The sequence below is a fragment of the Saccopteryx leptura genome, chromosome 4 (assembly GCF_036850995.1).
Source record: "Saccopteryx leptura isolate mSacLep1 chromosome 4, mSacLep1_pri_phased_curated, whole genome shotgun sequence".
Lineage (NCBI taxonomy): Eukaryota > Metazoa > Chordata > Mammalia > Chiroptera > Emballonuridae > Saccopteryx > Saccopteryx leptura.
The window spans coordinates 39,277,229-39,349,317 of record NC_089506.1 but is presented as its reverse complement, the minus strand read 5'-3'; the positions used below and the strand labels follow the sequence as shown (position 1 = coordinate 39,349,317).

The 72,089-nt window shown below is 42.0% G+C and overlaps 1 protein-coding gene, 1 long non-coding RNA gene and 1 other non-coding gene across 3 annotated transcripts; 1 reads left to right on the top strand and 2 right to left on the bottom strand.

Annotated features, from left to right (window-relative positions):
* Positions 1-12,312: 12,312 nt before the first annotated feature.
* IRS2 (insulin receptor substrate 2) lies at positions 12,313-41,248 on the bottom strand. The gene is made up of 2 exons (XM_066380567.1): positions 37,118-41,248; positions 12,313-14,285 (listed from the first exon to the last, which is right to left on the bottom strand). Exons 1-2 carry the CDS (start codon positions 41,109-41,111, stop codon positions 14,281-14,283), a joined length of 3,999 nt encoding a protein of 1,332 aa, XP_066236664.1. The 5' UTR covers positions 41,112-41,248; the 3' UTR covers positions 12,313-14,280.
* A 634-nt stretch (positions 41,249-41,882) lies between these two features.
* Positions 41,883-49,164, top strand: LOC136404096 (uncharacterized). The gene is made up of 3 exons (XR_010751230.1): positions 41,883-42,972; positions 47,038-47,087; positions 48,957-49,164. It is a non-coding gene; the product is annotated as an uncharacterized lncRNA (long non-coding RNA).
* A 557-nt stretch (positions 49,165-49,721) lies between these two features.
* LOC136404654 (U6 spliceosomal RNA) lies at positions 49,722-49,833 on the bottom strand. Its single transcript, XR_010751372.1, has one exon. It is a non-coding gene; the product is annotated as a U6 spliceosomal RNA (small nuclear RNA).
* Positions 49,834-72,089: the final 22,256 nt, after the last annotated feature.

Below are 72,089 nucleotides of genomic sequence, written 5' to 3'. Positions count from 1 at the left end.
GGTACACACAGGGTTCGGTACTATCTGCATTTCAGACCTCCCCTGTTGGTCTTGGACTACATACATTCCTTGAGAATAAGGGAGACTATGGTATTATTTTAATTTTGTATTTCCATGACCCAAATTAGACCCCTCCCCTTCAAATGGAGTCTTCAAAAGTCAGCTGGATAACTTTTAGTAGCCACAGAAGAGGTGATGAGGAAGGGAACACACCGGGCTCTGTGAAGTACCACACACTGGCCTTGATGTTCACGGGCCTCTGTGCATTTATGGGCGCAGTGGTGCTGCCCTTGGAGGGAGGGCTGGCCCTGGCCACTGGCCCGATGTCTTCGGTTCAGGCCAAGCAGATGAAAGCAGGAAGTGATGACTGCAAGCCAAGAGCTTAATGTTTTCAAAAAATGGACCGGAGGGAAGGAGGGCGAGTTTGCTTTGAGAGCAATAAACATAACCCTGGCTGCTGGCCAGGGAGGAGAGCCTGACATCCAGCAGATCCTCGAAAGCTCAGGCCACTGATGGGGCCTCCTCAGGGCCGTGAAGGGGGCGGCAGCCGGGGCTGCGGGGCTGGGGGCAGCAGGCACCCCTCTCCCTCTCAGGCCTCCATGGAGCGGACACGGCAGAGAGGACGAGCCAGGATGGTTTCAGTGCTTGGGAATAAACCCAACCTAGGCTCGGCTTTCTTAAAAGCAGCAGGACGGAGGAGCAGAGCCAGGCGGCATCGTCCCGAGCTCTTGCTAGCAGGTGCTCCTGGCTGGCCACGGGGCTAGCTCGTGTAAAGGCAGAGAGAGTTTCCATTACCATCCAGGCCATGGCTATGGGGTTCCTTATGAGGACCTGGCTTTGTCCTTTCCAGAGGCTTTCCTCCGTCTGTTGTAAATCATCCGAGAGATGTGTAAATCACATCTAGGAGAATAAAGGAGCTTGGCCAAGACAGACTCTGGTGTCCGTCTATTGTAAAGGCCTGTCCTCTTGCTTTTTAGGGGAAACCTGCTCACCCACAACCAGCATGACAGTTATAAACCAAATCTCTAATCTCACAAAGTCACGCAGGCATGACGGTTCCTGGGCACCCTGGCATCTTGTCTGGTGCAGTGAGGCGTCATGTAAAGACTCATCAGGAGTGATGGCTCTTTTCAAAAACCTAATATCTGGTTATTTTAACAGAATATGCCAATCTGCCCTCCTCATCATATCAGTAGATACCCATCATCGTGTGAAAACAGGGACCATGACTTTTGTGTTTTGCTTTCTTTTAGACAGCATGCACATTTTTAGCAGACGTTCCTGATAATGACAATAACTAAGATCTGAGGTACCAATAATTATCCCAGTGGATAAAGAAAAGCTGGAGCCTAGTAATTTTTGATTACACTGATTCATAAAATTATCGGAAGAGCGGGGTGGTGGATTCATTAGCATCAAGATCTTGTTAGCATCGGGCCCAACTCATTTTAACTGGATTTCATCCAAGGCCTCCATGTGATTAGCTAGCTATGAAATAGCACATGTGTTATCCTGCAGCAGAGACCAGCCTGGTCACCGCAGGACACTTGGGCCAAAGACAACAGCTTATCAGTACATGCCCACGTGCCACGACCGTGCACACTGGCCCTGAGAACCTTGGCTCCTACACACTGCCCTTTAGCATATCCATATAAAGAGGGTCATTACACTGTCAGCTGTGGTCTCTGCAGCAGCCTCAGGTCTCTAAGGAAATCAAGTACTTTGTTGGAACAGCAGAGCTAAGGCAGTTTACCCAGCAGAAACCTGGTTCCCAGCACTTCACTATTGCCTGATACCTCACTTATAGCCCTTCCGGTATGTGTGGACATCACACGTTCCCTCTGCTAGAATACACACAGTTTATGCTAATGTCCAGCCTACGTATGTCCTGCCCTTTCTCATGGAATATACTTGCCCCCCAAATGAATAACCCTTCAAAGCCAAGGGAAGTTTCTGTTTGTCTCTTTAATGCGGTCCTTCCTTTCAGTTCACCCATTCTCTGTATTAGGCACTAAAGCAAAGCTAGTAATAGTCATATTTAGTGGATTACTTGTTCCTGGCTACCTACCTCCTGAAGACCTGGCCTTTCTTTTTTTTTTTTTTTTTAGTTTTTTTTTTATTCATTTTAGAGAGGAGAGAGAAAGGGAGAGAGAGAGACAGAGAGGGAGAGAGAGAGGAGAGAGAGAGACAGAGAGAGAAGGGGGGAAGAGCTGGAAGCATCAACTCCCATATGTGCCTTGACCAGGCAAGCCCAGGGTTTCGAACCAGCGACCTCAGCATTTCCAGGTCGGCGCTTTATCCACTGCGCCACCACAGGTCAGGCAGTAATAGTCATATTTAAATGGTACAACTTTGATAGATTATTTGCATAATTAAATGTCATTTAAACATGAGAGTAAAAGAGTGCAGTGTACAGAGTAGAATGGCAGAGGAGAAACTAAGTCTTTGGCCCCCCCTTGTTTTTCCAGTTGGTCAAGTATGATCCTGCCCCAGGGCCTTTTTACATGCTGGTCCTTACCCTAGGCCTTTGATGCTCTTCTGAATATCTAAGGAGAAGGCCCAACAGCAGGGCTCTGCTCAAGTTCTAGACCTTCTCGGAGAAGCCTTCTCTGACCACCTCTACACAAAATAGTGCTCATGCCATTCACCCTGGCTCTAGCTTTCTCTATGTTATTTCCTGTTTGACTTCTCTTCATCTCATATTTTATATTTCTTTACTTGTTTATCACCAGAAGGACATTGAGTGAGTGTAGGGTCTAAGATTTCTTTACCATGCTATCTCCAGTGCCCAGAAGAGAACCAGACATGGAGGAGAAATACAAACATTTGTTGAAGAATGAATAATAGAGAATAAGTGTTTAAATATGTGTTTCAAATATGCAGGCATATGTTATGACTTGCCTTGTCAATTACCTGAAGGCAATCATCTTCCCAGTTAGACAGGGATAGTTGTGCTTTTCTGTGTATTCTGAGGAGGGGGATAGCCTGAGCGAATTTTCTGCAAGGCCTCGCATTTCCTGCCACAAATGAATGTTAAGTGAACTTCCCTGTTCACTCTGGGCAGCTGAGTGAGGGACCAGAGCTAAGAAATATCCTACCGCAATTGAGGTTCATGTATAATCATAGTCGATTTAAATTTGTACTTTTCCCTGGGAAAGCTAAGGTGTTCTCACGATATAAGGTTATGCAATTTTTAATAGACAGTTCCATGTGTCTATTTCCTATTCAACATTGCCTAGGTCAAAGTAAGTGCACATTAGTTAAACCACCACCCTGCTATGTTGAATGCTTTCAGCACTCGTCTGCAAGCCCCCGGCCTTCAGACTAAATCCTTCCTTCAGCACAGAGTCATGCCATTTTTAAATCCCTTGAAAGAAAAAGAAACCTAATAAAAGATATATATTTTTAAAATCAAAGCACGTGAATAAGTTAACACAAAAGCAGCAGCTGCTTGTAAAGTCAGAGCGATATACGTGGTATGTCAGAGGTTGCTTTTGCATACCCAATTGTCATTCCCCTGTCCTCCTTAGACTAAGAGTCTAATTGAGTTTTGTAGTGCAATGTTCCCAGTTCAAGTCTGTTTCATAGCTCCTGTTGCATCTTTTATATGTGTCTAAAGTCCAGCCTATAAAAGTTGAGCAGAAGCTTCATTTATAAAGTATCTGACTAGGCCCTGGCCGGTTTGGCTCAGCAGTAGAGCGTTGGCCCAGTGTGTGGATGTCCTAGGTTTGATTCCTGGTCAAGGCACACAGGAGGAGCGACCATCTGCTTCTCTACCCCTCCCGCTCCTTTTTCTCTCACTCTCTTTCTCCCTCTCTCTTCCCCTCCAGTAGCCATGGCTCTATTGGTTCAAGCACAGTGGCCACAGGAACTGAGGATGGGAGCCTCTACCTTGGTTGCAAGCATGGCCCCAGAAGGGGGTGGTGGGGGTGGATCATGATCCAGGTGCATGCAGGAGTCTCTCTCTGTCTCCCCTCCTCTCACTTGGAAAATAATAAATAAATAAATAAATAAATAATAAAAAATATATTAGCCGACTAATCCAGAAAGGGCATCGTTTTTGTGTTGCTTTCCATTCATCTTTTTTTGTTGGTAAAGTAAATGTAATGGCCGGGGCGGCAGGAACCACCGTGGACCATGAAGCAAACCTGAAGACAAAAGCTGTGCACTGAGGATGGCAAAGCTAGATGACAGAGGAGATCTCGGTCCTGGGAAACTGGATGGGGCACCATACCCACCTTGGAATGGCCACATTTGCTCTACTGTTGTCTGAGAGAATAAATCTTTATATGTTTAAGCCACTATTGTTTTGGCTTTCTATTATATGTAGCTAAATTTAATTTCCATACATGTTAGGCATTGGGGGAGCATTGAGATTCAGTATCGGTCACTAACTATGATTTAGAGAATGTATTTTAACTCCCTGACTAATGTTATGTCTTCATAAAGCCAATAAACAAGGTAAAGATTGAGAAATAATGTAAGTATATATTATAATCATTAAATGCAACAATCTCAGAAGGGTACTATTCTAGTAATTTATAAGACAGATGCATTCATTCAAAATATTTAACAAAAATTTGTTGAGTACCTACTATACATTATGCACTGTGTTAGCTCTACCAAAGCTCTGCAGGAGGAAACTAGGGCCTAGAACAACAGCTTCGAGTTCTGACTCATTCATTGTTCATTAGCTGTGTGACCTTGAGCAAGTTATTTAATCTTTCTGAGCTTCAGTGTTCTCAATGACGCTTAGGCCAAGGGGGTTTGTGAATGAATGTGAAATGGGAATGTAGATAAATGTCATAGGACAATTGCTTCACAATGATGGTAACAGACTTCTGGTAGCTCCTATTTCTACAGTGTGAGTCATCCCACCAAGCAGCCCTCTCATGGAAAAACGTACATTAACAGATGATACAGTGGAAGTTGAAAGGTCTGTTAATAGAGGGGTGAGCAGAGTGCTTTGGAATTCAGAGAACTGAGTAACTTGCTCAGGTAAGTTGAACATAGGTTGTGTTTTCATTAAAACTGTTCACCAAATAATTTCTGGGTCCCCTCCTCCTAACAAATGTTAGGATTATCTCCCATCCCCTTCGAATATGTGGCCATTGAATCAGCATTGATGAGTAAGAACGTGAGCTAAAGCAACACATCTCACTTCTGAGTGTAAATTTTAAGAGGCAGTAACAATTTACCAGGTTTCCTACTAACTGTGAAGTGATTGAGGGAGCAAATGATGGTGCTTTCATCAGCCTGGCAGCACCACAAGCCAAAGCCCAGTCCCCCTCCACTCACTCTGATCGGAGGTGCTGTGCGTGATAAATTAGCCTTTGAAATTTGGGGGTTGCTAGTCACTGCAGCATCACGTAACTTATCCTAACTGATCCAGGTCATATCTAAAGACTTAGTACCCATTTCCAGGTAAAGGAGGAGCTTTTAACCTCTAAGGCAAAGGAATTTTTAATGCAAAGTCACAGATTTGTAAAAGGGTTAACATTTGGTTATGAGTTCAGTGGAACTGCTAACACTGGGAGGTTGGAGCAGAGAGGCAGAAATTGAGCCTGAGGTTAGGTAGTTAGGGGATAGTGTATAGGAGAACTTTAATAAGGCCAATTCCCGCAAAATGATTCAAACTCAAAAACCATTAATCAGACCCTCTAGATTTAATGAATTAAGAGCTCGAAATGAATTAGTAACAAAAAGTCAGAAGAAAATGAAAATGGGGGAAGTAGTCCTAAAGTCAATGACTTGAGGACCAAAACAACATCGACACGGCACTAACACACACATTAAAAATGTAAGAAACAAAGTAGACGGGGCTGAAACGTGAAGAACTGACATAGAGAAAACGTCAGCTCATAGTGAATAAGACAGATGAAAACAAAGAAAGATATTAAGACATTTAGGGAGAAGCTAAAAATAAGGATGCAAAGATGCATCAAAGCTTAAGCCCATTAAAATAATCATTGTCACTAAAGTAGAAAACTCAATAAATTAAAAATAAAAAATATCCAAAGGTATAAAACAAGTACATTATCTTGACAGAAAGATCTGTATCTGCAGATAGAGAGTTCACAAGATTGCCGAGAGTACTGGAAATAAAATACTCGACATACCCTGGTTAAGTTACTGAACTTCAAAGGATAAAGGCAGAACTTACCAGGAATCTAAACAGAAAGAAAAAAATCACTGAGAGTAAGATGTCAGGTTAGATAATATTTCTATACACTGATATTCAATGCCAGAAGGCAGTGGGGAAATGTATGTCAAGTTCTTGAGAAAAGAACATATGACCTAAGGATTGTCTACCCAACAAATCTGCAGCTCATCTATAAAGGCAACAGGCAAATATTCTCATACCCGAGAAAACACAGGCAATATAGCGTACATAAAAGTCTCTTAAAAAAAGTTTTGAGTTTTCTCTAAAAAGTTTGTTTGCTTTTAATAAAGAAATCCAGACAGTGAATAAATGGATCAAAAAGTAAGCATGTTCAAAGGATCAGTGACAGGAAATGAATCCCTTCAAGTTGAGGTTTAATATTTGAAAATCATACTGATTAGGTTAGAGAACAAATGTAACTTTTTAACCTTGACAATGCAAAAATAATGTAACTAACAAACATAAGGAGGAAAAAGAGGAAAGAGGCAGTGAGAGGAAATGATAATCTGAATGGCCTCAGATTTTAAAGAACTGAAAGAATGATGCGTCACATTTAAATATGTATTTTTAAGAATGCTCCCAACTTCTAATATTTTCCATTAGCTTTTCTTGAGAGCTCTTTTATGAAATAATATCTTTTGGTATTATTGAAACACTCGTTTCAAGTTCACCAGTTCTTTTCCGTTTCACTGTGTTCTTTCATCAACAAGCTGGGTGCAATCCTGCTCTTGAGTAGCACAGTCGGAGTAGAACATCCGCGCGAGGGCCACGAAGATCGGCCAAAGGAAGTCGGCAGAAGCTACAGCAGAAAGGGCTTTGTGTCTACCAGGCTAAGGAATTTTGACTTTTCCTATAAGGCAATGGGGGTGGAGGAGGGCTGGAAAATACAGGGGTGGGCAAAAGTAGCTTTACAGTTATAAGTACATGAAACAGGTATTTTTTTTTGTATTCCTTCTTAATTATGGTACTTTTTTTATTACAACTATAAACCTACTTTTGCTTCCCCCCGTATTTAACCAAGGGATTTTTTTAACCCAAAGGGAGACATGTTCACACACGCATTTCAGAAAGATTACTCCATCACTTGGCTGAGCCGTGTTTTATAATCCCTTGAAGTGACATGACGTGGATGCTCTATCAGCATGATTTTACAAAGCCAGACGATCGTCAGGATTAACCTAAAATCCTAATCTTTCCTGCAAGTTTTTAGAGCCTTCTTTCAGATTCTTAAACACTATGTTGGCGCAACTTTCATTACAAAGTAAACGCGGTATAAGACACTGTAATAAGTCCCTTTTTCCTGCTTAAATCCAATGCTAAGTAGTGTGCTAATCCTCAGAGACACCAGAACAAAAAACAGGCCCAGGACATAAGGGCCTTCAGGCTCTGCCCCGCGCAAGGCCAGCGTGCCGTTGACAGGCCACCAAGGGGAGCCGCAGCCCCGTTTCTGGAGCCGCGGACGTGGAGGCCCGCGGGAGGCTGGCTGCGTTCTGCTGGCCAGCTTGCCACTCTCCAATCCCTTCAAAGATGGCTACAAAGTCCTGTCTTTTAAGGTCTCCGAGGCATGTAATCTAAAATCAATTTGACATCAGTATTGGTATTTAATAATCCTCGTTATTATAAAATTATTTCTTGTGGAAATAAACACAATTTCCTCACTGCCTCCTGTCCCTTTTTCTGGTTGTATCTTCGTTTGAGAAGATCAGCAGACAAATCATTTTCTGTTCAGAACCTCTCATGTAATGGATGTTGATAAGTCACTCAGCTGCCTCTTTTCTAACCTAAATAGTCCTTGCTCTTTCAGGCACCTTCAAAGGTCCAATTTTTCATCCCTTGTATCTTAATCTTTTCTAAGAGTAGCTTCCGGTGTTGCACAGGATTCAGTAACAAGATCACACGTAAGAAACGTCAGAGTAGAATTATGACCAGGGTCTTGAAAATAAAAATTCTGTATTTATTTATAAGCCAGCATCACTTACATGTTTTTGATAATGCTGAATTCTTTTATTCTACTTGCGCTTTATTAGAAATCCCACTTTTCAAAATCACTAGAGATTGGGAATACGGGCACCGTAAGTGGAGAGAACATGTCTGAGGAATAATTGCATTCGGAAAGGGTTTTGATCACATGCTCCTTCTCTGCTGCCGTGGCAGACACTGTTGGCTGCCTCCCGTCAGGACACCAGCTCTTCCTGGTGCATGTTCCCAACACCCAACTTTGGTTCAGTGGCTAGCAGCCTGGTCCTTCGTGGGATGCTGATGGCTTCCCAGCCCAGAGTGTGAGTTTTTGTTGTAAGTCAGCCATAGCACAGTCTCCTTTCCTGGGCACCAATATCAGCACGGGCATGGACTAATATCAGCACGGACATGGGTCCTAGTTCCTTCCGGTCAATGGAAATAGACAGCTGGGTGAAGTGGGTGGTTTGGGGACTGTTTGCATCACTCCAATAAGGTACCAGAGGAAGAAAGACTGTCTTTATTGGATATTCTTATGCAAAGATACGCTGTTTGGAGCTGCTATCACCCTCTTATCAACATGAGGGGACAGGGCTGAGAGGTAAAAGCCAAGATCTTGAGGATGCCTGAGAAAGTAGAAAGATGAAAAGGCCCTGGGCCCCTGATGATGTCACTTAGCTGTCTTATTACTCATCTAGCCCCGAACTTCTTGTTAGATGAGATAATAAATTCCTTTACTGTTGAGTGGTTTTCCGAGTGTGGTCCCAGATCAGCAGCATCAGCATCACCTGAGAAAGCGTGAAGAAATGCAAAATCTTGGGCCCCACCCAGGCCAGCTGAAAAAAATGGTCTGAAGAGGGCCCAGAGAGCTGGTCTCAAAGGCACTCCAGGGAATTCTGGGAAGCCCTCAAATTTCAGAACCACTGATTTTAAGCTACTGAATTGGGTTTCCTACTATTTGCAGCTAAACATCCTAACTGATACAAGTACTTGTATTTTATGTATCTTTTCTTAAAAACTTTATCAATTAATTTGATGTTTCTGTTTTTTATACTGAAGTCATTCAAGAATTTACAATGTTGTGGACAGGATGTCTGCAGAGATGGGAACACATTGTATATTCTCTAGTAAGAGTTTGGGACCACCCAGGTAGGTTGGTCAAGGGTTGAGATTGGGTTGTTAAGGTGAAAAGGAATTTTGGTAAAAACTGAGAGCTTTTAGAATTCCTAGGCAAAAGGAAGAAATTCTGATACAGAGGGGGAATAAACCTTAAAGGTACAGCTCCAATCAGAGGAACCAGTGCCCAAAAAGAGCAGATTTTTTTTCTACTTGCAGTGGCAAAGGCCATGAGCAACTTGAGGGCTAAAGTGGAGTCAAGAAAAGTGGTTTCAGCATGAAATCAAAGAGCTTCTAAGGAAACCACCAAATTGCTACATGGGGTCCTTTGGAGCTATGGGGTGAAACAGGCTCAAGAGACAAGAACAGAAATGCAGCTGGAAGATGCAAAATTTAACAGGAGACCTTAAAGGGATGTTGAGTGTTTTCAAACTGTCAACCACATGAAACTACATAGTTCTACTATATTGACACCATTGCCAAAACACACTACTAGGGCTAGGATAAAGACACTGCTCATTTTAAAAGAAGCAATTATGTTCTTTGTCCTTCAACTGGTGGCTATAATAAGTAATGCTGGCTTCTCTCAAATACTAGATGCACAATTGAATAAACAAGTCTGCCCAGTTCAGCTTGGAAATTTGCTAAGTGATCTTTAACTTGGGTCTATGGCTTCCAGTAGGACGAGCTGTGATCCTGCAGGTTAGTTCAAAGTTATTGGACTCTTGAATCTAATCATAGCATCATGAGAATATAACAGTACCATAAAGCCATCTGTATCTTCCAAGTTAACCACTGAGATCATCAATGGGTCAGAAATCAAACTTCCAAAGTCAATGCAGTGAGATCTTTTATCTTTCATCTCATTGTTGTGTAATACTTAGGTTTCTCCCCAAAAGTTCATGAATTGGTTTTGAGTATTTCCAGGACTTACCTTTCGATACAACTCCTCACCTTTTTATTTATAATTGAATCTTTTGGATACATTTGCCTATTCTGCCTGAAAGACTCCTGTAGAATGACTTCCATAATTTGGCCTTTCATCATTAAAAAGATTAGATCTAATCTTGCAAATCATGTCTTCTCCTGTGCCTAACAGGAGCCCTCAGAACAATCTCCAGCCACAAGCAGGCTGCCACTGTCTCCCACAAGTTCCCAAACACTACGGAGTGCATGCCAGTCTTATGAATTGTCACTATTTTAAAATCATCTTCCAAATTTCCCTTTTCATTTGTTCAGAAAAGATTACACCCATGTTGTTACACTACTCTAATTTTAGGATAAAAAGGAGGTATAAAGAAAGTCATAGTGCACTTTTGACCGGTCACAGGAAAGCAACAAAAGACGATAGAAATGTGAAATCTGCACCAAATAAAAGGAAAGCTCTCCCAGTTTCATATCTATTCAGTGCAGTTCGATGTGGGCTCACGCACAGATTTTTTTAGGGCTCCTAAGGTAGCTATCCCGTGTAGCCTCTACAGACTCGTCACTGACTGATGGCCTACCAGAACAGGGTTTCTCCACCAAACTGCCGGTTTCCTTCAACTGCTTATCCCACCGAGTAATGTTATTCCTATGTGGTGGCGCTTCGTTATAAACGTGCCGATATTCACGTTGCACTTTGGTCACGGATTCGAATTTAGCGAGCCACAGAACACACTGAACTTTCCTCTGTATCGTCCACATCTCAACTGGCATGGCCGTGGGCTGCTCCACTGTATACACAGTGTTATGTCATCATCTGCACATGCGCACATGCTGCCACATCATCCTACAGAAACTGGGAGGGGTTTCCTTTTATTTGGTGCAGATTTCACATTTCTGTTGTCTTTTGTTACTTTTCTGTGACCGGTCAAAAGTGCACCATGACTTTACAGACACACTGTACATCTTGATTGATGCACTGGTTTAATCCATTTGTGCGCATGTCGGGAGGCTGCATGGCAGAGTGCATAGGTGCAAACTCTGAGGCTGCAAGACTGGGTTTGACTCCTGGTTCTGCTGCTGATGAGCGGTGTATCCTCCAATAAGTCATTTAACCTCCTTGTGCCCCCATCTCTTCATCTGTAAATGGTGATGACGGTTCCTAACACCAGAGATTGTTGTGAGCAATAAAGGATTTAATATTTGTACAACATTTAAAACAGCATCCAGCATCTTGCACGTATCCTGGTTTGTAAAGTAGAAAGTCTTTTGTTTTCCAGGGGTCGTCAAACTTTTTATAAAAACCGCCCACTTTGCAGTGCTGGTCAACCTAGTCCCTACCGCCCACTAGTGGGCGTTTCAGCTTTCATGGTGGGCGGTAGCAGAGCAACCAAAGGGCGCTGAGATGGCCAACCAAGAAAGCTGGACCGGATCAGGTTGACCAGCACTGCAAAAGTGGGCGGTTTTTATAAAAAGTTTGACAACCCCTGGTTCGCTTTCCAAAAATTTTGTAATTTGGGGATTATGTTCTGGTTTTCAGAACATTTTACAATTGAGAGGTATCAAAGTTTTTTAGGAGCTGAATGTTTACTCATTTACTCCAAAACACCGGGAGTAAAGCGGCTTTATGTTAAATTCAGAATCTATGTAGAAAAAAAAATATCCTTAAGGCTTTATTCATTTCATAAATAATGTATTTTATTTTATTGCATATGGCTATTAAGAAGAGCATCCATGATCAATACAGACTAAATACAATGCACTATTCTAGTTCCATTTATTCTCGTCTCCAGCAGCATCACATCGACCCTTATATACAGCGTGTACAGTGGAAGACAGAGCAAGATTAGGTAAGTCTTTTGTCATATCACAATAGCAAGAAATATATTTAACATCTTGATATCCAGAAACAATACGTACCCAAAAAGAAAACACTGTTTAATAACTGTTAAAGTTTATATAGCAAAAAATATTTTAAATTTAAGGTAAGTCAGGCAAAATGTACAAAGACCCAATATACATTGTGAAGTTTTAGCAAACATAACATTTATACATTTTGGTTCCATTCTGTAAACTAAATTAAAAATGTAAATATTGCATATGCCTTTTTTTTTGAAATGTACAGGATAGAAGAAAATTTAGTATAGTATCGACTTTTTATTTTGCTTGTTTTTAGTTGCAGTAAGAACATGAACCATTTGTATAGTGCCATGACTACTCTAAGTATAGAGAACTACTTAAATACGCGTCATACACTGTATTCAGCGGGGTCCATATTCAGTCCTCCTGTACCTAGGGGGAATCCCATAGCAAATACCACCCATCCATTCCTAGTCCCAAAACTAAATCAAAATTTTAGGGCATTTTATACATTTTTATAAAGTATATATATTATACATTGAAAATGACCTTCAAACTAATATTGTATGGTCTATGAACTGTTGTGATGTATAATTTTAGAAAAGTAAAACTTTAAAAAAAATGTTCAGGGCGATCACTTTACATTCAACTTTGTCTTGCAATACAATCCTCTGTTCTAAAAGTTCAGTGTGGAAGCAGGAAGACTTTTGCATTGCCATTCAATATATTTTTAAGACATTGAATTTTTTGGTCTTCCTTTTAAAAAGCCTCATTTTTATTAATGCATTATTCTATAGCGATATATATCTATATATTTATATACTTTCTTTTTCTCCAAAATTAAAAAAAACAACAAAAAACGTTCCGACCTCCAATGAACTAGTGTAACCTCTACAGGGCTATCAGAGAAGACAGGCACTGGGGATGCACCCATGGGAGAAAAAGATCTACAGCCCTCCATCATGTGTCAAGGGAGCAGCAAGGTGACATGACATTCTGCTGGTCAAGGGCAGCAGTTTCAGGTGACGCCTGTGGTAATCACAACACTGATATTTTCAGAACACTGAAAACAAGAGTCATCTTGTCAGGAATTTTTTTCATCGAGTGACATGTACGGTGAGATTGTTTTTCTTCTTTCTTCTTTTTCTATGATAACATAGGGGCCAAAATGCCTCTTTTATCAATTTCTCCCCCACATCCCTGTTGTGTTGTTATTCAGGGCAGCCTCATTGGCCCATTCGATAGTATCATAGCCAAGATTATAAACACATTTTTAAAAAATCTGCTAAACTGGTGACCACCTTGAATTGCTAGCATGCCTACGTGAGTTTTTGGTTAAAGAAATGCAAGCTCAAGATTAAGGACAGCAGAGACATATGAGCTTGTAAATAGGCTCAAAGGCTTTTGCAATCTGAAGTACCTACATAAACATCTACATAGAGAAGATTAAACAATTCCCTTAAAGGTAAAAAGAGATATTCACCCCCTCCCCAAACCCTTCCCCCAACCCCACTACCCAATACAGTTGATGATTTTCAAAAGTAGGTTGCTTCAGTTACATATAATTATTATTTATTAATCCATTCACAAAGTCCAATCTCAAACGTGATTTCCATTGAGAAATGTCAGTCCCACACTGGGCTCTGTTTGTGAGTAAACACGCAGGAACCTGGGTTGGAGTCCAACAAGCAGCTGTGTACTGGAACCAGTTAGGTAAGGCTGATGACCACACTTGCACCGCACTCCGCAGAGACACACTGGAGGTCCTGCCGGCCCCCAACCACGCAAATCCGGCTTTACCTGGAACTGAGGTAGGACTGTGAGAGTTTTGAGTGTATGCCAGTAAATACCAGATTTTACCACTTTAATGGGTATTGGTAGCATCTCCTAGCATGCTGAGGGACATATCTGCTTTGCCAAAATGAAAGTAGAAGAAATTAAGACACTGGCCACAATTTAAAAGGCCAATGAAAACACCCAATTTTCTTGAGAATAACCTCTTCAGTGAATTGTGTTAAAACAAAACACAACACAATCAGCACAAGGATGGATGCCCCCATGGGGACAGGTGAGCGAGGCGGCTGTGCGTGCCTTGTTGGCTGCATGTTAATACAATCACAGACGTTTCAAAATGAAGTAATCGCTCAGACCAAAGGAAAAATAGTAAACAGCTTCAAATTAAAAAAAAAAAAATGCTGAGACTCTTCCTTTAATTTGATTCTCCGATGTGTGATGTCGTGGTGATGAAGCCAGGCAGATCTTCACTCTGAAAAAGACAAGGAAGAGTCAGTAGTGATTGTCAGGAGAACAGAGCAATCTTTAGGTGCCGCCTTTCCGATCTGTGTGACTTTTATCAAATGATGCCCTTTGGGGAGCAAACGTTTCATTCTCTCTTCTAGAAACAAGTGTGATGTGTAGTCTCCCATTCAGCTTCCCAGGAAGTAGAACTATCAGGTGTAGAGTGAGTTGTGAGGTCCATACAGGGACATTCATATTTTCAATTTAAGGAAACTAGTCACACGTGCTTTTGTGACTCATTCCACTGAACAAGAGATAGAGGCATAATTCTTCCCTTTAAAGACAGGAGCCGCGCAGCCTGGCAACGCCCCCTCAAACTGCCCAGATCTTGATTCTTTGAGGGGGAAAGAAACCCCCTGCCTTCCTGACAGGGCTGCTGAGAAGATGAGAAAACATGACACATGTTCAAGGAATTGTACACTACACCAATTGTGCAAAGAAAGTGGGAGAAGTAACGGGTCCACACTTCTGCCCTCAGAAAACCCTTCCAATTCGATAATCTAACTTTTCCTAAAATACCCAAGATTTCAAAAGCTCCTGCAATGACACACTCGGTTACATACCCTCCTCCTTCTACCCGACTTCCTCACACTCCAGGTTAAGTTATTTACTCTCATGCTGAGCGTGGTGGGGACAGAGCATCAGGACCCCTACCCGGCTCTAATTGCTACCACACTGTCTGGTATACTTCTTTGTGAATCTCGTTCTCTTCTGTTCCTTTTGAGTTCAGAGGATCGATCCCAGCAAGAGAGAAATTTCCAGGGTGTACCCCAACTGGGAGTGAGTGTGAAACCACAGGCTCTGCACGCCAGGGAGGTCCCTGGCACAAGCACGAAGCCCTGACTGCAGCGTGTGTGTGGCCAGAGAAAAGCCTGTAAAGACATGGTGCTCTCAACGTGCAACGCAACTATTGGATCTTTTCATGACTTTTTAAAATCTCCCCACAATGTGACATTTTGAGGCCGTGCTAAGTATATTACTATTATTATTAGGCAAGAGAGAGGATGGAAAGACAGACAGGGACAGACAGACAGGAAGGGGGAGAGATGAAAAGCATCAATTCTTTGTGCGGCACCTTAGTTGTTCATTGATCAAGCCAGCAATCTTGGGCTTAAGCCAGAGACCTTGGGGTCATGTCTATGATCCCACGCCCAAGCTGGGAACCCTGCACCCAGGCTGGTGAGCCCACGCTCAAGCCAGATGAGTCTGCACTCAAGCTGGAAACCTCAGGGTTTTGAACCTGGTTCCTCATCATCTCAAGCCGACACTCTATCCACTGTGCCACTGCCTGGTCCGGCCTAAGTGTATTATTTTTAAAAAGCCTTAATTAGGTCCTTCAAAAGACTTAGTAAGTAAACTGTTCTGCAAATGAAATCTCAGGGAAAACAGGGCCCAAAATGTTTTCCGAAGGAAAGCTGTGTACTGCAGCTATTTCATTCATTATCATTGTGGTTCCAGTTAGTCTAAGAGACTGCGTGGGACTCTGCACATTGCTCGCGTCTCTTAAAAAGCAGTCAATTGCCAAAAGCCACCTGGATTTGCCTCCAACCCTAAAATGACTGATTCTGTCACTCAGGCCTTGATTGTGAGACCAATCCCACCACCATCGCAGAGTAGGTAATCCAGACATCATGGACCCGCTTACAGAAAGATTTCTATTCGTAGTTTATTTTATTTTTACACTAATGATGAGCTAAATGTGACTACACTGTCTCCTGTTATCTCTACACTCATTATCTTGGAAACAGCTAAATAAGTTAAGTTCTTTAATTCCCCAAACTTAAACACAGTCATATACATGGTAGGTTAATTATTGCTACAAATTTACTTTCCATTTTCCTCTTAGAAAGTCCCAGGGCCAGGGCCATTTTCACATCATTTGCAAGTATGCTTTACAGCTATGAAACAAGTCCCTATCATTAGATGTTTGAGCTCTCATCAATTTGAACATTTATTTTCTGAAGTACAATTATCAAGACCGTAACTTCTGTACATTAGCATTACGAAAGAAAAGAGCTGATGAAGGCAAGGAAATCATTCATTCATGCATTTATTCAAGCAAAGCCTTTTAAGATGTAAAAAAAGAATTCTGCTCTGGAGCAGGGCCTCACTGAGGCGCATGGGATATTGAGGAGTGAGAATTCCCACCAGAATGGGAGCCACGACAGCTCTCCTCTCCGGAGGGCGTGCAAACAGCCCTTTGGAACACGTGCGGCACTCCTTCAAAGACGAAAGCTACCCCAAAGGCACAACGGAAGTGAGGGCTGTCAGCCACCCAGGGATGACATTTACATGTTGGGACAGTAAGGAACTCAATTCCCCAAGAGGACGAGCAGCCCCTGGTCTCTGTGGAGAGGAAGGGCAGGGACAGGACCCTCCCTGTGGGCCAGGGACAGCCACTGACAACCCAGTGTGCACACACAGGCAGTATCCCAGGGGGAGAAACCTGTTCATGGCACATGGGACACAAGCCAGCTTAGGCCACAGGGACCAGAAAGAGGATGCTCACTAAGTTCAGAGACAGCTTCTTGGGCGTGAAGTGTTCAGTGCTTCAAACACAATTTTAAATATAAAGATGTGCACGACAGCAAACACAGCATGGATGCCACCTGCCTCCTTTTACATCACAGAACAACTGCTTTCCCCGGATGCCTTGTGACAACACGAAGGGACAGCGCAGAGACCCTCCTGACCTGTGGCACGTGAACTCGCAGCACCTGGCAGTCTGTCACTGAAACCCCCGTGGCGCCCCACCGACTCCTTGGAATGCCCCCCTACACAGAGTACCCACACCAAGCATTGGAAGAGCTTGCCACCGAAAACAATCCTTGCTGAGACGCAGAAGAAGGAAAACGAGGAAAGAGCTGTGAAGACCTTCAACTGGATTGAGATGACTATGACTTGATGAGCAAAAGGATTCCGACAACCTCTCTGGAAGGTAAGTACTCGCTGAGAACGCACAGAGGAGAAAAACAAAGGGGTGGCGTCGGTTTTAGAAACCCAAGTACAATTTTTTAAATGTCACTGAAAAAAAGCTGCAGACGGAAGATATGTGCCTCAGCTGAGGTCTACACGCCCTTCACAATGAGTGTGACGTAGAGCCCCGGTGCGCGTGCCAGCAGGGGCTCTGAAGGAGGACCACAAGGAGGGGACCAGCCGAAGGGGAAGGTGGCGTGGAAGCGACTCAGGAAAGATGCGTGGACTAAAGTAATTACTAGCATGTACTGTCACTCAGGCTCTTGCACTCAGACAGGGCATCCAGACATCACCCCAGGTCTGGAACCTGGAAACCCCTCCCTGAGTGTCACTGCCCCGTCCTCAGGAAGAAGGGGAAAGAGGCAGCAATGCGAGCACACTTTTGCCTTTTTTTTCTTAAATGAGAAGTGGAGAGGCAGAGAGACAGACTCCCGCATGCACCTAGACTAGGATCCACCTGGCAAGTGCCCTATGTATGGGGCAATGCTCTGCCCACCTGGGGCCGTTGCTCCATTGCTCAGCAACCGAGCTATTTTAGCACATGAGGAGAGGCCATGGAGCCATCCTCAACACCTGGGGCCACCTTTCTCCGACCCAGCCATGCTGTGGGAGGGGAAGAGAGAGAGAGAGAGAGAAGAAAGAGGGGGAGGGGTAGAGAAGCAGATGGTTGCTTCTCCTGTGTGTCCTGACCAGGAATGGAACCTGGGACATCCACACACTGGGCTGATGCTCTACTGCTGAGCCCACCAGCCAGGGCCCACTTTTGCCTTTTTAATTACTTTTAAAGTAAGTTTAATTAACCCTTTCCTTGGAAATTTATCTCGTTCACCCAGACTAGGAAAAAGATGTCTTCTAACATCACTGACCTGACATATTCAATCTTTAAGTATTTATGCTTCCTAATGATGAGATTCAGCCAAATTTTATTTATTTTATTATCTATAGTAACTCTAGTAAAAACAAAGAAAAAATGATTACTTTTAGGATCACTCCTCACTGAATATTCATTAAGATGGGAGACATTCTTTCAACATGTTAGGTGCAGCAGCAAAACAAAAAAGAAATACAGCAGGAAACAAACACATGTCGCTCATGAATACAATTACAGAACAACCTACACTGATGCTGCTCCTAGAGGTGATACAGCTAAAAATACAGTTATCGACATTCATTGCAACCATCATATAATAATACACTGTACTACTCTGTAGCTTAGACATTGATTTGTAAAGAATCCCATTCGCAGAAGCATTGATCTGGCATTACTTGATTTAAAACAAAACTTTCAGCAAAAAGATTTAAGTTGTTCCATGAGGCAGGTCTTGTGGGCTATCGATTCCCCATATTTTATGTTTCTGTTCTGTCACATATGATACATGGTATTCATAGGAGGATACACTCCCATGTGCCAGTTATCATCGTTCCCTGGAGACTAGTGATAATTCCACCCTTTGTGCACTCCGTTTAAAGAGCAACCAGAATGCAAATGACAAGAGTGAAGGTGGGGTCCGGTAAAGACCAAGCGTCACTCTGCTCTACTTTACAAAAAAAGAAGGAAGAAAAAAAAAAAGAAGGAAGGCAAGAAGAGAGAAAGGGAAGGAGGTAGGTAGGGAGGGAGGGAGGGAAGGAAGGAAGGAAGATCACTGAAAAACATTGTCATTAGAACAAGTGGGAAAGCCCTCTTCTCCCAGACAGCACAAGCGTCCAAACACTAACATGCCACACCACCTGTGTGCTGGCTCCCTGATGCCAATCCCATTAGTGGAATGATACAGTGAAACATCAGGTCTAGAATGCAGACCTCCATGCAGGGCCCCAGCTGGAGTTCATGTAGAGCTCCATCCATAGCCCCATGAAGGGCACCACAGAGACGCAGAGAGAGCCCCATACAGTCGTACGTAAGGCTCCCGTGGGCCCCTGTGCAGCTCAGTACAGTTTCCTGTGCAGCCCGATGCAGGCAGAGTCCCGTGCAGGGCTCCATGGGGCAGCAGACCAGGGCCCCGCAGCCCTCAGGTAAGCAACACTGGACCAAACGGAGTGCAAAAACATTTAGTAGGTAACACTTCCAGGCATATCTGAATTAAGAGTGCTACACACACATTGGTTTATGACAAAATGAAGTAATATACTTAAAATATAATTTTTTGAAGCAACCATGATGAATAAACTCTCCAGTGAGCCTAAACATGACCTTCATGCCCACCTAGACCTTTTGGGTTAAACATAGAATTACAGGGAAAAAATAAACTTTTCAGTTACATGAGAAATTTCTAGAAAAATAAACCTGGTAATTCAGTATCTTCTTTACTGAAAGCAAAATACTCTTAGAATATGCAAGCAAGGAAAAAAAAGTTAAGGTTGGGTGTGATAACAAACAGGCCAGAGATTCTAAGAAAAAGTTACTGGAACTTGTCTATTAAATTAGAAAAAAAAAATCACTTGAAAAGAAAATATGGAAGAACATGTTCCCCAGGACAAATGGGAGCAGTATATTATTTCATCAACCCTACCTGTGAAAGATTTAAAACTTTTTTTATAAGAGCTCATCACTTCCACTGACAATTAAAAATCATTTCATTCTGAATGCTTGTTATTAAGAATGCTTCCTAGCATTAAGTTGTAACTTGATGTTAATAACACGATCTGAAACAGAATGAGGCAAGGAGAAAATCTCATTTTCATATAAGGCTGGGGTTAATAAGGTGTCTCTCCTCCTTTAGCTTCTGTTTAATCCTTCGCATAAGACTGTCTTAATCACCAAAGGCTAGAGTAACCAGTCCTCTGGGACTGTTAACTACAGCCTCCAAGTCTACATGGTCAAAATTTCACTCAGAGCCACCTGTATTAATTTTATAGTGCATAGCTTCAGCCAACTTTATATCAGAATACTTAAGGATTCATTTCTTTTCCCGTGCTTGTTACTAAAAAGCCTGATGTGGACTTCCTATATGCTACTCTTCTCTGGCAGGGTTTCCCCATAACTGCGGCAGCATTGTGCAATGCCATAGGAGAATACTGTTGATTAGCACAAACACCCAAGAGGCAAAAATGCCCCCTGAATTGCTGATGGACCCTTCCCTTAAATTACAAAATGGTAGACCTTTTTAGGCAAATTCCAGGTGAGAGAGAATCAGTGACTTGCCCCAAGTCTCGCTCGCAGCTGGTCAGCAGACAAGGGGAGCCCTTAATTTCTCCCAGAACCTCTCTCACTACTCCCCTTGGCGCCATCATTGTCAATTTCCGCCACTGGGAAACGGGTGGAACTGGGGAGGAGAGGGCAGGTCTGGAATTTTCACTTCCCATTGTTTAAACATTTACACGGTACCATTAGCTCTTTATAAAACCCTCTCCAATGACACAAAACACTGCACAGACAATGAATTTCTGTTTTGTGCAGCCATCTCCCCTGCTAGTCGAGGAGTTGGACCATGCCTGTCCTCAGCATCTGGTACAGTGTTTGTCTGGTCCTTATAAAGCTTTGTTTAGTTAAACGGAAATAAAAACTGACATGGTTGACACCACTTATCATAGGCAGAAAGGTCGGGGGGAAAATCTTCTAAAGAACAAAACTTTAGAACTGTCTGAGGCCCAAGAGAAAAGACCTTCCATGAGAGTGGCATTCTAAGACAGAGGTCAGCAAAGTACAGCCAACTCTAGCCCAGTGCCTGTTTCTGCAAATAAAGTTTTATTGGAACACAGCCACACTCAGTCATTTGCATATGACTGCATTCTCACTTTAATAGCAGAATTGAGTAGTTGTGACAGAGACATAAGGAAGACAATGAGGAGGAAGAAGGGCGAATTTGTGAAAATAATACTGTATATTTTCATTTGTATGTTATACCTGGAGACTAATTGATATTCCCTTTGAAAATTATCTGCAAGCCTACCTACTTTAGAAATGCAATACAGTCTACTAAAAACCGTGTCATCCAGTTAGAGACCCTACTGAAAATGAGGAAGCACACCATGAAACCATTTTTGAAGCCAGATCACTTTGGGAACTAATTGCCCTTACTTAGGATTCTTCTATGTGGTTTCTCACGGAGAACACAAAAGTACTGACTAATTCTGATTATTACTAAATGTATCCCACACTACTACTCTCTCAACTTTAACAGAGGTAAAGTTATTTACATCATATTAGATCTGAAATTCAAAAGGGCTCAAATCTTTTCTTCTTCTTAGGACATTTGAAAATGTGAATATAAAAATTATGCTTCTGCCGCCCTATAAACCAGTGAGAATATTTGGACAACGTGAGAATAAACTGGCTTAAAATTGCAAATATCCTATGTACAGTGTAATTCTTTCCTCAAATTTAACACATTATATTTGTGACTTTATAGTGATGTAAAAAAATGTATTTTATTTACACTATAAAAATGTTTATATTGCTTACATCTGAAGTTCTCAAACTTAAATGCTTTTCCTATGAAACTAAGGTAGTGTACAATAACAATTTATTCAAAATATATCAATCCCCAATAGCTTGTTGTTACATATCATTACAAATGAACCTATCTTTCTTTCAAATGTTTAAGTATTTAAGAGTTGCTATTGCTTGTTTTGTGATTCAATTCCTTTTTTGTTTTTTGCCATTCAAATTGAAATAAGTATTTTCTGAAGTCTGAAATTATGGCCAATACAATTCAAACACCCTCTGTAATATCAGTGAATAAGGAACATACTTATGAGTATACTGAAAAAGGTATATCCGTGGGATTTTAAAATATAATCTGGTTTTCAAATTTAACAAGAACGCAGAAATTTGAAAACATATTAAAAATAGGTATAGTGAAGTGCTTGTCCTTTCATTGTAGGAATAAAAAAGATTAATGAAAAAAGGGAAAATTGTGTAATCCACTGCTGCTCCCTATTTCCCACCCCACTGAGCCAGGGAGCGGCAGCGATCCCCTTTCCAGACACTGTCCCGAGCTTCCACTGGACACAAATGCAGTGGCCAGAGCAGCTTCTGCTTTTAAACTGTAGGTCAATTCCCTCCCAGGCTACAGTCTATTCATCTGCATAATATAGGATGTCAGCTTTGTCCCTTGGGAGCAAGACTGTGTTTAATTAAAAAGTCCTGGTGCAAATGGGCACCCTTTAAGATCTATCAGTAAGGTCAAGGCTGAAGGTCAATCCCTCGTCAGGAATTGAAGTGCACACTCTCTTTGTCCCGGCACAGGTCCGAGTACTCATTGTGCCATCAGCCGCCACAGAAGCATTCCTGGGAGCTCAGGAATGACTCAGGGCAAGCTGTTCCCACACCTTAAAACCGCATGCCAGTCTCATAGTGCAAGAAGACGTGGGCGTGGAAAGCCAGTGCCCCACCAGAGTTAGGGTCCTGGGGCCCAGGAGCCGCCACACCAACCTGTTCTCTTTTATGAAGTAGGGACATTATCCTCCTGCCCAGAATTTTTCACTGGGTCATTGTGAAATTTCCAAGTGAGATTTTAGGTATAAAACTTATAAATAAATAATACAAATAGTACATACATATTTTTTCACATGCTGCAAAGCACATGCTACTGGCATGACTTGCATCTTGTGGTTGGATCCTTTTGCTTTCTTCGTGCACCTTTAAATGATGTACACATGTAACCACATGTTTTGTTTTGAACTACAAAGACTTCTTAAGCCCTGGCAGCCGTCTGCTGCCAAGGAGAGCCTGCTCCTCCCACCCAGTTCTGCGGCTGATTCGTGGAGCCACAGCCACGGCATCTCTGAGTGCTTTTGCCATCACAGCTTTTTCTTCATTCAAAATTATATCCATGAATGACATCACGAACAATTGCAAATTCAACAGCACATAAACAACTGATGAATACACCAAAACAATGGCAAATAGCTCCCGGAATAAAATGAATAAACTTGTTTTAATGGGCGAGAAGCAGAACAGAAGTAGAATTGTTTGTCTGGGGTAACTCTAGGCCATGCAAAGCTAATACTATAGTTCTCCAATGCCACACAGAATGCCTCGCCTAGCTGTTTTCTTCATGCCCCCTGGACGGGACAAAACGGCCGCCCAGACAGGGGCCCCATGCGTCCCTGGGCAGGCAGCTGCGTCATAAGAGAATGCATAAACTCCTCTTCATGTCGCCTACTCCCGTTGAGCGGGTTTGGTCATCAACTAGGTGGGCTCTGGTTAGTCGGGGTCACAGAGCACTGCTTTTCTGTTTTCTCTGGCTTATACACAACGATGCACCAAAATAGAGACTGACATTTAAATTCCTTTGGTGCAGATAAGAGACATAAATGACCCAAACCACTTATTAATTGTGCATTTTCCTCACAGACAGGCTAAAAGGAGAGTAGTGCACTAGCGTCTCTCAGCTCCAACTCGCTCCATTAGTGCCTTCTTAAGGTGGGATTTCCATGAAATACATGGACCAATAAGCAATCTATCATTTTAGTTTACAAATCAGCTGAAGAATCAAATCAAGTTGTTGCAGAGCCTGAATTTAGCAGCCCTTACAGGGAAGCAGACCATTCGGAATACGCTGGAAGTCAGAGAGAGTTAGGAGGGGTCACACATGTCAACAATATGGCTCCAAGACATTTGTCCAGGGTTTGTTCCCAGCACTAGTTACCTAGAATCACTGAGCTAGAAGGCACAGAACCAGGGAGCAACAGGTTTCCCAGAACAGTGTCCCCTACAGGTGGGAAAAGGCTCTCCAGCCCAGCCCCCGCAGGCCACTGTTAGCTCTCTCCATATTGGGGTTTTCTTAAAAAAATAAATAATAATAATAATAACAAGAATCTGCCCTTCAAGGAGGTTCTGAGGATTAAACACCATTTAAAAATGTTTTATAAATTATAAGGTGCTTGACAAGTATGTTTGTATAATCAAGTATGCAATTTTATGACTAAACACTTGCACTTTGATTTCGTTGTTTATCTTGTAAAAATTTCTGGCTGCCTTCCCCACTTCAATTGCATCTCAGTATTTTTAAGCCACTAGAAAACTTTTAGGATTTTTTCATATCTTATGTACTATCTTTGAGGAAGAAACTGAAGAGTAGACATATACCTCACTATAAAAAGACACTATGACAAAATAACATTCTATTCCAGTAGAACGTTTTAAAATGCTCTACATTATTGTTCCAAAGAGAATATAGTTCTCTTTACACTGTTTATAATACAGTATGAACTAACATCGTTACAGTGGCTGATCAAGCTCTCCCTGCCCCCTTGTTATCTCCCTCACTATAACTCTCATATATCTCCCTCTTTGTCAGCCACATGGGTTTACTGCTTATTCTGGAAAATATTAGTACCTTCCGCCCCAGGGCCTTTGCACGGCCACTCATTACACAGGTTTACTGCTTATCCTGGAACATATTAGTATCTTCTGCCCCAAGGCCTTTGCATGGCTACTCATTACACAGGTTTACTTCTTATACTGTAACATAGTGGTATCTTCTGTTCCAGGGCCTTTGCATGGGTACTCATTCCTTTTGCCTATATGGATTCTCCCTCTAAATAGCAACAAGACTTGCTTCTTCATCACCTTTCAGTTGTCACTTTCGCTCCTTTCCCCATTTTATTTTCTACAGCACTTATTACCACCTCCGATACTTCATACTCGGAACACATTTCAAAATTAAGTAATTCCAAAGTTTCAAAGGTAGATGTGAAGACTTGGTACCTTCTGTTTATTTCATTTTTAGCTTGGAAAGCACACCTCTTTTTTCTAGCCTGTACTTTAATATAGTTCAAATGAGTGAAATATCTTGAAAAGCATTTAGTATGTAATAACTGGTCTCTCTGTAATGAAAATTTAACAATTGGTTTAAATTTGAAAGGTGAAAGACACTGAATCCTTTCTGCCTCTGGCCCTCCGGCCTCAGGGCCCACTCTTCGGGTCCTAAGCAGCGCATAAGTGAAGTTCCTGTCGTTTTTTTTATTGTTGTTGTTGTTTCTTTTTTTCTGGAAAGAACAGATAAAAGATGGTAAAAGGCAAGAACGACAGGAAACTCACCTGGAACTGACTCCATCAGCCTGATGGGTGGGAAATACAGAGCTGCCCAGCCCAATGGGACTGCCCTCCTCTGACTACAGTGGACACTGTGGTGGAGGGCAGGGGTTCGAGCAGCGACAGGTTTTCAGAGCAGGAGGCATTATGAGTGGAGGGGGCTGCTGGTGGCCAGGAAGCCTCCCCTGCACAGGAGGAGAAGGGGGCTTTCCTGGATAGATCATGGGTGTCTGTAAAAAGGACGGGATACACACTTTTAAAAACCACTTCAGGGCCACCTGCACATTGCTATAGATCTTTCTTAAGAAGACACAATCCTATTTGGAAATTATCAGGATGATTAAAAATTAGGCAATTTTGAAGCATAAAATTTAAAAAAGAACTCAGATAATACTAAATGGCTGTGGACTGTTCATGAGAAAAATCTTATCTAAAGTCTAAATGTTTACTTTTTGTGAAAAGGCACAGTGTGTACCAGCAGCAGTATTAAACCCATTTTCAATGAGAGCTTTCTCACATGTGCAGCTATGAATGTATAAGAAAAGAAGCGATGAGTTCACAGGGAGAATTCATATCACACAGATTAAAGAGAGAGTAGCTTTTTAAAGCAATAGTTAAGGGTGAGCAGAGAAGAAATCAGAAGGCACTGGAAAGGGAGACCAATAGTATCTGGACTACTACCGTTGCCAGCAGAGACTGGGCACAAAGAGAAACACTGGAATCGTTATGAGGCACGGCTGCCAAGAGCTTAAGGCAGGCTGTCACCTAGGAGCTAGGACCCCAGCAAAGTCAATCTTACAGTTTCTCAGAGAAGAAAACTGACGTGAGAATTCAGCTTCTTCGAATGCACCCAAAGTTTGTGTGTAGGGAGGGGGCTAAATGTTTGAGTAGTTCCTTCAGAATCTTCCAGCAAGGGCACCCACAGCCCCAGCAGGGACATCCATTTTTTATCGTCGGCCAAGAATGCCTGAAGAGTGGGCACCTGGCAAAGGGCTCACAGGCTGCCCAGAAAACAGCGTGAGTGGGGCGCCGTCCAAGTTGACTACAAAGGCACCGAGTGGACACAGGCTTGTTTCAGATTTTCCCCGTATCTCCCAGAACATCTACTCCCGGGGTGGCACACAATGAATTCTCAATAAATTGACCGGCTTCAACATTAAGCATCTTCCAGCTTTAGGAAATGGCTGAAGACCCCGTGACTTCGGAACGTTCCAAGTGAACTGCAGGGACTCCGGAGTTGTGAAGATGAATGCTTATCACCCAGAGTTATTCTAGGAACTTAATTAAATGCTCCATGCTGGGGAAACTTGGATATTTTACTGCAGTGGTTATTTCATTTGAAACTAAGACTACTAATAAACCAGCATTACTGATAAGCTAAACTGCAAATAATGATAAGAAGTAAAACAGAATTAAGGTGAGTCAGTTCGATGGCATCTTTAACATTTTGATATGACCTTAAATACCAAAATGTCATTTGGAGGCTACATGAACTTTAAACTGTAAAAGAAAAAGCTCGTTTCAAAAAATTTCCAAAATAAATAAAATCTAAAGAATGTTTAAAAGTTCATTAATGTTTGTAAGTTTGCCAGGCTTTCATACCTAATATATCCACACCATTCATTATTAAAGTTTTAATTTTGTTTATTCAACTAGTTCAACTTAAGTTTTCTGAAACCGACTATACAATAAATTTATACTCCTAGATTTCTAGTATCCCAATGAAGGAAAAGATTAGATCTTGAAGTTTTGCAACTAATATATTTTGCTAAAACACACCTGTATATTTTCAATTGAAATGTACATTTATTAGACATCTACTCGGTGAAGTAATAAAAGTTCCTTGTAAAGGTTTCACCAAAATTATCTGATATATATAGAACATATAAATAGCTTATGGGTTTGTTTTGTTTTACTTGTATATGAAAAGTGTTATTTTAAGTCACTTTTATTGGAAACCATACAAAAAATTACCTACTATTATATAAGAATAAAACAGAAGCATAACTTTGCCACAGATCACTTTAATAATTTATTATTTTTTAATAAATTAGACTGTGGTGTAAGGAACTGCACACTAACTTCTTCCTTTCTAGGAAGTCCTGTTGTCTTATAAGTTGAACTCCACAATGCCCACAGTATCCCAGAGTGCTAGCACCTCCATTTCTGATCTTCAAACCAAATCAATCTGCTCCACACACTCTAATCCGTGCCACGTTTAATCCTGCTTATTGTCCAGAGTTTCTAAAGTATTATTTGCATCGTTTTAAAATATAGTAAGAACATCCTGGCTTATTTCCAAACTTCTCCCTCTTCCCCACAATTTTCCCCAATTCATCCATCTATCAAGGGGCCCTAGAAGCTCTGAACAAAGCAAGGAGAGCAGGAGGCCCGCCAGATGTGAACTGGGTTCTAGAAGAGCAAAAGCTGGGGGGCGGGACTTCCATGCTAGGTTTGGGGGTGGCCTCTACCACAGATTTGGGAATTCACAGGCATCAAATGGTCACTTATCCCAATCCCTATTTTTGGTGACCCCTTGCCACCAGCACAGGGCAGTGTGGCCAGAGCTCAGGTCCCAGGTCCTCAGAGGAAGACAAGATTTCATAGGAAGAATCTAAATTTTGTCCAGGGGAAAGCCCACTAGGTTTATTTATGAAGATTCTCTGTATAGCACATCAGAATCTTTATCCTGTCAGCCTTTCAGCCTTTCCACCTAACCTGGAAAGTAATCAACAGATACAATACCGTAAGGGTATTCTGAACTTTCCTTTCACCTTAACCTGAAAAGCGTTTTATCACTCCATTAATCCCTGACAGAAAAAAAAAAAACCCTTCTCCTATTGTGTTTATCCTCTGCAGCAGACAGTCTCGAATCCCATGCCTGCTGTCAACAGAGATGCTGGGTAGATTACTCGTGCACATTGCGTATAATGGCAGGCGCATGGCCCTGAGGCTGCCATCTGGTAGGAAGGAAGTCCTCTCTCCTAGGATGCTGCGGAGACTGACAGCGAATGTAAACAAAATTCTGAGTCACCCACACAAGCACGAGGCCACAGATTCCTGATTACTTTTCCGAAAAGATATGGACAGTTTATAAATTTCTGTTTGCTTAGGTCTTCCCTATTCTTTTGAATATGGGGTTATGATCACACCAGTAAAAGGTAGCACCTTCTGAAAAACCATTTCTCTTCATATAGAAGTTCAGTTAAATGTTTTTCTCAGGAAAAAAAAAAGGATCATAAAAAAGGGCACTGGTGAAAGTATCCACTCCTCAGAACACCTAGCAACAACTGATGAGTTACTTATGGGTTCTTAGGCAAATTCTAAATTGATTAGTTTTCAAATAAACTCATCATTAAATAGGTTAATGACTCATTTCTTAGGAAACTGTTAGTGGACTTATTCATAATGAGGACTATATGATATTCTACTTATAGAATAAATGCATCTTAAGGACAACTCAAGCAGCAAATGAAATACCAACCCTTAGGTACCAGATCGGCGGTCCAGGGTGAAACCACGTACAAAGAGCAAGGACTTAAGTTTTCCCAAATGGCGGCCTTTTGATTTGAATTATCCCAAGAATTTTCTTTCTTCTCTCCTTCCTTCCTTTTTTTTTTTTTTTTAACAAGTAAGCTCATGATCTTGAGTCTTTACCAAACTTCATTCTTCTACCTCGTCAGAAACACTGCTCACATAGTTAGAAACAGCCTTATTTCCCTGATTTCAACATGCTCCTCATGTAAGTGCCTCTGCATTCTCTATTTCTGCTCGCTTGCATTCCTGGTCTATGCACGAAAGAATTTACTAAAACATTCCAAACTAAAAAGATGGGTATCACTTTCCCAAATACTAAATTGTTCTATAGGGGACAAGCCATATCCTTGAAGAAAGTTATTCATCAGTACACAAAAGACCCGCAAAGGAGAGAATTCCCTATTCCTTCTTGGAAATATTTACAAACATCTCTACCAACTAATTAAATCGGTGACCTTGGAAAAGGCTGCCGACCTCCCTCGGGCTTTGTTTTCACAACCTTAAAATAAGTTACATTATACCAATGGCTCCTAACCCTTTTCCCTCAAAATGACCTTGTATTTTTTTCCCTATCACCACACTGTGTGGAGTTTTAATGTATTGGGGCAGGGGTATCTTACCAAGTATAACATATAGTTCACTTTACTGAAACAAAAATAGGAGAAGGAATATAAGTCTTCTACTCTGCAGACCGAAGTCCAGAAAGCAAGACTGGAAACCCCCAAAACAGATGACCAACCAACCACTTGACCCTAAAATCCACTGACAAAATGAGAGCTTTGAAAGTAATATGAAGTCCTAAGCTCTTCAAACTGGCAGGTACAAAAACTGGTAAAAAACAGGGGGCTTTCCTTCAATGTCCATTCTTTCTGCTTAAGTGCCCTCATTGCACTCTGAATGAATAATGCATTAAAAAAAGGAGAGATTAAGTAACTATCACCTAAGTGAAATGAAAAACAGTTAACACATTAAGTTGCCTAATGTGGAATCTACAATAAAATCTTAATGCAATCATTGTATAGGAGCTTCCAAAGCAGACACAAGGCATATAAACTGGAGACAATGTGACATTACATAAAGAGTACTGGCTAGAGCCTGGCCTGTGGTGGCGCAGTGGAAAAACCTTCGGCCTGGAACGCCAAGGTTGCCGGTTCGAAACCCTGGGCTGCCCTGGCCAGGGCACATACAACAAGCGAGCAATGCACAACTAACATGAAGCACCTATGAGTTGATACCATTCCATGCTCCCCTTTGTCTCCTGTCTCTGTAAAATCAATAAATAAAGTTTTTTGTTTTTTTTTTTAAAAAAAGAGTACTGGCTAGAAATGGGAAGAGGGAACCAGGTGGATCCACAAGAAGACGCTGGTGGAACAGCATCTTTGTATGCTTAAGCCCAACATTACTCATTTGGCTAGAGAATCCTGGACAAGTCACTGGACCCTTCAAAGCTGCAGGTTCCTTATTAAAAGAAAATGGGGATCCAAGTGGCCCTGCCTATGTCATAAGATTTTTGGAGTATTAGATGTTACTATACGTGAAAATGTCTTAACACGACGAAGTGAATCAAAAACACTTTCTGCATTTTAAGTAATTCTTTTGATCCAAAGGAAAGAGGGGCTTGCACTACCTTTCAATAATGATCAGAATAACAGGTACCTTCTTATAATCTTCAATTTCAGTAGAATTCTTTCAAAATCATTCATTGACCACAAAATTTTGGGATTGTTATTTATATTTACAATTTGGAGGCAAAAGATAGACTGATTTAAATAACACTATAAAAATTTTAATTGATTGTTAGAGGGAGAAGGAGAGAAGAAGGAAGAGAGGGAAAGAGGGAAAGAGAGAGGGAGAGAGGGAAAGAGAGAGGGGGAGAGGGAGAGAGAAAGAGAGTGAGAAAAACATCAATCTGTTGTTTCACTTAGTTATGCATTAATTGGTTGATTACTATATGTGCCCTGACCAGGGATCAAACACATAACTTTGGTGTACTGGGACCATGCTCTAACCAACTAAGCTACTAGGCTAGGGCATAAGTAACTACTTTTAAATTCGCATGGACAATTAAAAAAAAAGAAGATAAATTCATATAGAGATGGCACTATGCCACTACTTTTAAATGTGCATAGAAAAATCACTATGTCACATTCAGTATTACAGATTATCTATTAATATTATGCAAATACATACATCATTGTCTATATAAACATGAATTTTTGGGTAACTATAAAATCACACAATATAATGAACTCTATCATAATACCTATTTTTACACATTGAAAAGTTGAAATGTCATACACCATAATTATTCACTGATGTATTGTTTTGATGTCACATGGATAGATTAAAGTAACTAAAATTATAATTACACTTAAGATTATAAAGTTTAACATAATTAAAGAACACATTATTATTTAGTATTTGAGTTTCAATTATGAAAAAATCCACAAAAAGCCTCTTGGAGTGGAACTACAGAACTACACACACAGCACCCTAAAATATTTATTTCTAAAAAATGTGATACTCTAAAATCAATACTTAAAAACACAGTATTTAAAATGTGCTATGCATGTGGTCATTACCTTTAAAGTGTATTATGGATCACAATTGTTGATCAAATATTCCAAATTTCAATAATAGCACAATAAGTAAGAAACATTTTACAACTCTTGTTTCTATGTACAAATACTGCATCCAGCATACAAAAACTGGGCCAATTCTGAAAATACATTTGCCCGATCAAGTTTTATAAAGTCTCTGGACATGTAAAAGTGACTTGCTGCAAATTTAATATTTAAAGTCTTTGGACATGTAAAAGTGACTTTCTGTTAATTTAATATTTTTCTAGCCCAACAGAAAAGAAATCAGACTCCCTATTCAACTATTTTATCATGTTTAAACAGGCAGTCCAGAAATTTTAACCAAATTCTATTTCAGCAAAATTCAATGAATTCAGTTCTAACACAATGCAGAAAAGTGTATTATATTAGTTGTACCCACAAAGCAATATACAACATGAACTCCAATTCACTCTAGTCAACTTTCTTCTGTGCCTTTTATTTTAGTGCACAGTTAATATTTTAAGTGTCTGTAGCTATCTAGAAAAAGACCAAATAATCAGTAGCAATTTTCAACCTCAGCATCTTCTCCGCCTTGAGTGATGACTTCAACAGTTCACAAAAAATCTACCACTGAACTCTGTCTACAATAATGGACCTTGAACGATTCAAAATAACCACTGCAATCTCAAAGAACACATTCAAATGAACAAAATTAACATAGAAAGAGTGTCCCCATGTTAATTTGGATAGCACTGTTTTCACAAAACCTGCCACTGACAAACAGCATGAACTGATTACTAGGAAGAGTTGGAATTTTTTGTTTCATTTGTTCATTAAAATGCCAACATGAAAATGCCTTGCTCAACCTGTATAGAAAACATTCTGCTCACAATTCACAGTCAAGTCTGCAGAGCATTCACCACTGGAGCGGCTTCAGCGAAGACCTGGCTTTGGGGCAAGGCACAGCGCTTTGCTTCCCTGAGTGTTTCCCCCACTTTACTTGGCAGTGCAGATAAAAGAGTAAAGTTACATTTTCCCTTAAGTTTCTAAGGTGAAATGGGAACACTTGATTCTGTGCTACCCAAAAAAACAAAACAAAAAAACCTCTCCACTTGCCAAATCTGATACCAAAAGTTAACTAGCTCTTGGAACTATGCTTCTACAGAAAATGCGTTAGTGGGAATTTTAACAGAAAACCCATTATACCAGAGCTGTTACTAAAACTTCTGCAAGCTCTCCTCTTCAGAAAGAGAGTCACTTTAATACTAATAGTTCTAAAGAATATTAGACATTAATTACCTATTAAAGTTCCTTTTTGGGGTTGAGGGGATCTGTGGGAGAACAGAAGAACCAGACAGTAGTGGTTTTCCTACTGTGTTTGACAACCAAACAAATCAAAACAGGGCAAATGACAACCCTAATTAAATCAACCCCAAAGAGTGAAACTCCAAGGTTGGATAATGGATGACTTAAGTACTGAAAGTTTAAGGGTGTGTTTTCCTTTTAATGCACCCAGCATCAAGAGCCAACACTGTCAATTTAAATAAATGCATATTCTAATTATACATTTTCATCTTGACCATGTCTCTTAATATGCAAACAAATCAAAAAAGGTTATCAAATGTATAGTCTTAGTATAGTTTCAAGATTAGGATGCTATTTTCCTTAACTGTTATCTCACTATGTAATTTAAAACACTTCTTTCTTACAATTGATAATTACCAATGGAAAAAAAAAATCTCAAGTTAAATAAAGAGGGAAAAAACAATGGTTTCTGGAGACAGAGGTGAAATTAACAATCAAGCAGGAAAGGCAAACATTTCCTAAGGTATTGGATGGTTTCATTCTCAGACACTTATGTGTCTTTCCTGAATATTCTCACAGTTTCAAGGTAATAAGTACCAATATCATCATTGGATGTATTAGCATATTTCTTTGGAAGAGCTTAACCACTCTCAATGTTTACTATCTCCTGGACTTTCCAATGGAAAGAAGAGACTCATAATTATCCCATTTTACAGACAGAGAAAGTGAGAAAGAGGGATTAAATGGCTTCCCTCTTAGTCATACAATGACTTATTAAGATCAGCAACTAGAAACCTGGTTTCCTGATTTCTGTTTTAGTGTTCCACATACTATGTATGCTTCCTTCTGCGAAGTACTATGTTTGTAAAAGTTTCTCTTTCAATAAAGGAACTAGAACAAATCATGTGACTTTCATTCATGAAAGCCTCTGTGTGTTTTCATTAGCACCTTAGTTCCTGGGAATATGGAAGGAGCAACGCACATTACTATCTTATTATGACAAGCACTGGCCAGCTAAAGCAGAAAAACACACACAAAAGAGAAAATAAAGGGTACTGGTTTGTCAAGCCATCTCACCGGAGTTCTAAAAGTGTTCAAGTTCTTTGCTTTAAAACTTCAACAAGCAACACTTTTAAACATAAGGCATGATTGCATTGTTTCTGTAGAAACAATCTCTTATGTTATATCTTTTGCCATGGAATATGAAAAAATCATCCCTTTTATAAAAAAAGTTTAAATACAGATGCATTCAGTGGCAATTCTTATCTAATCTGCCTTGTACACACAGAAAAACCAATTTTAGAATAAAAATTCCACTAAAAAGAACATTAAAATAACAGTCTATGGTATATACCAATCTATAATCAAAACACAAAAAATATATAAAAGTTAATTTTATAACAGCAGTTTTAAAGCAGAGTAAATTCAGTAGCATACTTTTACTTCCCCAACAAAACACCCTAACAGATTGGTTTGCTTTTTCTACATACACACACACAAAACACATGGTAAATAACCTTCCCTGGTTCCCAAATGAGATGCATACCTTAAAGTTAACTTTTTATTTTCTCTGGACTAATGTATCTATATTATTCACATATACTTAACATGTACTAACCTTTGATTGGCTTTAACATTGAAACCCCATACCCATTCCCAATTCTATCTGACACAACTATCAAACGTTGCTGGAACCTTCGTCTTTATCAGTACTTATGCAAATACCAGCACTACCCAAATGACACCAAATTATTCAGTTTCAGCATAACCGATGCAGTTTTTCCATGCGGAACCAGAGAAGCTCAATGTGGAAACAAACGTATGCCACTTCTGAGAGCCAGGGCAGTGAACACAATCACCCAGTAAGTTCTTTTTCTATTTCATCTTCAAAGAAATGCTTTGCAAGCCTTCCTTCTAGAAATCAGTCTCTCAGAGGACACGAATCGCCTGTGAACTTTTTGTTTATGAGCACCCCGAACAAATGTCTACGAGCACACATGAGTTCAAAGTGGATGTTCACTTAATTTCTAAATGCTCTCTTGGCTTCACAAACCACAATTTAGCTTCCACATTAAGATGACACCCTCCTCTTTTCCTCTTCTACTGTTCTTGTGTTCAAATGAGTTTACTAGAAACCATTTAAGCATGTGGTCCTTTTTTTAAAATGTGGTTTGGCACAATGGATCCACTGCAGTTATCAATTTTGCTTAAAAAGAGCCCTTTTCATTCTTAAAAGGGTGTTTACCATCATGCTCACAAAGATTTTGGAAAAATAGTAACCAAAATGATCTCCTGTCTTTGTTCAGTCACCATGAAACATACAAACTGGTGTTTTGATTTCAGAATCCTGAATCCTATAGGTTGAAAGGAATTTTATACTGGTGGGAAACCTTAAACAAGACAAGCTAAATCAAGTCTCTAACTAAAACTTATCTCTTGCAGTTTAAAATTTTCCCTAGTCTGAAAAGGGCATTATATCATACATGAATCACATTTCTGAATGTATCTACACTATCAGAAAAGCCTCGAATCCTTTTAGGCCTGTAGACACACACTCCAGTTCACTCCTCCTGTTACTGCAAGAACCCACTCCTGGGGCCCTCCTGAATCCAGTCCAGGTTTTTACTGCCTACTCCACCAAAAGCAGTAAAAGGTGTTATGTTCTCAGGCTATTTTTCTGATTAGAATCAGATTTCAGCAAAATGTACTTTCATGTTCACTGTGGCATATACCCATTTGGGCATACCAAATAAATTTGTAATACATTTGTGTGTGTATGCCCCCCCCCCACACACACACACACTCAGTTTTAGTTATGCTGATGTGTTTACATGATCTGTGTCTGGAAAGGCCGCTAATCCTTAACTCCCTGACACACTAGCAATTTTTCAGACAAACCTGTAGTGCTTATTTTAACTCCAAGTAAAGTGACCTTCAGCTGAGAGTCATCGTTTATGGGACACATTCTGACAACTTCCAGATGATTTAACTGGATATTGAAACACCACACTCCTGATAATTCTGTGACTCTTGTCATCTTTTATTCTATGGTTTTAATAAAACCATAAATAGCTTTTATTCTATTACATTAGAATAACAAGGTATTTACCCTACAGCTACACTTTTAAATTCTGTGGATATTATTAAACATGCTGCATTTAGACAGCATTAAACTGGTCTGTTTACTTTAAGAACAAAAAGCATATGGATCCCCAAGCCACCTTGATCATAACCTTGTTGGAGACCCTGCACACTGTTAACCTTAGACCAGCATCTAGGATAGCATTCCCTACTATGCATTCTGTGGTTCCCACAAAGCCTCTATCGTACTGGGAACTGTGCACGAACAGCTACAAAATTAAAGAAGAAACACTCTTGAATGGACCACCTCATCCCTTTTATTTCTCTCTCTTCCCCCTCCCCCCATCATTCAAAGTTTGAGACAGAGAGAATGCACCATGCACCGCCAGCTGCAAAGCAAGCAGTCTCTCTCTCCTCATGGTGAGTTGATGAGAATGTAAAGAACAACATGGGGCACCATCCTATCCAACTGTTCTTGAAAAGCCTCGTGTTGTTGTCTTCACTCGTTTTCTCTAAAGCACTGATTCTAAATCCTGGCTGCATGTTATCACCTGGGCTACTGAAAAACGTTCATGCCAGGGTTCTGCTCGGGCTCTGCCCACTGGATGCTTTACTTAAATGTGTCTGGAGTGAGGTCCAACAGGTAAATTCTCTAACCTCCCGGGTAGGTCTAACCTAGTTCTCAGAGGATGGTCCTCCAACCAGCAGCATCAGCACAACCTGAAGACTTTTTACAATGCATTCTGGGCCACACCCCAGATCTACTGCATCAGATTCTCTGGGGCTTTACACAGCCCAGCCAGCCAGGTTTCAGCAGGCTCTGCAGGTGACTCCCAGGTATGCTATGGACGCTCATTTCCTAAGTGACTTTCAGGCCTGTTTTTACAAACTTTAAGGCTCAGCCAGAATCAACTGGGCCTTGGCTCTAGGAAAACAAAGAGAAAAGTGAAGGTTACAAGCCTGGGAACAATCAGAACTTCAGGCTGTTACTAGCAGAACTTTCCCAGCTCTCAGATCAAGACGGCGTTGGCCACCTCTTTGAGGGGTTACCTGGGGAGCATGTCCACTGTTAACAGATGGGAAGAGGACTGTGGGAAGGAAGAAATGTTGGGCCAAAAAAGCAAATAGTAGTCTACTGAATAGGAAGTTTCACATTCAACTCAAAGATGTTTGACTGCTCTTGGCAAGGTCTTTGGAGAAAAGGGAGAACACAGGAGCTAAAAGTAAAACAAACCAAGAAGTTGGGTGCAATATTTCGGCATTTAGGTCAAGGTACCAAAAATGGGGAGAGGAATGAATCTACAGATGCCCCCCCCCACTTTCCCACCCTTCCACCAGCCAGAGGGCGAAGGGCCTCACCTTTCACAATGGTGGCCTCCTTCAGGTGATGAGACAAGAAGTCAATGCTGGCATAGGTGTTGGAGGGCAGGGCTCCAGGACCTGGCCCCCCACACACCCCTCCGGCGCTGCTGGTCCCCACAGTGCTGATGAGACCCCCGAGGCTACGGGTCCGGCCCCAGGTGCTCTTATCACTTGGTTGCTGATGTGAGTGTTGCTGCGGGGACGGGGACAGCCCTGGCTCATCCCTCACATCAATGGCAATGTAGTTGAGGCCATTTTGGAAGCCGGCAGAGGTCTCCCTGCGCATCGGAGAGCCGCTACCCCCAGGGCAGCCAATCAGACCCCCAGATTGACTCGGTGTCCATGGCCGAGCCTGCTGGGGGAGCGGTGGCTGCAACTGGCGGGAGGACGTAGTTAGCTCGTCGCCCCCACCACCGATACCTCCTTCGCTGCTTTTCCTGAGAGAGACATTTTCCACTGAGGCCGAGTTGTGGCGCTTCGGGTTGTGGGCGAAGGACGGAGACACAGGAGTCACAGTGGTGGTTGAGGAAAAGGTCTCAGAGCTGTGGCGGCGGCGGCCACCCTGGGGGTCTGCACGGATGACCTTGGCACCCCGGTGGGGGTCTGGGGGCTGGCCAGCCTGCAGAAAGGCCTCGACCCCAGACACCTGATCCATGAGACTCAGCCTCTTCATGCCAGACGTGGGGCTGGTCATGCGGGCACCTTCCGGCTTTGAGGGGGCCACGATGGGTTGTGGCGGGGTGGCAGCCACGCCAAAGGCCATCTCGGTGTAGTCACCATTATCCCCAGTCCCCGAGGACGAAGAGGAGGCAGCGCTGGGGCCCTGGGATGTGGATGGAGGAGGCAGGCGGTACAGCTCCCCTGGGGGTGGTGGGGGAGGTGGCTGAGGCTGTGAAGAGTTGGAGGAAGAGGAGGGGGCGGCAGGTCGCGGGGGCAGTGGCGGGTACCGGGAGGAGGTCTCAGGGGACAGAAGGGCATCCAAAGAGCCCACTGCATCCCCACTCTGGGTACCAGGCTTGGGTGACTTGGGTGAACTGAAGTCGAGGTTCATGTAGTCAGAGAGCGGGGATCGCTGCCGACTGTCGCTGCTCGTGCCTGGGGTGCCAGAGCCCAAGGATGAGGCTGGGCTGCTGGCAGACAGCAGCGAGGAGGACGAAGCCGCCGAAGCCAGCAGCGGCTGGGCGGGTGGTGATAAGCGCGCTCCCCCCTCGCCGAAGTCAATATTGATGTATTCGCCAGGACTCTTGGGCTCTGGCGGCAGAGGGTACTCATGCATGCTAGGCAGGGTCTGAATCCCTTCCAGGGACAGGCGCGTAGGCCTCACTGCCCGGCCACGCTGATTGAGGAAGCCCTCTGGGCGGCCACTGCCGCTGCCACTTAGCCTCCCTGGCGAAGGCACTACGGAGTGAGGAGACTGGGTGTGGCCGCCCCCACCAACCCCAGCTACGAAAACGCTGGCGGACTTCGTAGTCCCCACACTGGCCTGAGGCTCCAGCCTCTCCTCTTCCAGGATGCGCCCCACCGGGGAGCTCATGAGCACATACTGGTCATGGTCCCCATTACAGGAATAGGGAGCCTTGTATGAGCGGGGCAAGGAGCTGTAGCAGAAGCCAGGGACGCCCCTGAGCACCTCTCCACCGCCATGCAAGGCTGCAGAGAAGAAGTCGGGTGGGGTTCCCGAGGTGCCCGCGTCACTGGGGGACATATTGAGGTAGTCCCCGTTGGGAAGCAGCTTGCTGTCGGTGTTCTCCATGGGCAGCTTGGGGCCACACCACATGCGCATGTATCCACTGTCCTCGACAGAGACTTCGGTGGGGGAGTTGGCCTTGTAGCTGGCCCCATTCACTGGAAAGGCCCTGCTTGAAGCATTGGCGGGTGCTGACACTGCAGGTCCCGTGGGGGGCAAGGCTGCAGCAGCAGCTCGTGGCTGCAAGATCTGCTTGGGGGCAGACACGCTGGTAGGACTCATGGGCATGTAGTCGTCACTCCTACAGCTGCCGCTGCCACCGCCACCACCCAGGAGGGCCGCGCCAGGGGTCATGGGCATGTAACCATCGTCTGTGCCCAGGTTACTGCTGGAGCTCCTATGGGACCCAATCTCAATGTCGCAGTAGTCCTCAGGATAAGGGTGGTAGGCCACTCGGGGAGAAGACGTGGGGCAGGATGGGCAGAGGCGACCCGAGCTGCCAGAGAAGGAGGCCCGCATCAGGGTGTATTCATCCAGGGATGCAGAGGAGGGCTGGGGCACTTGGCGCTGCCGGGCAGGTGTGGTCAGGGAGTAAGTCCTCTTCCTCAGCCCTCGGTCCAAGTCCTGAGCTCCATCCCCTGAGACTCGACGGTGGTAAGGTCGGCCACAGTGGCTCAGGGGCCTGTCCATGGTCATGTACCCGTATAGCTCGCTCCCACTCCCGTCCCTGGCCGGGGGTGTCTCAGCGATGGACTCAGGCGTGTTGCTTCTGTGGCTGCAGAAGGCTCTCAGGTCCCCAGGGCTGGAGCCATACTCATCCAGGGACATGAAGCCGGGATCGCTAGGGGAACCAGAGGCTGAGGCGCTGCCACTGGAAGGCCGCTGACCCGCGTGGTAATGCAAGGGATGCTGCAGGTGTGGGTGCGGGCCCGGAGGCAGCGGGTAGGAGCCGGAGCCATGCCCGCTGCTAGACGACAGGCTGCCTGGGCTGGTGGCTGCAGGGGGCGAGTGCGCCACGGGCATGGACATAGAGCGGCTGTGTTGCAGGGCGCCCCCTGCCGGCGCCAGCGTCACCTTGCTCGCGCGGCTGCCGCAGCCGCCGCTCAGAGTGTGCGAGCGGCTCAGGGGCGCGCGCACCGGCCCGGGGCTCAGAGGGCTCCCTGCCACCGACACTGGCCTGCCGCCCGCTGCCCCAGTCCCTGCTGCCGCGCCGCCATCGCCCTCGCTGGCCGTGCGCACCCGGCATGAGCTGCATTTGGTGGCCGGCGGGGTGGCAGCCAGGCTGTCGGTGCGTGAGCGGCGCACCAGGCCCGTCTGGCTGGGGGGCAGGTTGACGAGGTGATGGTGGCGGCGAGCGCCTGGGACGCTGATGGGGTGTGTGGCCGACGAGCCCGACGACTGGCTTTTGCTGCGCGGCCGGAATTCAAAGAGCTCCTTGAGTGCCTTCATGGCCTCCAGGATGGTCTCATGGATGTTCTGGGCCACCACCGAGTCGTCGGCCTGCATCCACAGCTCGCCAGGGCCGGTGACAGCCGAGCGCCCCACCTCGATGAAGAAGAAGCTGTCCGAGTGGCCACAACGGCGGATGTTCATGAGCTGCAGTGTCACCGACGGCTGCTCACAGTTCAGCTTCACAAAGCCAATGGTGCGCGCGGACAGGCACAGGCGGTATACGCCTGTCAGGTTCTTGCTCTGGCCCAGGCCCTTGGGCTTCAGGTTTACCTGCCACACCTCGCGGTAGGCGGTCGTGGAGGGCGCCACCAGCCCGTAGTTTTCATCGGCGCCGGCCGAGCCGCCCAAGGCGCCGGGCAAGGAGGCACTGCAGGACCCGGCGGTGACGGCGGCCGAGTCGCCCGCACTAGCGCGGCCCTCACTGACCAGGTCGGTGAGCGCGCGGTACCAGCCCTCCTGCTCCTGCTCGTTCTCGGCCGCCACGGCGAAGTACTCGTCCTTGGTGTAGAGGGCGATCAGGTACTTGTGCTTGGCGTCGGCGCGCTTGTTGATGTTCAGACAGCAGTCCAGAGAGATGACCCGCTTCGGGGCGCCCGCCTTGCTCCGCCACTTCTTCTCGCTCTCGTAGTACTCGAGCCGCGGCGGCTGCGGCGCCCGACCACCGCCCGCCGTCGCCTCCTCGCCGCTCGCGCCGGGCCCGCGCAGCACGAAGAAGCGCTTGTGGCCGTGTTTCTGCTTGCGCAGGTAGCCGCACTTGCGCACGCTGTTGTTGTTGTTGTTGTTGTTGTTATTGAGGTTGGGGCCGTCGCCGCCCGCCGGCCCGGGGGGTCCGTGCAGGGGCGGGCTCGCCATCGCGGGCACTTCAGGCCGCGCTGCCCAGCCCGGCGCCAAGGGGCTCAGGGGGTAGCAGAGGGGGCGCGGGTGCGGGCAGCTCCCTCCACCCCTGCTCGCCCTCTCGAGCCCGCGCCCCTTGGGCCAAGGAGGTGGGGAACGTTCGGGGAGGCCCGCGGGGGCCGGCACTCGGCAGCGGTGCAGAGCCCACTGAGCTCCGGGGCCCCAGGGGATGCCCGGCGCCGGCGGTGGCCGCCCCCTGGCCCGGCTGCCTGCGGCCGCTGCCTCCCAGGCTCTCGGGCGGCGCCTGGGGACTCGCTGGCTGGTCGGAGAGTCGGGGTCCCCGAGCCGAGGGGCCGAGCCTAAGGCTCGCGGGGCCGCAGCAGTCCCGCCGCCGCACCGCGCTCGGTAGTGCCGGGGTGCGCCTGAGCACTCGGGGTCCGCGTCGCTGCCGGGGCTGCTAGTGCTGCTGCTGCTGCTGCCAACGGCGACCCGGGCTTGTCGCGGTCCCCGCCGCACAGTGAGTAACACATCGCGCACCGAGTGACTGAACTAAGAAGAGCAAAACAACATGTGACTCGGCGTTACGCAGGCACACACGGAGCGGCCGCCCCGCCCCGTCGCCCGCATTGGCGCCGAGCCCCCCGACGGACGGCGCGCGCGGCCAATGAGAACAAGGCACCGGGGGAGAAGCTCGCGCACCCCCGCCCCGCCCCCCTTTCTCCCCGGGCTGTGTTTCCCGCCGTCCCCGCCCTCTCCCGCGGAGGCCGGGGCCCGGACGGGGTGGGGGCCGGCCCGAGCCTCATTAATCAGAGGCTCGTTGTGGATGCCGGCGGAGGAGATGCCACCCAGGGCGGGAAAAGGGGCGCGCAGAAGGGGCGGCGGCCAGCGGCCGCGGGGAGGGCCTTTCCCTCCTGCCTTTGACTCAATTAATTGGGCTTGTAGCTTCCGCGGGTGTGGGGTCGGAAGAAGAGATACTGCAGGGGGCGGGGGCCAGTGGCGATCGAGGCCCGAGACCGCCTGGGCGGGGGGGTGCTGGGATTAGGGAACGGGGCGGTAGCCCCACTTTCCGGCCCCTCATCGCTCTGCCACCACAGCACTCGCGGGGGGCTAGAAGGGGTGATGAACTCGGCTGCCCTCTCGTAATCCCCTTCCACCAACACACACACTGAAGCGAGCGGATCCGGCGCCCGGGCTCAGGGTGGGCGCGCGCCGCCCGTAGCGGCGGGTTTGCGCCTGGGTGGTTCCCTGGTGCCCCGCCGGCGGCTTGTTTACGAGCATCACATTAGTCACCGATGAGCTCTAGATCGATAGTAGCTTCGTACCCCTTCCTGGAAGGATAGCGGGGCTGCGGGAGGGGGCGCGGCTACCCCAACTCCGGGCCACGCTGGTCGCGGGTGGCTCCCAGCGTCCTACCCGCCCGGGGGTGTCCTTCCTCCGCCCCCGGGTCGTGGGCTTTTTCAGCACCCCGGGCGTCATCAGCACCATTTACTTGTCAGGGTCTCAAGAAGTTGAAATCGTTTGTTAGGGATGTAATAGGAGAAAGAGAAGGAGGACGACAGGCGTAGAAAAATGCAGTTTCTATAGTGCCGGGAAGAGGGCGGGCTCCAGCGAGAAAACAGCCTCGGGAGTCGGGTCCCCGCGGCGGGGGGCACCCCTCCCACCAGGCCCTGCGCACCCAGCGCCCGGGCGCAGGAGATGGGCGGCTCCAGACCTGTGCGTCCTTACCAGGCAGCGACTGCTACGTTGAAGATGCCCTTGAATAAGTACTTCGCATTGTTTTTTACATCTGCGTGGCTTTTGTGACTTTCATACTCGATTACAAATAAGGACCCATACAATGGCTTCTCCTAAATGACATAAGTGAGGGCTTCTGGTGAAGGTGGGAGTTCCTGGGTGAGATCCTAGCGGGTTCTGGGTCTTGCAGAAACTAAGAAAAGCTAACAAAACAAACCCTTGTCTTAAAAAAAAAAAAATTGTGTGTCTTTATGAAATAATTTGAAACAATAATGTTGGCTATTCTTTATTAAGCCCTGGAAGTTTGCCTTTGAATGTCCTCTGTGGTATATGTCTTTATTTTATTAAATGCAATGAAATCTTGAAAATAACTGAAGATTGTAATTTATGAAAGGTTGATATATTTTAACATATTTGTAAGAATGTAACTTAAAGATTCTGCTAATTAATATTATATGCCAGGAGAACCCTACTTTCACAAAGATTATAGCGTTTTTATTTATTTTTTTACCATGTATACAGTTATGGGTAGCATACATTTGGGAAGAATAATCAGTGAGGCAAATATAATAGAATTTGCTCAAACAAGTATATTTGAAGTTGCACCTCCATTTTAAACCAAGCTTTTAAAAATACCTCTAGGAATGCCGTTTTTATGTGTGTGTGTGTGTGTGTGTGTGTGTATGTATGAATTTGTGTATATGTGTGTATCTATAGGTATGTTAATGTATGGGAATGTATATGTGTATCTGTCCATGTGTGATCATGTGTGTGTGTGGGGGGGGGGGAACCACCTTTATGGACATTATACTGTGGTTTTTTTATTCTTTTTAGATCCTGTTGCTCTTTCTATGTTAACAAATGTTGCCTAGCGATAAGTCTACTCAGATGAAGGGATTATGCGATTCAGTTTTGTTGGCTTTGTGATGATTTACATCCCACCTTTTAAAGGATGTAAACATGCCTGCCTATACCTTCAGTACCACTAACTGACAGTGATCATGGCACAACCTCTTTTCAGCCTCAGGCAATAATGACTTCTTCTGAAAAAAGTATCTTTTGTAATTGTTTCATGTTTTTCATTTTGATTTTGACTTTAATACAAAAATTAGATTGAATATTATATTTATTGAATATTTACTTGCTGTGTCCATCAAGTTGTTAACAGTGTCATCTTAGGATTGTTTTTTACCTTAGTTCTGTTCTAACGTAAAATGCCCGTATTTAGGTTAAGATGTCAGAAGCTCTAAGTTGGCAGTTTGCACTTTCCTCAGGTACTGCCCCAGGCACCAGTTAGGGGCAGAAAAGGGAAGGGCGAAGAATTATCACCTGCATCAGCGGCATTCTCACACAAGATCACAAACCTACAGCAAAACTGCAAACTGATTGTCATTCTGAAGTCTTAGAACCTCTAAATACAATTTCTATTTTCAGTAAGAAGTCGGTTCATTAAACTGTAATTAGAAATATCCCAGTCTTTCTCATCAACGAAGGAACTTGTTGTCTTTCTCCCTTTCTATTGCCAAATAAGCTATTTATTTCTTTAAAGATTGTTCGACACCTTGTGATTCTCCAACTGTTCTCCCATACTTTTCAGCAAAAGTCAGCTAACAACATCTGCCAACCTGCTCTCCACACAGGGCTGGGTACTGCTTGTGTGGCCTGTTGCCAGCCAACAGCGTGGATGAAATTTTTTCTCATGGTCCAAGATCTTTCATTGGAAGGAAGTTCTCTTTCCTTTCATGGATAACAAAATGGCCATAGCTCTTAGCCAGGAGTGCTTTGTTTTGTTTTGTTAGTTTTGCACAAAATTGTATGCAATAACTCTTTTATTAAAACAAAAAGTTCTTTTTGGAATAGTTTAACTACCTTTCACAAAATAGTACATTGTATTAAAATGTAGGTGTAAAAATGTATCAAAATGCATATTACTACTAATAGTAAGCATCATTTATACTCTTGCATTTCATATAAGAAAGGCATGTGTAGGAGAAGAAAAGTAGATACATCAGTGCTTAAGGTTTTTTTCTTTGTAATTCATAACCCTGTAACTATTTGACAGTATTTTCTATGTAAAGGAACTCCGCCTAAAGACTGACTAAGGAGATTATTAAGGGAAATACTATATGACCAGTTAAAATAACTTTAAATAAAAATGTATTTTATTTTAAAAGGTATAGATTTTAACTTCAGAGATTTATGTCAGAGGATATATTTGTCTTTTGAAAGAATGGCAACATTTCATCACATTTTGCTTTATAAATAATGTATTTGAGTAGCTCATTTAATATACTTCCCTTTCTCTGATGAATGAATCATTCAGAGACAGACTTTTCCTCATCTAGGATTCAGAAGACTTCCTACATTGTAGTGGTTAGTTTTTTTCCCCCCACAAATATATTTGCTAATATGCTTCAACTGAAATTTCACAAGAATTTTGTAACTTGTTAATTCCGAGTAACAGAATGCTTTATATGAGAGAATGTAACTGTTGTTTGGGTCATTTATTATCTATGTATGACATTCCAAATGTCTAAAAAGATTAGAGTTTGTTAATAGATTGTATCAGTTCCTTGGAAATTGTAAAGACTTTCTACTTTAGTATTAATTTTGGTCAATAAAAATAACTGATACATTTCAAATAGTCTCTTTCTTAAATATTCATTTAGGGAGGAAGGAATTTCTAAAATAACGGAATATTTTAGGTGCATAAACGGTAGAGCAAACTACTATAACTTGCAATAAAAATTTTTCTGTAAAGTCTAAATGGAATTAATAGTGTTTTTAAAGAATACTAATTCTGTAGGCAGAAACTAACCCAATATTCAAAAAACATTTTCATTTTCAGTATAATTATGTTGAAGAAATTTAAACAGCCAATTACAAAGTGACTGCAGTTAGTAACTTAAAATTCTCACTAATTCTTCCCTAGATTTTGTTGTGTTTGAATTTTGAAAACGTATATCTATATTTAAAAATAATCTCCCAAAGCCTTCCCATGTTTGAAATGAAATTTTACGTTACTGACTATGTGACATTACTGAATTATACAAAACAAAAGGGTTCCTTCTTGGAACATCCCTCTTCCTTGGAATGCTGGCCCTATAATCGCTCATGATTTGCATGGATAAATTGATGTCTTGTATAGTGCTTGCTGTTAGTATTCTAGCTACTGGGTTAAAACATTTGTTTGTTGTTGTTGTTTTCTATCAGAGCAGAATGCAATTGTCTGCCTCCCAATCTGTAGATGACAGAAGAAAGAGTCTCTAAAATGACACAGCTCTATTTTCCAGGAGAGGGAGGGGGGCTGAGCAGTGAGGATGGCTGGTGGTGTCCTTGAACAGAGAGCAAATGTTAGGAAGGGGAAAGATCAGTCCCTGCTCATTGATCTCACTGTTTGTTCTAGGAGCAAGCTTTCACCCTGTTTTTCTAAAACTGCTCAGAAGGTAAATAGGACATGAGCCACCCTTTTCACCAGATGCTCTAGTGTTTTGTGGAACTGAATTATAGTCAGAAATCTTCCACTTTTCTGCAGTTCACGTGCTGTTTCCAGGCTTGCCTTTGAGTCTGTTTTTGAGTTGTTTTGAAATCTAACCCAAAGATAACGAAGGAAATGTGACCGCTCTTGTGAATGCTGCCACCAACTGGCAATGTTTCTTCCCAAGGCAGAGCCCGGCTCTCCTGCCAGTTGTCACAGCCAGAGTTGTGGCTGCTTTGGTAAAAACTTGGTTACAACCTAATATAATTTTCTTTCTTTTTCCTTTTTTTTTTTTTTTGCACAAATCTTTAAACAAGTTGATAGAAACAATTTGAGATAAAACAAAAAAGCATTGACAATGAGTCACTAAGGGCAGTGTCAGGTGACAAATGAGGCATAGATACATTAGTAAGTTTAAGAACTTATTTTTTACAATTGGGTTAAGTATCAAGCTAATATGTTCAAATTTTCTAATACATTTTATATCTTAATTTGCATATGTACTTACCAAGAACAACAGTTGTATAAAAATGTATATTAATGTTTGTCTAAGATTTTAGAAAACTAGCCAACAAAAAAAAAAACCAAACAAGAATCTAAACTTAGGATTGTTTTGGAATGTTTGCTATAGCAAACCTAAGAGTTACAATCAAGATTTGCTTGTCTTGCAGGTAAACAGTTTTTTTATATTTCTCCACTAAATTGGTCTATCAGTCTCATTTTTTTTTTTAGAATAAACCAAAGTCCCCTTAAGAGGTATTGAAAAACAAAATTTGAAAAAGGTATGGATGTGAAATAAAATATATATTTAAAACTATAAACAATAGACACATTTTAAACTATAATTAACAAAGAGTAGTTAATATATCAACTGCATCTATCTTTTATGATTAAATATTTGAATTTATGTACTCATGACTTATTTATCAACTCTAAATGTATGAATTCCATCTTCTTAATTGCTTGTGTCTCAGTCTTTAGGCAATGCAAATGATAGAGATATTCAGGTTAGTGATGGTATTTAGACCCACATTACCCAAATAGCTCAGAAGATCATGTATTTGTTATCACACATGTTTTTTCAGGGACCCTTATCTGGTGGTAGGAAAACAAAAGCTTGCCTACAAAATAGCAATAACAATAATAGCAATAACTAGTGAGAGTAGTTTACTTATGGAAGTTAAGGCATTTGATTCTTAACAGTCTATGGGATAAATAAAGAAATTGTATTTTTCTCCCATAATGCCAGTATTATAAACACATGATTCTAACACAACTGAGAATAGAACCTCGATTTTTTAAATTCCCCTACTGTGTAATCTTTACTAACCTGTCGTGTGAGTCCACATACAATGTTTAGGAAGCATGATTAACTATTTCCATATGCGTTATAATTGTTGTCCTGTTTAGAACACTTATAATACAAATGATACTAACTAAACTAAAGTAACTTGAAGAAATATGGATTAGTGAGGTTCACAAGATAACAAAGCAACAACTTGTGAAATTCAAGTAGATGCCACCTTTTGCCATTTCTGAGGACTGTTAAATGGAGATTTCAGTTTAGATAAACACATTCTAAGAATTACTACTGGAAGTGTAAACATCAGCCTGTGCATTTTGAAGTTTGTTAGTTCTTTACTAAGATGTCAGCCTATTTGCTAAAAGAGAAAAAGTAAGAATTACATTAAAATTTTCTTATAAATTACATTTTATACTGTCTTTTTAGGTAGTAAATAATAAGAATTGCAAAGTCATGTTTTCCATTTTATTGAAAAGCACACAGAAAATAAAATACATGAATATTTTGAGATGTGGTATTTATCTGTTTTTTATTTTGGTAAATGTGTACCTGATTTTAAAACTTCTACAAACTAAATTGTATTCCAATTTTGAAATAATACCCATATCCCTCACAGTATAAATTAAAAAGGAAATTAATAATGCAGTTTGTCATTGAGCTTCATTACTTTTTGGTTATAGAATAATAAAAAAGTAGGATTATCATATATTATGCAGATGAATTTTTTTGTCTTTCTCAATTCAAAATTCAAAAACCTGGAAACATTAAATTACTAAACCTGTGTTAAGTATATATTTGTTAAGTATCAGATTTATTTTAGGTATTATCTAGAACAGGTCTTTGTCCCTTGCATTTTCTATCTAAATATTGATAAGGCACCATTTTTCTTAAATTATTTATGTTTGAACAATTTCTTTTTCTTGTACCTTTTGTTACAATATTGTCACATATAATTTGGAAACAAAAATTGTTATGTGTTATTAGGACCAACATCTGGCATTTTTCTTGGATTTCTTAATGCTTGATTTTAATTCCTAGCATTGTTATGTTAGCCTTTTCTTACCAATAATACAGGGTAGATACAATGATTTTCATCTTTGAGCCTAGAAAGTTTCACAGAGTATCTTATAGTACACCATTAGTACGTATTCAGAAAAATATTAGGAAAAGATGATGTGAAAATTTAGTACTACAGAAAGAAGAACTGAACTTCATTTTGGTTAAATAGAACTAAGTTTTAATTAAAATTTTGTTTGCAGTTAGAGGAGAGGGGATAACATAAAAGATAAAGTGTGACAACTTTGAAATTAACTTTGCTTTAAATGTGTTTTTGTTTTATTGATGTTAGGTGTGGAGCAGCTAAGGTTTTCATTGATCTGCAAATGATCCTGAGGACTCTTTTCAGTACTGCAGCTTCCTGTGCTCTCTGGCACAGCCACGTGCTGTTAGACATGCTCAGTGAGCCCTACAGAAGCACCACCACAGTTCTTCAATTATTCAGTGCCCAGTTAGCGTCCATTTTTCATGATATTAATGTCCCTGTCATTCATTTCAAAACGTTCTTTAAATATAATGAAACTATTTGCTGTTCTGTCTCAATGCTGTCTTCTATTTTTTCCCCTTTAACTTCTTAAACAAGTTTACATTTTTACATTTCTCTCTTCTAAATGGTGTTTGCATTCTAACTCATTTCATAGAAGGGGGGAATACTTTTTAGTCTCTCCAAGTTTGTTTTCTGGATGGTATTCCTAGCCATGATTGGATTACAATTTCAAACATACTAATGCATAATTACAACATTTTAGTGATAATAACCAAGTGCCCCTTTTATAAATAAGACACATTCATTTAAGAACTATTAAGGGTGCTTAAACTCAGTGTGTGCTTTCAAAGTTATCAGGTGAATATTTCGCAGGGAATGAAATTGTAAATAAAGTCTCTAAATTTCATTTCATTGGAATTAGTTTTAATTAGTCAAACATCAGTAAGTCTATTTAGTCTATTTTTAGGTTAATTTTTTTAAAGCTGACGTTTTACACTACTGATCCTGCTTAGGTCTAGAGTACAAGAAATTATCTGCTTAGAATGGAATAATAGTGAGTAGATGGTTCCCAATAATGTGGTATGGTAGTAAAGTCATACTAAGTTCAAGATATATCTGCACAGGGGCTATGCTAATCTTCTCTGTATCATTCCAATTTTAGTATATGTGCTGAAAACAAAACAAATAGGCAGCCAACTAAATGGGAGATATTTGCAAGCAACAGCTCTGATAAAGGGTTAATATCCAAAATATATAAAGAACTCACAGAGCTCAGTAATAAACAAGCAAATAATCCAATTAAGAAATGAGGACAGTACCTGAATAGACAGACACTTCTCACAAGAGGATATACAAATAGCCAACAGATATATGAAAAGATGCTCATCATCTTCATTAGCTATTTGAGAAATGCAAATCAAAACTATAAAGAGGTACCAACTCATACCTGTTAGATTGGCTATTATCAACAAGACAGGTAACAAGTGTTGAAGAGGCTGTAGAGATAAAGAAACCCTCATTCACTGCTGGTGAGAATGCAAATTAGTACAAGCATTATGGAAGAAAATATGGTGGTTCCTTAAAAAATTGAGAATAGAACTACCATATGATACACCAATCCCTCTACTGGCTATCTACCTCAAAAACTCAAAAATATCAGTACATAAAGACACATGCATCCCCATGTTCATCACAGCATATTCACAGTGGTCAAGACATGGAAACAACCAAAGTGTCCCTCAATAGAGGATTGGATAAAGAAGATGTGGTACATATATACAATGGAATAGTACTCAGCCATAAAAAATGATGACAGTGTGCCATTTATGACAACATAGATGGACCCTGAGAACATTATACTGAGTGAAAATAAGTAAATCAGAAAAAGCTAAGAACTGTATGATTTCACACATAGATGGGACATAAAACTGAGACTCATGGACATAGATAAAAGTGAAGTGGTTACCAGGGGGAAGGGGATGTGCGAGAGAGGGAAGGGGGAGGTGTTGGGGGAAGGGTGGCAGGCATCCCCAAACTACGGCCGCAATGCGGCCCCCTGAGGCCATTTATTCAGCCCCCACTGCACTTCTGGAAGGGGCACCTCTTTCATTGGTGGTCAGTGAGAGGACCACTGTATTTGGCAGCCCTCCAATGGTCTGAGGGACAGTGAACTGGCCCCCTGTGTAAAAAGTTTGGAGACCCCGAGAGACAAATACAAGGTCACAGAAAATGATTTGACTTTGGGTGATGGGTATACCACATAATCAACAGTTCAAATAAAATTCAAAAACAGTTTCTAAATAAAATTTAAAAATTAAAAGCAAAACTATATATTTGATTCTATTAAATTTATCAACATGTTTCAAGCATCTATATTAAACAGTGTGTGTGGTCCTATAGACACCAAAATGCAAACCTACAACAGCCCATGGCTGCGCCAGCTGATGGGGAAGCCTTCCTTGGGTTTCTCCAGTTCCCAAATCTACTCACTGTTCTGCCATTCTAAGCAGATCTGACCTCTCAGATCCTATCGTGCCCTCAGGAAGCTCACAGTCCAGTGGGAAGAAAGGAACCTCTAGGCAAAGAGCCAAATAAAGTGCTAAATGTGTTAAGTTCAGAAATAGGTCCAATTACATATGGGAGATTAGTGTATTATGAATTTAACATTATATTTCACTGGGGAAAAGATAGATTATGGGGTTGGCATACTGCAAAATATATCTGAAGACACATTAAAATTGGATATCTATCTTCCACTAACATGTCAGATGAATCAAAGATTTAAATATAAAACCTGAAACCATAAAATTGAGGAGAAAATGAAAGAACTATTGATAAATGTGACTTTTTGAAATTCTGTGGGTAAAAATACAGTAAAAACGAAGTCAAAATGCAGCTAGCAAGCTGGGCAGAAATTGCAGACAATATCACAGATGAAGTATTAGTTATGTATGTATGTATGTATGTGTATATGTAGTACTTAAAAGGTTTGCAGTGGAATGGACACTTGAAAGAACCTTCTGGAAGTGTTTCAGACATGAAGAAGGAAAGTAAGATATACCTTTTAGGTATATCTGTGTTGTTGAAAATTGTCAGATAGAGAAAGATAATACCATATGATTTTGCTTACAAGTAGAATCTAAAAAACAAAGTAAAAGGAAACAAACTCATAAATACAGAGAACAAAACGATGGTCATCAGATGGAGGGGAGGCTGGGGGAATGGGTGAAAAAGGTGAAAGGGATTATGTACGACTGGCATTTATGAAAATAGTCACAGGGATGTGACGTACAGCAAAGGAAATATAATCAATACTATTGTAATAACTATATACGGTGTCAGATGGGTACTAGATTTATTGGGGTGAACACTTTGTAAATTATGTAAATGCCTAATCACTATGTTGTATGCCTGAAACTAATGTAATATTGAATGTCAACTGCAATTACGAGCTAAAATTTTTTTTAAATTAAATATAAAAAAGAAAGGATAACCCAGTGGGAGCAGGTAGCTGGCTTGAGAAGCAGAGGCAGATTTAACGGGGGGCACACTGGGCATGCGCCCTAGGAGCCAACTTCTCAAGGGCCTCACAAAACCCCAACATTATACTTTTTTCTACTGACACCAAGTTTGTTTTCATATGTGCAATCTTAACATTAATAGTACAAACTATTTTTTACTTATTTAAAAACATGGTTGACATGTGTTTTTATTTTCCCCCCCCCTCTCTCTCTCTCTTTTTTAAGGGACCCAACATTTTCTTCTGCGCCTGGGGCCTCAACCGACCTTAATCCGCCTCTGTTGAGAAGACTTCCGCTATGAGCAAAAGTATGATGCATGGCAGGTTGAGCTTTACTACCTTAAGACCTCCTGTAAGATTTTAATAAAGAGACAAAAATATATAACAATGGATGAAGGATCTAAACACAAAGTTGACAATAATGAAAATAAATGCAAGAAAATATAAAACATAAAAGTTTGCTTAACCTCTCTCATAAAATAACTGCAAATTAAAACCACAGAGGGCTACAATCATTCACCCATCAGATTGGCAGAGATCAGGAAGGTTGATAATGCAGTGTGTTCTCCAGAATGTTGGGAAAGGTTCCCTCACAGAGTTGCTGTTGGTACCGACTAAAACAGCAGCTATGCAGGGCAGATTGACTATATCTGTCAAAATGACAAATGCTCAAGTTCCTTGACCCACAATTTAACTTCTAAGAATTACTTGTGCATATGTGAGATGATTTCTTTACAAAGGTATTTAATATATTATTGTTTAAAATAAAAACTCATGCATGTGTGGGAAATAATATGTAGTGAATTATCTTTATTACAGTCTTGTTTAGAATAGCAAAAATTTGGAAACAACTTGAATACCAACAAATGAAACTGGTCAAATTATATATATGTAATATATATAATAATATTACATGCATCTGTATCTATTTATCTTTCTATCTATCTATGTGTATATATATTCATACAACAATACTGTCCAACTGTAACATGAACGATGCAGCTCTATTTATGTTGACTTATAATATTTGAGGATAATGTAAGGTGGGAATATAAGTCACAAATCAGTGTGTACAGTAGAGTGCTATGCTTTTACAAAAAGAAGAAATGTGCATGTGTGTGCACAGACACCCTGGAAGCATCTTCACGGAGCTGGCGATCCTGCAGACCTGGAAGGGACAAGGCATTAGAGATGGGGGAAGAATCACATTTCACCAATTTACTTTTTCGATTTTCTGAATTTTGCAAAGCAAAAATCTCTTAACAATTCAAAGTGTACAAAGAATTCGTTTTAATCGTTAAGAGCTCAGTGAGGGTCTGAGTGTGAGGAGGTAGGGAAGAATCAGGAATGGAAGTCTTGCCCAAGAACTGTGTGGACAGCGGCAAGCCCCTCCGCCCCAGGGAGACCCGCCAAGGAGCAGGGGCCGAGAAGGGGAATTGAGAGCGTGATTCTAGACACCAGAGGTCTGATGTCAGCACCGCAATCCAAGCAATCCAAGACAAGATGTCAGGTAGACTATCGGAGAGGTTCCGATGGAAGATACCGGTTTGGGAGCCAGGGCCATTCAGCTGCATTTGAGTTTGTGGAATTAGCCCAAGATAGAGAAGACCACCCAGAACTGCCCAGACAACTCTAACATTTAAAGTCAGGGTCAGAAAGAGGAGCCCAGAGAGAACACCCTGGAAGAAGCAGCCCTCGAAGCAGGCGAAGCTATCAGATGAGGAATCGCGGGAGTGAGCAGAGGAGAGCGGGCAGAGGGGTCATGGGCCATGGATAGTGATGCTGAGTGAGGTGGGTCTGGCAATGTGGAAGCTGCTGTTAATAAAGACATGCTTAGTTTCCTCATGTCAGGGGGCCAGGGGGCTCTACAGATGACATTTCCTGAGTGAAACACTTTCATTGTGGGGGTTCAGATTCATGGGCTGGCAGGAAAAGTGGAAACCAAGAAAGCACTGATTTCCAAGGGAAGCTGGTGTGGGAGCCAAGGGCACTTGCTGTCCTTGGGTGGAACTGGTTTTCGGGTAGGTCTCAGGTTTACAGTGGAGTGAGCACTTGAAAGAACCTACTGGACGTATTTGGAAGATAAAGGAGGAAAATGGGCTGGTTGAAAAGTAAAGACCAGTTAGGATAACCCTGTGGCAACAGGCGGATGGCTGGAGGGGCTTCTGCTGTAGACAGTGTGATGCCTGGCAGGTTGAGTTTTTAACAGATGCTAATTAAGCTGTAGCCAGAAAGTAAGGCGAGGGGTGGGGTTAGTGGGGGCTCTCAGATCCACTTTCTCTGTGTTGCCTGTTTTAGCCTGCCTGGTAGGTGCAGCACAGCTGTCCTGGGTGAGGAGAGGAACTCCATCCACGGGGTTCTTCGCGTGGGGTAGGGAGAAGCGGAGGCCCACATGTGCCTGGGGTCATCCTGTACGAGTGAGCGCCCCCAGGAATCTCACACCCAGCTGTCGGGGGCCTCTATCCTGTCTGGATAGTGGGTCTCCATTGTTCCTCTATCTCATGGTCTCCTTGTAAAGCTAGGACCCCCATTACTGACTTACCCCCAAAGTGAATAGCATCTTGCTCTTTCTCTTCAGCTTTTGCATTTTTTGAAACATGGTTAAAATCTCCCTTTCCTTGACTCTCAAGCTTGTTGTTAGAACTTGTTTGTAATAACACCTGATAGTGGACGCAACTTGTTTATATTCAGAAATTCCCTTTAAATGCCTTCAGGTCAAGAATTTCCAGAGATTGCTCCATTAGAAGAGTGGTACATACCAGCAAACACAGGGGACCAAGTATTGATGTCATTTTAAATATTCATGAAAACTAATGCCCTATTTCATTCTGTCTTCATTCCTATAGCCTGTCCTTTCTTCACTGCACATCCACAAAATGGTTCTCATGTTGGCAGGTTGAGCCTGCCCTGGACATTTGTTGATTTACTCTTCACTCCTGATACTGTGTCTTAAAGAACCTACCACATAGAAGATGCTCAATACATATTTGTCAGGAGTTCTGTACATTTTAAAATTATACTTGTATACTTTTTCCTCTAATTAAATATCTTTTGTGGTTTTAGAAAATTAATATATCAAGCCATGAAAAGATATGAAAGAACCTTAAACACATATAAGTGAAAAAAACCTTTCTGAGAAGGCTACATACTGCATGATTTCAACTATATGACATTCTGGAAAAGACAAACTATGGAAATGATAAAAAAAAATACAAAACAATCAGTGGTTGTTGGGGTAGAAAGATAGATGACCAGGCAGAGCTCAGAGGATTTTTAGGGCAGTGGAAATACTCTATATGATGAGATGATGGTTCTATGTCATTATACATTTGTCCAAACCCATGGAATGTAAACCACCAAGAGTGAATCCTAAGGTAAAAGATGGACTTCTCTGATGTGTCAACGTAGGTTCGTTCTTGGCAAATAATGTGCCATTCTGATGAGTGATGTTAATAACGGGAGAGGCTATGCCTATGGAGGACATCTTCATACCTTCCTCTCAATTTTGTTGTGAACATAAAACTGCTCTACAAAAATAAAGTCTTAAAACGTAAAAACAAAAACGAAAACAAAACCCAAAAAACTACCATGAGACAGTACTAAATGTCACTCTATTTTATATTTTATCATAGCTATTTTATATACTGCAAATTTTACTAAAAAAAAAAAAAAAAGAAATCTCCCATGAATAACGCACATCACCTGTCCAGAGTAGGTTTAAGTAAAACCATGTTTTTCCTACTGTAATAAACAAACCAAAACATAATATTTATTCCAAAAGATGTTCTTCTTTCAAACAGAAGCAAGGGAAGGAGAGTAGAAATGAAGGGTAGAGAAAATGAGGAAAAACGGGCAAGGCCAGGATAAACATGCAAAGCTTCGACATTCCAAAATTACGGAGAAAAGCCATGTAGTACCTGGAATCACACTAGAGTTTTTTTTTAAAAGAATGTTTCTGATAAATTAACAAGACTTCTTTCCTAAGGTGGTTTTGTGCAAGAAGGTGCTGTGCTGAGCACACGGAATCACCTGGGATGCACTTGAAAAGAAGGCATTATTATGATCATGCATGAAAAGTGTCTGAGTGAAAGCTGTAATTTGATTGCCCAAAGAGGCTTTTAAACTCCAACCACATAATTATGTCATAACAAACATGCATTTCTCTTTCCAATTGATTTTGTACGCTATCTCGCAGCACATGCGCGGTGTCATGGGTGGTTTTACCACCCACCGTATAACTTCAGCGTCTTAGCATACACTTGAAGAGACTGCCAGTGATACCTGTCACAATGTAAAAGACCACATATGTATTCTGAGCATGGAAGAAATAACTGCTCATTGTAGAAAATTTTTAGACTATTAAAAAGTGAATAGAAAAAAAGTAAAATTAGTAATAATTTTAAAATTAGTTATAAAATTAAAGTTATATCAATATAAATAAAAATTAGTTACAATTTTATATCACCCAGAGACAATCATTATTAGCACGGTAAGGATTTTTTGGCCATCTCTTTATATGCATATATATTATTGTGCAAAATGGAAACTACACTGCATATGCAGATACTGTATTAGTCTGTTTTTATGTTTTTAAATGTCATCAATCTCTTGGCCCTGGCCAGTTGGCTCAGCAGTAGAGCATCAGGCCAGTGTGTGGAAGTCCTGGGTTCGATTCCTGGATCAGAGCACAAGAAGCACCCATCTGCTTCTCCATGCTTTCCCCTCTCCTTTCTCTCTCTCTCTTTCCCTCCCACAGCCAAGGCTCATTGGAGCAAAGTTATCCCTGGGCACTGAGAATGGCTCCATGGCTTCCATCACAGGCGCTAGAATGGCTCTGATTGCAGCAGAGCAATACCCAAGAAGGGCTGAGCATCGCCCCCTGGTGGGCATGCCGGGTGGATTCCCGTCGGGCTCATGAGAGAGTCTGTCTGCCTCCCCTTTGCATCTCATTTCGGAAAAATACAAAAAAAAAAATAGTCATCAATTTCTTAAAACATAATTTTGCATGTCTACACACCCATTTCTCCATGTAATTGTACCATGATTAGTTTAACCACTCTCTCATACTTGCCCATTTTTGTTGTTAATTTTTAACTAAAAAATTAAACTGAACTGACTAAATGTTAGAGGGGTGGGCAAAGTAGGTTGACAGTTGTGAACACAAAAAACACGGAGTTTATTCTTGTATTATTATTTATCAATTATTGTATTATTTGCCATACCAACTACTGTAAACCTACTTTTGTTCACTGTTGTATTTTGTTGTGTTCTGTATTTTGGTAAGTAGGTCACCATACATTGTTATGAAAACTGAAAACTCACTAGTTGTTCTTGCTATGGTTCTCACTCCCAATCCCAGTCCATCCAAAATATCTTACAAACCTGTACACTCCTTTCTAACATCACCCACCCCTGTGTCAACACCTTGTCTTAATATTTTTGAATTCTTTATTGGTCAAGTAATATATACCAGGGACTTGCTATCTCTTTTAATTTCACACTCTAAGAGGCAGATATCATTTCTTCTCTTCCAATCTTTCTCTCACATATTTAATAGAGTTTTGTCTTGTTTATTGTTTTACATTATGCAACATAGTTATATTTAACATTTATGTCAATTATAAATAATAATTTGAAATCAATATATTCATTTTCAAGCCTAAAGAATAGAATATGCCCAGTATTTTGAAGTTGATTGGACTTATCACTATCTTAAAATCTGTTTTATTATTCTTTGAGTGTATTTATGATTTTATCACATATGTATGTAAACAAAATAATATATTTCTGCATTATGTTTATATTTAAGCATTATATAAGCATGATCATACTCTGTATTATTTTTTTTACTAAGCATTATATATTCTTATTGAGATATAACGCACATACCATAAAGAGTTATATAATTCAGTGGTTTTAGCATATTCACAAAGTTTTAAAATCATTACTACTCTCTAAATCTGGAACATTTTTATTATAACAAAAAGAAACCTTATACCTATTAGTAACTCACTCCTGATTCCCCTTGACCACTAATGCACTTTGTGTCTCTATTCATGTAGCTTCAATTCATTCATTTAAACTGTAATGACTAAATAACAATTTTTTACTTCTGCCAATGGAAATATAAGGTACTGTATTTGGAGTAATTTAATTTTTATTTTAACCTCACTTGTTATAAAAGTGTATGTTTAACAATTAATATTTAACAATTAAAGTACTATTTGACACATACTTGTATATATATTCTTTTTGTTTGTTTTAATTCTACTTAGAAAATTCACTTAACAAAGTACATATCATATATATCCTTATGCACATTGTTTTGGCCACAGGAATGGATTAGCTGGTCTTAATTCTGCCCATCTTTAATGCATATTTTTAAAGTGAGTATACAAATTGAAAATTCCACCAGAAGGGTATCATCGACTTTAAAATGTTCCTGTTTGTAAGTGTGTACAGTAGTATCTCATTGTGGTTTTAATTTTCATTTCCTGTGGTTACTAAAGAAGGTGAGCATATTTTCAGGCTGGTTCTTCATGAGTTTATTGGCCATTTGTGGTTTTTCTCCTGTGAAGTGACCATTAAGTTTTTCCGCATTTCTCACTGATTTGTAGGAATTGTTTATATATTCTGCATATTGATACTTAATAAAATGTATTTTTCTTAGTTTGTCCTCATTTTCTTCATGTCTTTTGAATGAGCAGGAATTTTAAATTTTAATGGATTCAAATCTATCAAACTTCACTTTTGGCTTTTTCTACTTTTTTTTTTTTTTTTCTTTTATTAAAATTTTTTTTTCCAACCCCTAAAGTCACAGACATTCATATCTATATTTCCTTCCTTACTTTCTTTCTTTTTCTTTTACTTTTCCTTTTTGACTTTAAATCACCTACATTAAAATGTTTGTGTATGGTGTACAATAAGGGCTCAGTGTCACTTTTTCTTCTTTCTGAAGCATTGGTCAAGTGTTTGGCTTTTCCCCACAGGTGTGAATTAACACCTCTCTGATATGCAAATCTCCATGTTTGTACTAGTAAATACTGGGTTGGAGCATCTTGAATACTCATAATCATAATTGTTGAAAGTTTTAGAATCAGCTTGACAAGTTTAATAAACCCCTTTGTTGAAATTAGTTTGGGAAGATTGGACATCTTTATATTGAGTTCCTCTACCCATTAATATGGTACATTTCCCAATCTATTTAAGAGATTTAAAACTCTCTTTTAATAAAGTTTTATCATTTTCCCTACAGAGATCTTTAACATATTTTATTAGATTTATTCTCAGCACCTTATATATTTTGTTGCTATTGTAAATAACAGCTGGAATAAAAAATTATATTTACTCTTTGTTGCTTGGTTATAAAAATCAACTTGATTTTAATTTATCTTATATCTAGCAATTTTATTAAACCTTGTTATTAATATGAGTAATTTAAAGATGTTTGAAGGGAATGTTATCATAGATAGTATACAAACAATGGAATTTTAATGTCTCCCTTTCAAACTCTTATTTCATTATTTTACTTATTTTACTGAACTGTCTAGAGCCCCCACTTCAGCGTGTAAGGATAACCTTGTATTAATGATTTTTAAAAAAGGAATGTTTTAATTTCTACCATTTGGTACAATGTTTGCTCTAAGATTTTGGTAGATTCAGTTTTTCTGCTGATGGTTTTAAGCTGAAGGGATGTGAATGTTTATCAAATATTTTCAGCACCTACTGAGATAGCCTTTAGATGTTCTAGTTTAATTTAGTAGTATGGCAAACTGTATTGATTGGTTTTCAAATGATAAATCAAATTTGCATTTCTAGAGTAAATCTAACCTGGTCAGTTTTTAACTTTAGGTTCCCATAAAAACAGACCTTAAGATAAGTACTCAGAGTCTGAGAAGTCCCACATCTGACTTTGTGAATGTGTGAATCATTGTGTGTTCATTTATTTGCAATCTTAGGGTCTATGTTTAAGTTACTTTCTCTCTCTTTGAAGGGAAGATTCATTTTTGTGTCTGTCCTCTCACTGAGCAGAGCTCTTGGATTTACTAGCTGCATGGGAAGAGCCAATCAGACTCTCCTCTTCCAAGATTCCTAGGTATTTTCTTTTGCTTCTTTGTGGATTTTAAACACAAAACACAGAATTTTGGAAAATTGACAGGCACCGCCAGCGAATCGTTTATTTGGCATGCTGTCTTACCACTAGACGCTTGCCCCATTTGGTTTGGTCCACTGGGGATTTCCCTTATTTTCTTTAAAATTCGTATGAACTTTAAAAAAATGTGAACTTTTATTTTATTTTGTAACTTTCAGGTATTTTATAGCAGGAATTTTTCAAGATGTCAAATTGATAAGTTTGCTGGGAAGAGAAAACTAGAGGATTTCAAATATCTAAATTCAATCTAGAAACCTTTGCTTTTATACTGAGAAAAAACTTGTAACAATTTTTATACATTTTCTGTCCTTGCTTACAGACTGAAGTAACATGCACCCTGTGATGAGTTGACAAAGATATAGCTTTGACACCACCTTTTACCATTTACCTCTGGTGGGTCAATACTACCACATACATCCACACACAACTTTATGGTCATTGTCCACTATGAAGAGTGGTGGTCCCTGGTTTGTGCAGAATGGTGGCCCCGGTCTTGTGGCAGATTACATTCTTTTTCTTTTTTTAATTTTTTTACTTATTCATTTTAGAGAGGAGAGGGAGAGACAGAGAGAGAGAGGAGAGACAGAGAGAGAGAAGTGGGGGAAGAGCTGGAAGCATCAACTCCCATATGTGCCTTGACCAGGCAAGCCCAGGGTTTTGAATCGGTGACCTCAGCATTTCCAGGTCGACGCTTTATCCACTGCGCCACCACAGGTCAGGTGCAGATTACATTCTTGATCATTTAGTTATGTACCCATGAAATGAGAATTCTATGGTATGGTGATGCAATGAACAAACAAGACAATGTGCATGAAATTACTCTATAAGTGTTATTATCTCTGTGAGCATCTTTGAGAAGTTGGTACAAATTCTTTTGGAATTTTGCCACTCATTCTATTTCATAAAGAACTTAGAGTTACATAACAGAGGCGTACAAACAACCTGCTTCAAGCCAAGGAACTAGTGAAAGAAGTTTGCTTGCCTGAGTTTCCTATTGTTGCACTCTCTTAATCTCATAGTGAGTTAGGTAGCATCTTTCCTTCCATTCCCTTTCTTTTCTGGGTATCTATAACCTTTTCTTAGCTCAGCACAACGTGAAGGGGGAGATAAGATCACAGGAACAGTAATTACCCCTCATTTTGCTTCAAATTTTCCCACTAGACCAGGAAGAGTGTCTAGGCCTTTGCTGTGTGCAGCAGGTAAGTTCAGAATCTTTGGAACACATTCTAAAAGGGGGAGGTGGTGGAGTTTCTCATGGGCACAATCTTCCAGCCCCTGGGACTGCTAACCCGGGGGCATTCTAATGTCTGGTCCAGGTCACAAAGGAGTCTACTGCAATGTTAGTGGTGGTGGCACAGGCCAAGAGGAGATAGTAAGAATCACAGAATGTGCAGGTGGGGGGGCAATATGACATCTCAGTTCTAAAGATTTTACATTCACTCTCTCAATCCTTTGAGGTATTTGGAGTAAAGGTGATGAGGAAATGGGGGAGAATCAAGGATGAGGCACCAGCCCAGGACTACTAAGTGGAGCAGACATACACTGATGTCAGGACACCAGCCTCCACTTCGTGAAGACAGCTGACTTTGCTTTAAGAGAATAGCCCTGGGCCTTGTGGTCTGCAGCCAGTAAACTCCCATTTTTGGCATAGGCCAGTTTGAAGTGTATGATTTGCCACCAGAAGGAAACGCCCCACCTGGGGACCTCCCAGAGAATGGATGTTCAGCACGCAGAGCCACTTGCCAGGCGTCAGCGCGCGGAGCTAGTCTTTCTGTCCGGACAGCAGCTGGAACTCTCTCAATGGATTTTAAAGCCATGTTTAGTTTTCACATTCTTTGATTATCTATGTAGTAAAACAGATTAATTTGTCTTTTAAGGCAATGAAAGCGCTTAATGGGGTAAGGCGCATTGTAAGTGCTCAATAAGTTTTAGTTATAGATAGAGATGATGTGTCTGGACGAGGACCAAATAACTCCATTCCATAGAACCCAGCACCGTCCCTTGGCGCCATGGAGATCTTGTTGTTCTGAATGGAGTTCCTCCTTCCACTCTCGCCTGTTCACTCCTCACTCAGGAGGGCTGTTTGGACAGCTCTGTTCCACATGGACTTTCCTCTAAACTCAAGCTCACTTGGAGCCTTTATCAGTCACTTAGAATGAAATTGTACATCTTTCATTATGGACAGTTGGTTCACCTGTGTTTTTGCACAGTGGTTAGGAGCCTGAACTCTTAGGCAGTCTGCCTGGGTTCAAATCCTAACACTACCACAGTCAGTTTTGAGACCCTAGCAAGTTACTAGCACCCCCTGTGCCTCAGTTTGCTCATTTCTAAATGGAAATAAATGCCATTCTTATTTAACAGGTAGAAGGAAATAAGTTACATTCTTGACATATGAGGATTACATAAGCTAATTTTTGAAGAGTGCTGAAACAACGTCGACACATATAGGTAAATAAGGATAAGCGATCACTATGTTTCCAGCGTAAACATAGGGGAAGTTCAGGGGCTTCAGATTCCGGTAAACTTGACCTAGAATCCTGGCTCCAACCCATCTGCTGATGGTTGTATCAAAAACCATGCTGTCCACAAGCCTAGAATATTGACTATGTGACCTTTTACCAGTAGTTAAAGCTTCATAGAACCCATGTGGAACTCCTAGCAAAGTGCTGGAAGGTGCTAGCACACAAACATAAAGAGTCCTGTCCTGCTCCCTTGGTCCCCCCAAGTGTGCTGTCACTGTGCCAAGGGCCAGCTGGGACCCCTATCTCCAGGGCCAGCAGACATCTCAGGAGCTAGATGTGGCAGGTAGGTGGTTGAATGTCAAATTCTTGCTAAGATATGTGCAATAACAGCACCTCTTGCTGGTTAGTATTAAGTAGATATTAAGTGTTGAATGGAACATGTGAAAATTATGATTATTGAAATCCAATTTCCAGTACCCTTTACTGACCTCAGAGGGTTAATCAGAAGCCCCTGTGGGTCGTCATGTCTGGCACTCTCAAGGTGACAATATGTTGCTACCTGAAGTGCAGGACCTCAGCCACATAGCACCTGCTGGTTCTTAGTGGGATTTCCAGGGACCCCCGGAGGCTACCATGGACAAACATGGGCCAGCACCAGCCTCACTTTCATTGACATCAATAGGAACCTTGGACTCCTCATTATAAGAGTCTAGGCATCCTGAGACAGCCCTGACCAACTCTCCTCCCAAAGAGGCTCTTGCTGTCACCGGTAACTCCTCATTATCTGACATGCTGATGAGCCAACAGGCACCAGCTTCTTTTCAGTGGAGTATCATAGGGGGACTGCTTCCTTGATTCCAAAGTGTTCTTTGTGGTCTGAAAAAGAAAAACAGAATAATTTGTCTTTTGGACAAAAGCACTTAAATGTAACGTCAGGGTTGTCACAAGAGGGAAAAGTGGATCTGTTCTAGCTGATTGTGACTCCGTTTGGCCGTTCCACTCCCAGCACACACCCCCCCCCAGCAGCCACACACATCTGAGCACCAGTGTGCCCTATGGGGACAGCACAGGCTTGTCCATGGAAGCACTCATGAGGATGTGTCCCGGTCAATTAGAAATAGGTGTGCACTGATAGAAGACAGGAAAAGTCAATTGCACAATCATGAGTTGACAAGGATAAATTATGGATCCTCAAAGGAGGAGAAATGATATGCTTTATAATGGGCAAGTGGGCAAGAAAGGATTTGTAGTGAAATAAGATTTGAGCCATACATTCTTGAAATTCATCTCCCCTGCTTTTGGAAATATTAGCATGGACAGCTAAGCAAGTAGGTTATGTCACCCCTCTGTTCTGCGTGTTCTCTGCTGTGCGGCCAAGCAGCCTGGTGGAGTAAGACCAAGGTTCGCATTCCGTATGTACTATCTCTTGGCTGTGTGACTCTCAGTAAATTCTTTTCATCTCTCTGGGTTTAAATATGTTTTTAAATTTCAAATCTTATATCTTAAATCTCTCTGGATTTAAATATGTCTTCTTGATCTTTAAATTTGACATGGTAATATCTGCCTTACAATATTGTTTTAAAAATTGGGATCCTTTATGTGAAGAGGCAGGCATGGAACTTGGTACTTGATAAGCACCTAGTAAATAAGCACCTAGCTAGAATATTTTATATATTCATTCAACAAGCATCTGTGGGGCAGGTGTGGTGTTGGAACCAGAATATGCCACAGCGAGCAAAGACAGGCATGATCCCTGACTTGGCAAAGTTTTCTACCTATTCAGAATTATAGAGAAGTTAATGCACATCAGTGCGGGTTTTTTCTATTTTTAGTGGAGGTGGCCATGGATAGCTATTGGGTTGCAGAGGAGAAGCCTCTCACCAGGATTTAGGAGATTATATGTGCTTCCCAGGGGAAGTGCTGTGTGTGTTAAGATCAGAAGGATGAGTCTGTGGGATCCTGGAAATGATATAAGCTGGAGGAATAAGGAACTGCATTTTAGGCAGAAGGAGCAACTTGTGCAAAGTCTACACAAGGAGAGAATGTAGTATACGTGGGGAGACACAAAAGAGATCCACCTGACGGGGCAGCCCTGGGAAAGGGAGGAGCACACTGGTTTGAGATTGGGAGAGTCTACATTCTTGTCACAAGATCAATCACTTACCTTGGGCAAGTCAGAAGCATTTGTTTCTCAATTTTAATTTTCTCATTCATAAATTGTGGGTGTGTTATTATAGCTGTGTGTGTTCCTTTCCAGGTATATTAATCAGAATAGGCTATGCTATGGTAACTACTACATCATAAAGGCTGAACACAACAAGGTTTATAGTTCATAGTATAATACATATCCTTGTAGATTGGTGTGGACTGAGCTCTGTAAAATTTGTAGAATAGGCTGGTGAAGGTTCTGCTACCTGAAACTTGTAGCCTCTTGTTCCCCAATGAATACTAAAGAAAGTGGAGGGCCCAGCACCCACAATTACATGTGGCTTCGCATGCCACCCCTCTCACAGCCTGTGTCTAGAACTCATTCCACAGCCCCATCAACCTTGGCAGGTTGGAAGCGCAGCCTTCTGTGTCTCAGAAGAAAAAAAGAGCCAGCTACCCAGGAGCACGGCCGTCTCTGCCACAGTCCTGCCAGTCAGTGTACATAGGATGCTGCAGATTCAACAGATGCTGGGAAGCTCATCACTGATACCTGACGTGGGAAGTGCAGGTTTGTTTGATTCACTGAATGTTGGTTAAATTTTTCCTGCATGCAGGAACTCTGGCTTCCAAGGACCCAAAGAGAAATGAGACAGGGTCCCTCTCCCAAAGACACAAAATTGAGTAAAGAAGATAGAAGGTATATCAGGGATTGTTTTTAATACTTTACATGTATCATTATTCTCATTTTATAGATGATGAAACTGGGGCACAGAGTAATATTTACCCTAAAATCACATGGCTAGTAGGTAGCAGGGTGAAGATTCAGGGCTGGGAGGTTGAGTTCTGCAGGCCACACTAGGCACATAGCCAAAGGGGCAGACTCAGATGCAATATCCAATGAAAATTGCCAATAAAATGCTTTTCTACTTTCTCATTATTAGCTAAGCAGACAGTATCACATTGGGCCTATATGTGCAGTGCACTGTGCTACATGTTGGGAAGGGAACAACAAAGCATGCCATATAGATTCTATCCTGAGGCTCTTATAATAATAAAATTGGATAGGAAACCGATGAAATAGTATAGGTTCCATTGATTAAGCTTTTATTATATCCTGGGGATCCAGATTAGCATCTTATGTTTGTGTTTCCCCCCTTTTGGCCAATAGAACAACTCTGGGCAAGGAAGATCAGGTGGGGAGGAGATGGGACACAAATGGGAAGTTATGGGCCAACCTAAGGCCACTCTTACCCCTAAAATTCTTAAAGTATCTGAGTTTGGTTTGCAGAGTGCCCTGAGTTCCAGGGGATGACCCATAGGTTCTTCAGCCAGCGGGGTTACAATCAGAATTTCTAGAGAAGCCTGGAACTTAGCCCGCTTCTAAGAACCTTCACCCACAGATGGCTGTGGTCTGGATCCTTCCAATCAGCCCCTGGTGAGAGGCGCTCTAGGGAAGCCTGTATCTTGAGTCCGATTGCAAATGTGGGCTTGAAGCATCACTCAGTACATCACTGAATGTGCCCTGGCACTGAGTACTGAGCTCACTTTGGTGCCTGCCAATGTGACGAGCTAAGAGTGTTCCTGGAAGTACCTGGCTGCAAATTTATTTGAAAAACTGGCCTCGATATAAATATTTTTAAGCTATTGTTCTTTGTCTGTAAATCTTTGGAACAGTTGTTATAAATTTTGTCTCAAGCCATATGGTGGAATGGGAAAAAGTTATTATGAGAGCCTGGTAAAGCCCAGAAGGAATACTGGCCAAGTAGGAAAGAGGTGCATGAACCGGAGAAAGATTCAGCTTTCTGAGGAGAGAATATCAACTCCTTCACCTTGGAGCCACATTTAATGAGAAGGACGGGGTTCTATCAGCTTTAAGCCCTTGGCACTCCCCCAGGGTCATCCCAGTCTTAGCCTGGGATGCTAATGTCACTGCTCCTTCTCAGAACTCCAAGAATACTTCTCTTCCAGGGGCTAGGTCTTGTTTGCTGCCATAATTCCTTCCACCATACGTCCTGACATCCATGTCCACTGATATCCATTCTTCCATTCTTCTCTTTTCTATGGTGATTTTGAGGAAACACAAAATCACATGTCCGCATGTGCTAAGGACTGTCCAATCTCGTTTGGAGCCCAATGTATGTGAGTCATTGAGTTCCAGCTGATGGGATGTGATGGGTGACACTATCAGGACAGGCATTTCTAGGGAATAGGCATGAGCTCCCTAGCTTTTGCACCTTCTGGAACCACTTTGGACCCAGAGGTGAAAGTTTTGTATTGAGAATGGCAGACCTGCCTTGCCAGTTCTGCATCATCTACATCTGGGTTGATACTGAGCCCAATTTAAGGCTCCTGTTTTGGAGGCATTTGTGAAAAACCTTCAAGCCTCTCAACCTCATCTTGGATTCTAGCCACAGTATTGGCTGGCAGTCCAGCGAGGCTGCAGCTTGTCTCATGCTGACAGCGCCTTGACTCAAATGCAAGGCAACCCTGTATTGATTTTTCCTGAGTTTTTCTGTATTTAAGATGTAAGTTAATGTCTTCTCAACACTCACACATATGCTCCCTGGAGGTACAGGGGACTTAGCATGCCATGCAGCGACTCTCAAACAATGGAGGGGGAGAATAAATAGACATTTGTGTCTATCTTTTATACCACAACCTAGGTTGTGGTATATTATATAGACTCATCCAACATGACTTCTGTCTTTATAGAAGAGGAGAAGGGACATGGAGACAGACACACACAGAGGGAAGACACTGTGAGGACATACAGAGAGAAACCATGTGATGATGGTGACCAAGATGAGAGCAATGTGTCTATCAGGCAAGGAACACCAAGAATTGTCAGCAACACTAGAAGTGAAGTGAAAGGTGTGGAATAGGGTATGGTCCTACTGCAACTTTGACTTCAGACTTCTGGTCTCCAGAACTGAGAGAATAAATTTCTGTTAAATTAAACTATCAGTTTATGGTACTTTGCTACAGAAGCCCTAAGAAACTAATACAAGTAGCTTGAAACATTTCAAAATGCCAGATCATTAAGAAGCAATAAAAGACTAATAAGCTTATTTCAAAAGAACTTAGGAGCCAGTTCGATAAATTCCCATGGGCCAAAAGGTTACAATTTGAATTTCAATAAAGGTAGAAGTGGCAAAGTTTGACATATATCATATAGGCTTAAATCCTTGTGACTCTAATAATATTTTTATTTTATTATTTTATTTTTCATGAGAAATGGGGATGCAGAGAGACAGACTCCTACATGTGCCCAGACCAGGATTCACCCAGCATACCCCTAGCAGGTGATGCTCTGCCCATCTGGAGACGTTACTTGGTTGCTCAGCAACCAAGCTATTTTAGCGCCTGAGGCAAGGCCTTGGAGCCATTCTCAGCACCCGGGACCAACTTGCTTCAACTGAGCTATGGCAGTAGAAAGGAAAGCAAGAGAAAAAGAGAAAGAAAGGGAAGGAGAGGAGTGGAGAAATAGATGGTCACTTCTCCTGTGTGCCCTGGCTGGGAATTAAACCTGGGACTTCACACAACAGGCCAATGCTCTATCATTGAGCCAACCAGCCAGGGCCAATATTTTTAAAAAACAAATTGGTCATTTTTTTTGAGAAGGGTGTGTAAGGAGTTCATTATCTGGAAACCTCAGTAACTAAAAAAGAAAGGATCGAGCATTTATTATGTATATCCTACATCAACTATATACATCTAACTAAAGATTGCCTAATTAAGGATCAAGGTCTCTAATAAATTTATGCTAGCTTAGAAATAAAAATAATAGAATTAAAAAATAATGATTTTCTGGTCTCCAATGAATCGATGAATTGAGGCATTGAGCACTAACGGTTACTACGGTTGAAAATGAATGAAAATCAGACATGAAGGGACTCCTGATGGTAAAGTACAATGACATCCACCAGTGGTTTTGCCAAAGGGATCTTTGGCAGGACATCCAATGGTACCTCTGAGTGCAGCTGTATACAGAGGACACAGGAAAACCGCTGTATGCAACAAGGAATCAGAAAGGCCTAATTTGTGGAAAACACAACAGGATGAATGACCTACATTCTTCAAAAAATGACCTATAAGGGAAAGAAATGGCTCACATCTTAAGAAAAAGAATAGGTTTGGAGGATGTGTAAATTTAAAAATGTACCGAGTTGAAGTATAACAATTTAAAAATGCAAAGGAATGATTAGTAGAAAAATGAGGACAGTGGTAGCTTTGGAGGGGGTGAGAGCTTATGACTGGTGTAAGGGCAGGTGCAGGGCTTCTGGGAAGACCGACACAGTTCAATTTATTGACCTGGTAGCTGTTGTAAACACACTGGCTTTGTAACAATTCACTAAGCTATACATTTGAGTGTACGACAGCATTTGTGTTTTATGGTTTTGTCCCAAAGAATTCTCTTATTTTTTTTCAAGCTGATAGCCACTTATTGCCTTCTCTTTTAGTGTCTTCATTGCCTTTTCGATCATTTGATAAAATTTACCTCTATGTTGGATATGTCTTTATCAAGACAGATATTCACACTTTTCTGTGTGGCTAAGGAGAATGGTCTGACTATTGGTAGTAGTAAAAATTGGTGATGGACTCTCCCATGGAAAATTACTGGCCTGAGTACATCGGGGTGATAGCAATGCGTGGATTCCTGTGCCAACTTGTCTATTTATGCATTCATCAAGCACTTGTTGCCAAGAAGTGGGAAAGAGAATATTCAAGACTTCTGTGTAAGCAGAGGGGAATTCCTAGGGGATGCCAAGTGGATGGTACGGAAATGAAACACAGCAGTAATAAACCTGGCATTTACAGGAATCTTTCATAGGAGAAGAGAGTTTCTGTAAACAGTACCCCAATGCCTCTGAAATGAATGAGAAGTATGAAGTGTACCTGTCAGGACTTCTTTACTTATAACTAATACAAGTAAAGCTGAAATCATTGTACTGTAGTAGAATATTAAATTGAACTTCACTAGTGTCTCAGAGATTCAAGACAAAGGTACTGGATTGCCCTCATCCATGGGAAGAACCATAGGCCTTGCAAAAAGTCCTTTCTGAGATCCTTCATTCATTGCTCACCACCAGCCAATGTAAAAGAAGAGAAGAGTTCAAGGACACCAAGTTCTGAGCTCACTTTCCTCAAAGGGAATTGTTGATCTAGTTTGGATTGTATGTCATTTGCATTCCCAAGTCAATGATGAATGCCCCTGGGAATTTTTGAGCAACAAGGATGTACTTCAAGAAGTAAAGAAGTCCTAGGGGAGCAGCAAGATGGAGATGGAGTAGGCGGACGTATGAACTTCCACCTTCCAGAACCAAAGTGGATTACAACTTAATTTTAAGAAGCATCATCTGCAAAACCCAACTTTGGACTAAACTAAGAGGACTCTTTAACTAAGGAACACTGAAGAAGCCACACTGAGACTGGTAGGAAAAGCAGAAACGTGGAAAAGGCTGCCCAGCTTCTGGGAGCAAACAGCAGCCAGAGGGACTTGCATGGCGGGAAGTGAGTTTAGCAGAGAGGGGAGGGTCCTGGATCCCAGGAACAAAGCCCCACTCTGCAGCCCCAGGGTCTAGAAGAAGTGTATGGACAGTGTTTACCTGTGAAACAAGTCAGGATACTGTTTGTGAAAAAGAGACAGATTTCTCAGACCCAGGATTCTTCTTAAAGGGACCGTGCAGAAAATCTCTTTCACAACCACTAACCTGGGACTCTGGGAGACTGGGAGAGTTGAGAGGACCAGAGTAGCAGGAAGAGAGTGTAATCTAGGAGGCACAGGGAGAAACACTTTGAGGGACAACCACCCTAACCCCTGGGCTGAGTCACCCCCCAAATCTAAAGTGAATATTTCCTTGGAACCAGCAATACCATCAAAAGGAAGCAGGACACCAGCCAAACAGGCTCTCCCACAGCACTAAGCAGAGTCACTTAGGAGGGAGCCTTCAGGAATACAGTATTGAATGCTGAGGTCTGAGCAGCAGCACCCCCACCCACACTACTGAGGGCTTGTTGGAGGGTGGACGGCAGTGGGACGCAGAAGCACAGTCCCATCGGCGGGGGTGGAAGCTGGGCTGGCAATGACTGAGGCCTGGTGTGAGCTAAGTCTCACCTGGCAAGAGAAGAAGGGGCACATGAAAATGGTCCAAACTACTGCAGGTCAGGTGAGCAAGAGCAGTTCTGCCTGCAATCCAACCCACAGGGAAAAGGAAAAAGTAAGAGAACTGCAGAGACCTATGGCTGAGTGCCGATGCACAGCCCTGCTAGGCCTGTGGGGCCAGGGCTTGAGACAAGCAAGTGAGCACAGCTCCACCTGAGGGGGTGGGGTGAAGGCTGAGGCTTGTAGACCAGGCATGTGAACACAGCTCCTTCCATGGAGGAGAGGTGGAAACCACAGCAACTGCCTTAGCAGGCCGGCGCTGGCAAGGCCCATACCTGAACATCCAAGGCAACAGCAGAGGAGGTGGTAGGTCTGCAGACAGACCACACTTAGGGAACACAGAGGCCACACCCATTGGACTCCAGTGACCACACACTTCTTATACACAGACAGAATGGGAAGGTAGAGAAATACAACCCAAATGAATCAAGAAATCCCCAGAAAAGGACTTGAACGAGTCAGATATAACAAAATTACTGGATGCAGAGTTTAAAATAATGATTGTTAAGATGCTCAAAGATCTTAGAACAACAATAGATGGACATAACAAACAACTAAATAAAGAGATAGCAAATACAAAAAAGGACATTAAAATAATAAGAAAGAATCACTCAGAAATGACAAATACAATATCAGAAATGAAGACCAAAATGGAAGGAATTAAAAGCAGGATGGATGAAGCTGAGGATCAATCAGTGAGTTAGAGCAGTGGTCCCCAACCTTTTTTGGGCCACAGACCGGTTTAATATCAAAATATTTTCACGGACTTGCCTTTAGGGTGGGATGGATAAATGTATCACGTGACCGAGACAAGCATCAAGAGTGAATCTTAGACAGATGTAACAGAGGAAATCTGGTAATTTTTTAAAAAATAAAACATCATTCAGACTTAAATATAAATAAAATGGAAATAATGTAAGTTATTTATTCTTTCTCTGCGGACTGGTACCAAATGGCCCACAGACCAGTAGCAGTCCATGGCCCTGGGGGTTGG

Bases quoted from the DNA above. Each gene is read 5' to 3' on its own strand.
- IRS2 (XM_066380567.1), bottom strand. From the start codon at position 41,111: ATGGCGAGCCCGCCCCTGCACGGACCCCCCGGGCCGGCGGGCGGCGAC.